The sequence below is a fragment of the Mustela nivalis genome (genome assembly GCF_964662115.1).
Source record: "Mustela nivalis genome assembly, chromosome: 19".
Taxonomy (NCBI): domain Eukaryota; kingdom Metazoa; phylum Chordata; class Mammalia; order Carnivora; family Mustelidae; genus Mustela; species Mustela nivalis.
In genome coordinates this window covers 19,708,479-19,769,426 of record NC_139038.1, presented here as the reverse complement: position 1 = coordinate 19,769,426, position 60,948 = coordinate 19,708,479, and the positions used below count along the sequence as shown (strand labels likewise).

The following is a 60,948-nucleotide window of genomic DNA, read 5'->3' as shown; positions in this document are numbered from 1 at the left end:
GATGGTTAAAATGGTAAATTTTCAATGCTAAAGACAAGCCTCAGACTTGGAGAAAATATTGCCACACATAAAATTGAAAAAGAACTTATACCCAGAGTATTCCCGAAACTCAATAATAAGAAAATGAAGAATCAAAATTTTAAAATATGGGCTCTCAAGATTCGAACAGGCATTTCAGCAAAGAAGACATGCTGGTGGTATTAGGCTCATGAGAAAAGAAAATGTTCAACAAAATGAGTCACAATTGGTTCAAAATAGAATGTCTAAATTCCGAGACTGGTCATTCCCACTGTTGGTGAGAATAAGGAGGCACCAGAAGGCGCAGACACTGTAGGTGGGAAAATACATCCATTCTGGAAAACAGTGTGGCCGTTTCTTAAAAGTTAAATTCACACCCACCATTCTGCACTTAGTAGTCCCTCAAGAGAAATGAAAGCACACGTCACCAAAAGACTTGTGACAGAAATGTTCGTAACAGCTTTATTGGCAGCATCTCAAAGCTGGGACCAAGTCCATCCTCAGGTAAGTGGGTAAGAGGTTGCAGTATAATCATACAGAGGACTTTGTACATGCTGGATATGTGAAAAATCTAACATAGATACAGCCAGGGAAAAAAGCCAGATAAAATAGAGCACATACTGGTTGATTTCACTTATGGGAAATTCTGGAAAACTCGGACTCATTTTTTTTTTCTCTTGGACCCATTTATAGAGGCAGAAAATGGATTCGTGATTGCCTACAGACAAGAACAGGGTCACGAGGGAACTGTTGGGGATGATACATATGTTTTTATGATGATGGTCTCATGGTGGATACATACATCAAAACAGCTGTTTACTTTAAATGTGTGTAATTTAGGGGCGCCTGGGTGGCTCAGTGGGTTAAAGCCTCTGCCTTCGGCTCAGGTCATGATTCCAGGGTCCTGGGATCGAGCCCCACATGGGGCTCTCTGCTCACCAGGGAGCCTGCTTCTTCCTCTCTCTCTGTGCTTGCCTCTCTGCCTACTTGTGATCTTTCTCTGTCAAATAAATAAATAAAATCTTTTTTTTAAATGTGTAATTTAATTTATGTAATACATTTAAATGTGTATAATTTATTGTCTATAAATTACTATACTTTAGTAAAGCTGTGTAAGAAATAGTTTTTAAAAATCCAAAACATACTTCTGGTTTTTGTTTTGAGTTAGCTTACTTCTTTTTAAAAAAGATCTCATTTCTTTATTTGATATAGAATGGTCAAGAGAGAGCACAAACCAGAGAGGGAGAGGGAGAAGCAAGCTCCCCAATGAGCAGGGAGTCTGAGGTGGGGCTTGATCCCAGGATCCTAAAATGAGGACCCTGAGCTGAAGGCAGATGCTTAAACAACAGAACCACCCGGGCACCCTGAGATAATTTACCTCTTGTAGAGATGAAAAGTGTAGGCTCTCCAGTTAGCAAACTGATTCTGAGCGCAGTTACTTACGACCTTCAGTGAGTTGAAGTTCAAAGACCAAAGTTCAGGTCTTTGAACTTTGGTTTCCTCATCCACCAAATGAGGACAGTCCCGGCCTCACAAGATTGCCGTGAAGAGTGAGGAGTTAGCAGGGTCATGTTTGTGAAGTGCTCCCTATAACGTCTGGGATAGGGCTCGCTGACCCCTAACCTTTGTTGTCATTGAGAACAATTTCAATGACTGGAATAATAAAGGGCGTCGTGAAGCCTTCTGATCTTTTTTTTTTTTTTTTGAAAAACAATTTCTAAATGGGCATATTTTTATATTTTATAGGCATAAAATGTGACAGCTCATGACCAAGAGATTGAATTCTGTGCTATCTTCTAGGGACCACAGATTGACCTGCAGATTTCCTCCTGGTTTTGTCCAGAAGGTAACTTCCTAAACACTAACGGGTTTTGTTTTTAACTTTTTGTTGAGGTGGCATATACGCACAGAAAAGCACACATACTATAACAGCTCAGTGAATTTCCTAAGGGGAGCTCATCCTATTGGTAGCATCCAGATCAAGAGACAGAAGGTGGCAGCACTCTGGAAATCTCCATGTGTCTTGTCCTTTGCTTATTTTTGAACTTCACATTGTATGACGTGTGCTCTTTTGGGTCTGGTTTCTTCCACTTTGTGACACTCATCTAATTGTTAGCTGGCCCACATGATTTACATTTTTCATAAGACTTCCTTACTCCCTTTACAATTATCATCTCTTTGTTCAGACTTGAAGGATGAGTAAGATTTTGCCAGATTTAGGGAGCAGTTGTGGGTAAAGGAAACAGACCATCCAAAGGCTTGAGGGTGTATAGAATTATGGAATGTTCTGGACCCTGAAAGGTGACATGCGTTCTGGAGCAGGTATTTCCTACTTAGTTCAGCTGTTTTCACGACTGTGATCCTTTAGGGAATCCCCAGAATTTTCTACAATAAACAAAGATGAAATCAATATTCCTGTACATATACCCCTATGTACTAGAGCTTTTCTTTTATAGGATCGACTTTCAAATATGAGGCTTGCTGGGTCTGTGAACTTAAATATTTGATAAATATTACAAGATTGTGTTACAAACTATGGTAGCCATTCACATTTCCACCAGCAATGCAAGAGCTGGCCTATTGTCCCGGCTGTCAGCTTTGGGTGTTAATCAGCTTTTTAAAATTCCTATTCTTTTGCTTTCGGTTGAATTGGTTTTTTTCTGGATATTAGAGAGATTGAATATCTTTTCATGTTTGCTGGTCATTTGACTTTCCTTCCTAATAGAGATATTTAATTTGGAGAATAGACAAAAGGATAACAGTAGAAGCAAAAAAAGACAAGATCGTGCATGTGGGTTAAGCTCAAGGTCCCAGTTCACAGGAGGTCCTTAGTAAATGGTGGCCCTTACTCGACCATTTTAATTATTGTTGGGCATAAACAGATGGTGACAAATGAATGCTTACCAACGAGACTTCATAGGGTGCTTAGTTTGATGCCCTCCTGCTGTAAAAGGCTCTAAATAACCAACATGTCCGATGTCTGGTTACCAGTAACTCAAAAGACATCAATGTCTGGGGGCACCTGGGTGGCTCAGTCATTTAAGACTCAACTCTTGGTTTTCACTCAGGTCATGATCTCAGGGTCATGGGAGCCAGCCCCGAGTCAGGCTCCCTGCTTCCTGGGGAGTCTGCTTCTCCCTCTCTGTCCCCCTGTTTGCTCCCTCTCTCTCAAATAAATAAATAAAATCTTTTAAAAAAGACAATAATATTTGAACTTGACACTGTCAGGGAGAAAACAGGGTGCTGGTGGCTACAATAAGAAAAGAACAGGCTCAGGTTCAAACAAAACCCACCGCTCAACAGAGAGAAAGGGCACAGACTAGACTCCTTTCCAACAAGTATGTTGCCCTAAGCTCCAAATAACTGTACGCTGAAAAAAAGCCACTGCTTCAAAGAGGCTGAGAGGTTCTGCTCTAAGTTGCATTGACTGCCCGTCACAGGATCAGCCTGAATTGTCAAGCATCTGCATTAAAAATAGCAGCTTGGGGGCACCTGCGTGGCTCAGTGGGTTAAGCCTCTGCCTTTGGCTCTGGTCATTATCTCAGGGTCCTGGGATCGAGCCCCGCATTGGGCTCTCTGCTCAGCGGGGAGCTTGCTTCCCCCTCTCTGCCTGCATCTCTGCCTACATGTAATCTCTGCCTGTCAAATAAATAAATAAAATCTTTAAAAAAAAAATAGTGGCTGGTTTCAAGAAGAAATCATTAAGTTGAAAGCCTAGTTTGGTCAGGATTTTGGGAGGGAGTGTATCAGTTGAAAACGTTCTCTGCTACCAGTGATAGGAAACTCAACTCCCAGTTCTCAAAACAGGACATTTTATTTCAGAGGCTCCCAGACTTTCTTGGTTTATGCCATTCCTGGGCCGAAGGGAAGACCTAGTAGTCCTATTTATTAAATGAACAGGTCCCCAAAACGTAGTATAAGTATTCATGTCCAAACAACTTAGTAGCCTTTTGAAAAAAATAATACACATATATTGAAAGGAAAAACATTTTATATTTTTATTTCATTCTCAAATGACTGTAAATAACTCGGTTGAATTGAGTTCATAAATAACTTCCATTCTTACATACTGCAGGTGGGATGTGTGTACCTTTAGGCACAGCCCAGTGCCCTTGAAATCAGATTGGACATACCACCTATCTTTCCTCTTCCACATTGATTTTTATGTGGTACTTACTTTTTATTATGGCAAAAAACCATAAAACCAGCTTTGCAAAGACATGATGTTATTGGAAGGAATGTAGGGCCATTTAATATTACAACTTTGAACAACCTTGAGCTAGTCATTCATGTGCTGTCTGACAGATATTGAGCATCATTATATTTCCTTTGAAATTTTATAATACCCTGTAGTCCCTCTGTGAGTTCAGTGCAGCTCCCTGGTGTGCCCTGGTACACAGTCTGGGAAGTACAGGTTTATTTAACAAGAAAGCCAGAAGTAGTTGATCTTGGGGTTAGTCTGGGGGCTTGGTGATATCATCAAAGATCTGCCCTTCTGGTAAGTTGTACCTCATGGTCTCAAGATAGCTGCCATGGTGCCAGCATCACATTCTTGCACCACAGAGCAGCTATCAAAATGAGAAAGGAAAGAAGGACAGTGCAACAGGATAAAATAGACCTGCTTTTATACTCCATCTGGACCTGGTGGTGGATGGCAGACAGGTGCCTCAGTTGCAGAGACTTCTTGAACTAAGCAGGAATCAAATTGAGAGGCCTTGGTCAAGTCAACCAGACCTGGGATTGGAAGACTGAAAAGGTGGTTGCCTGATCTGAGATTTGAATGTGGAGTAGAAGCTGGCCCACAGGGCAAAACAGGACTCCAAATAGGGGGAACAGCATACACAGGGAGGGGTGCGGGCACCTGGCTCGTTCTGACACATTATTTAGGGCTCATGTGGCAGGAGATGAGCCAGGGGTAAGACTTGATGTAGGAAATATGTTAGGGTTCGAAGCCAGTGGCCAAGAAGGAATTCTTGAGATGTCTTTGGTGCAAAAAGGTGGTTTTATTAAAGCACAAGAACAGGGGCACGCCTGGGTGGCTCAGTGGGTTAAAGCCTCTGCCTTTGGCTCAGATCATGATCCCAGAGTCCTGGGATTGAGTCCCGGACCGGACTCTCTGCTCAGCAAGGAGCCTGCTTCTCCCTCTGTCTGCCACTCCCCCTGCTTGTGCTCTCTCTCTCTCTCTCTCTGTCAAATAAGTAAATAAAATCTTAAAAAAAAAAAAAAAAGGCACGAGGACAGGACCTCTGGGCAGAAAGAGCAGCACTGGGGTCCTGAGGAATGACCCATTATATACTTTCAAGTTGGTAGGGGGTTAGGGATAGTGCAAGTCTCCCAGGTATTCTGGAAACAAGGTTTCCAGGATCCTGAGGGGGCTAGCTCTGGTTGGGAAAATGTCATTTATTACTGTTTAACAAAAACTCCATCATGAGACCCTTCAGATTTGTATCAGAGGGTCATATGCTTGGGAGATGATTGCCAGCATGTATCTTGGGCAGTAGAGATAAAGGAAGTTTCCAAAGGAATTTTTGTACGTTAAAATAGACTCACAGGTCCATGGGGGTTGGACTCAGATTGCCTTTTGCCCTCAGCAATCAACATTGAGGCAGCTGAGCCCCTAGAGGAATGTCACTCTGCCTGTTTTGAGGACTTGTCAGTGGGCTGTAGGTAGTCAGCAAATTTAATAATTTCTCTTCTGCCTTTGTTTCCCACATCAGGACTCACAGCCTCTGCGGCTGGCTCTGGGGGTTTGGTTTTGTCCTGGAAGCCACAGGAAGGGCCGAAAGCTTTCAGTGCAGGGAAGGACATGATGAGGCGGACAGTCTGGGGAGCCCCACAACAGTCACTGTCACGGGGCAAAAAATCTCCAGGGCTCACCGAACACCTTTCTTTTTCCTCCTGCACACATGGTTAGACTACATTTCGCAGACTCTTTTGTGGTCAGGTGAAGTCACAGGCCTGAGTTCTCGTCAATCCAATATCCATGAAAGTACTATTTGCCACTTTAGGCCTAGCTCATAAAAGCGTCCAGCACAACCCTCTCTACCTCTTCCCTTTCCCCCATCTGCTGGCTGGTGACCTAGATGGTGGGTCCCCATGGTGGCAGTGGCTTAGATCTCTAAGTCACCATGTCATAAAGGGCCTGCTATGAACTATTCTGTCAACAGGGAATCAATATGCATTATGTGAAGCCATCAAAACGCTGGGCTCTTTGTTGCATGGACGAGCCTGCTCTGATGAAAAGGTACTCCGACAAAACGTAATAATAGGGATTATTGATGGGGCACCTGCTCTGAATTGGGCGCTGTGCTCGGGGCACGGTCTCATTTAATATACACAACTACCTTGTGGGGTTGGGGAGCACCATTAGCCCACTTTTCAAGAAGAAAAGTTTTTTTCTTCTTGAAAAGGCTGAAGGAGAAGCCAGCAGGCAAAGGCAGAGAGGGCTGAGCCCCCCACCTGGACCCACGTGCCCAACTGTGGCCTTCTGGCTCCCAGTACAAGAGGAACAGATTAAAATGGGTGAACCTAGGGGTCCAGATGAGGGGTTAGAACAGGCCCAGCTGGGAGTTCCCACCTCCTGCGGTGACTGTAAATGTTAAGCGATGGACTGCATGGTGGGGGGGCCGGTGTGGGGCCTAGACCCTGGCAGCTGTGTCATGACCATTTGATTTTTTTTTTTTTTTTTTCAAGAGACTAAGCAAGAACTGATGGAGGCCTGGGTGAAACCAGGAGAGAAATGTTCTCGAAGCAGCTCTTGGCAGGACTGGGACAAAGCATGAAGAAGATGGGGGAAGCTGAAGGTTGGGCTGTTGTCTCGTGTTGCCGTTTGCAGGGACACAGGAGGAAGGGTCGAAGAGACATCGCGTATGGTGGGCTGTGGGTGCAGAGGAGGGAACTACCCGAGATGTGCAGATATTCAAAAGAGGGGCTACATTCTGGAGCCTCCAGCTGAAAAGAGCTTTCAGCAAACTGTCATGCCCTTGATGAGTCTTCTCTGTCCTAAAAGAGATACTTTTTATCTACACAACCTTGGGCAATTTTTCGACTTCTCCTTGCCTTGATTTTATCATCTGAAGATAGGGATGAGAAATCACAAGGTTGTTGTGAATAGATGCGGGGGGCTTAGCACAGTGTGCGGTCAATAGACAGTAGACATTTCCATTATGTTCTTTTATCGCTGACCTGTTTCTCCGTGCATCCCTATCTGTACAGAAAGGCACTGAGATAATACTCAGGAGCACTGAAAGAATCTTTGCCTGTTTTAGTCATAGCCACCTTTCCAGTTAGCTCTTAGAACTAGTTCTAATATTTAATATTTATTTAATATTTAAATATTTATTGAGTGATGCATAAAGAAACCCATCTCTCTCCTTTCCTTCCGCTGCCCCTGCCCCATTCCTCCTCTGTCCCACCCTCCCTTGCTTCTTGCTTCCTTCTCTCTTTCTCTTCCTCCGTCATCCATCTATCCATCTATTCATCTTAGAAAGGCAGTAGACTGCAGTGGCTTAACCCTCAAGGCTTTTTCCACCCCGAATTGTGGTAAAATACACACAACATAAAATTTACCATTTCAATCACTTTTAAGCATATAGTTCAGTGGCATTTACTATATTCATATTGTGCAATCATCCATCTCTAGAAATTTTTCACCTTCCCAAACTGCAACTCTGTACCCATTAAACAACTCCCCAATTCCTAACCCCTGGCAACCACCACCTACTTTCTAATCTCTATGAATCTTACTGCTCCAGGGACCTCATATGAGTGGAATCAGGCAGTATTTGTCCTTTGTGACTTAACCCACCCGTTTTGCAATCACAAAACTGATGTGACCCTGGGAAACATAACTTTCCTAAATTTCCACTTCCCCGTGTATAACAAGCTATAAAAATAGTACCACCTCACAGGGTTGCTGTGAGGTTTAAATGAGATACTACATAGGTAGAAAGCATGTAGAAATTGCTCAATAGATAGAAATATATAAACATAAATCTATATATTTTTTAAGATTTTATTTATTTATTTGCAGACGGAGATCACAAGTAGGCAGAAAGGCAGGCAGAGAGAGAGAAGCGGGCTCCCTGCTGAGCAGAGAGCCCAATGCAGGGCTCAATCCCAGGACAGTGGGATCATGACCTGAGCCGAAGGCAGAAGCTTTAATCTACTGAGCCACCCAGGCTCCCCCATAAATCTATATTCTTAATTAGTAGATGCTGTTATTGTGTTGCTCATGTGTCTGGCACTGTCATAAGCTCTTTTTTATGTTAACTCATTCAAACCACACACAATCCCATGCTGCTCATACTGCTACGCCGTCCACAGCAGAAATGTTTCACAACCACCGGCAGCAGAATTGGGACTGCAGTCCAGGCACCTGTTTCCAAAGCCTGCAGGCTATGCTGTGGCACACGGTGTCGCCTCAGCTGCCTCTGACCATCAGGGGACGTCGTCATCCGTCCACACGCTCAGTCCTGGATCAGGCTTTGAGGGTGAGTGAGTGTAGGGGTTGAGATATGAGGAGGTGTCTGAGGGAATCCGTGGAAAAAAATCACTGAAGACGATCTCGCCAGTGTACCCCAGGCACAGCCCCAACCCACTGGGGTCCTCCTCCTGCCCACATGCTGGAGGACCCTGAGGGTGACCACAGGGGGCTGGGGGGCACTGGGCCCTCCGTCACCTGTCGGGGATGGCCTGGAGTGCTCTCCAGGTGATGTGCCTTTTCCCCTCATTGGCAGAAACCTCAGCAATCCTTGGCCATCCCTGGCCCTGCCCAGTTAAGATTAAAAAAAAAAAAATCCTTTTCTGGGCCCCAGGGCCACCTCCCACAGTCCTTTATTGCTTTCTTGGCACCCTCGGGGAGCCTCTGCAGCCCTTTAAAAGAGACAGAGTCTGAAGCAAGATCAGCAGCCCGGTCCCGGAGATAAGAGTGTCCAGAAGAGCAGGCGCAGGTTTCCCAGGCAGCTTAGGCACGAGCACGTTCCAGGTCACTTTGGCCCTGATGTCTGCAGAGGTGAGCCACTGCCGGCTGCTGCCCCTGCCACCTGGCCGTGCAAGAGGGTGCTGAGACTCGATTCAAGGCTGGGGTGCTGGGGGCTTCTTTTGGGGCGCTCCGCCCACCTGTGCCCACCCACTTTTTCCTACCACAGGCAGCTGTGTCTATGTGTGACTGTGCATTTGGCAGTGGCAAGGCGAAGGAGCTAAGCATGGGGGGCAGGTGTCGTGGGTCCTGGTACGAGCGGTTCCTGCAGCCCTGTCTGGCGGAACTGCTGGGCTCTGCCCTCTTCATCTTCATCGGCTGCCTGTCGGTCATCGAGAACGGGACAGACACAGGGCTGCTGCAGCCGGCCCTGGCGCACGGGCTGGCCCTGGGCCTCCTCATCGCCACCCTGGGGAATATCAGGTAAGACCAGCTCTAAGCCATCAGTCTGGGCTAATCTGGGCGGCCCCGGGGGTGGGGAGCAAGGCTATCGGCAGGGACCCTGGGCAGGAACCTGGGGTTCTAAGAGCACTGTAGATAGGAGTATGCAGTGGGGAGTCAGGCTGCCCGAGTTCGGATCCTATCTCTGCAGCCCGTGAACTCTGTGGCTTTGGGTAAGTCCCCCTCCAAACCCCAAGTAAGGGAAGAAGAGAGGGGTTTTTTTACATTATTTTTTCTCAAGCCCACACGAAGTCAATGCAGCCAAGGGCCAGTCACAGAACTCAGTGAATTCTCACAACAACCCCTTGGGGGTAGTTTCTACTACTATTCCCATTTTACTGGTGTAACTAGGAAAGGCCATGTGACTTGTCCAAGGCTCTGTGGTCAGTACGCGGCAGAGGTGGGAGACAAGGCCCAGCGGGGCGGTGTGGGAATTACATGACAGAGAGAGCTTAGCCCACGCCAAGTGCTTGGTCACTGTGTGGTCGACATGGGGAAAGGGTTTTACTCCAGTCAGGGGACAATCAGAGTTTAGCCACTTGGGAGTTTTTTTTAAGGGGAGGCCAGGATACCTCTCTGTGTCCACTAATCTGGAGGTGGGGGTCTCATTCTGACTGGTGGTTGCATCTCCCAAGGGCTGGAGCTCTGAGTGAGTCTGGAAGGAGTAGAGGGCTGGTCACCCCCCATGCTCTTCCTCTGGGCACCCTGGGGCCTGGCTGTAGGTCAGGAAGGGGGCTGCCCTCCCCGGCCCTCACCCACATCCCTTGCCCCACCACCTGGTACCTCAGGGAAAATGGGTGGGATCTGGTGCCTGTTTTCCACTCAGGCAAGGTCCTGGACTCACTGCTGCACTGCAAGGCCAGCCTGGGGTACCAGCTGGGCATTCTCTTGGGGGAGCCGGCCCAGACCTTGGTCTCAGGCTCCCTTCTGCTTTTGTGGGTGATAGTGGTGGACACTTCAATCCTGCGGTGTCCCTGGCAGCGACGCTGATCGGAGGCCTCAACCTGGTGATGCTCCTTCCCTACTGGATCTCCCAACTATGTGGGGGGCTGATTGGGGCCGCCTTGGCCAAGGTGGGTGCTTCTCCTGGGGGCTGGGTTGGTGGAGTGTGGTGAGGGTGTGGGGAGTGGGAGGTGCCCAGCTCTTTTCCCATGGGATTTTCCTCCAGCGGGTTTGGGTGGGTCCTTTTCTCCCAGGAAGGGGCCCTTTGGTTCTCTCCAAACACACCCTGTTCTATTCATCTCTGGACATAGCCCTTCCCTGGACAGACCAGAAAGAATTGGGGGCATGAAGTTTCTCTTCCTGAGACCATTTCATTCATTCATCCATTCATTCTCCTGTTCATTCATTCTACAAATTGAGAGTTACTCTCCTTCAGAAACTCCTGGTCTAACTTCTCTGACTGTTCTCCAGGCTGCATACCTTTAAACAGAGTTCCTCTACCTGTGATGGGAGATGGCATTCAGTTTATGTCTGGAACCTTCTCTCGCACCGGGACAGCCGGCTTCTCCTCCCCCCCACAGAAGATTCACAGCTGCAAACACAACTCCCCGGACGGACTCATTTCCTTTGTCCTTCCCTGCTTTCCTGCCTCCTTCCCTTTTCTTTCTTCCTTCCCTGTTGCTGCTAAGTCTCCATCCAACTAGGGGCCCTTCAAAATGTAGCCCTTGTAGGCATATGTTTTAGGGGGCGTGGGGTGTGGGGAGAAGGGCTTCCTGTCAGCCTGGCTGGGGTTTGGTCTGTAGCTCTAAGCACTGGCCCATTGCAAACTTTGGTCTCTAGTTCCAGTTTGCTATCTCCCTGCCCTGGTCTCGCCGTGTCTCCCTCTGAGACACCCCCCACCCCCACCCCTGTGAGCAGAATGGGGCCTGGACCTTCCCGCTCTGGTCCTCCAGGGAGACCCATCTCCCAGGCCTCCCTCCGTCTGGGCCGCTTGCAAACTTGCCCCACACAATAGTGAGCAGTGCAGGGCAGAAGCTCTGGTCACTGAGCACACCCTTCCTGTGAAGCGGTTTGCACATCTTGTCTCGTTAAATCTCCCGGTGATGTCCCAGGAAGCTGCAGTCAGTTCTTAGAGGGCACCTGCTGCTGCTGCTGGGAGCTCTGATGATCAGTGCCCCCATTTTATGGGGGAGGAAACGCAGGCACCGGTTAGGCCCAAGTTCAGCCACACTGGTGAGCAGTGGAGTCCAGATCTAGGTCCAGGGTCCAAAAGCTTGCTTTGCCATCTTCCCGCTCCAAGGGCCAGGATGACCCCTGGGGCTCATTTCCTGTGAAGCTCATGGGGCTTTGGCATCAGGTTCCCTCATCTCTTCCAAGGGGCCTGACGGGGGCACCGGCAGTGGCTTCATCTGGCCGGAGAGGTTTACAAAGTTTGCTGAGTAAGGCATTTTTGTATTCTTTTTCTCAAAGAAGTTCATCTAGTTACTTAAGCTTCGGGCCCATAATGCCTGCAGCTACTGCTGGGTGATCCCATTTTACAGATGAGCGAAAGGAAGCTCAGAGAAGTCCAGTGGCCCTCACTGGGCCACACAGTAAAAACTGCAGTGGATTGGACAGACCCCGTCACTGCTCTGAGGGTGGGGGGCATGCGCTTCGAGCCCCGTCCCCTTAGCTCCCAGCCTGCTCCCTGACCACCCTGAGGCAGCTCCTGCTCTCCGCAGGCGGTGAGTCCTGAAGAGAGGTTCTGGAATGCATCTGGGGCGGCCTTTGTGACAGTCCAGGAGTCGGGGCAGGTGGTGGGGGCAGTGGTGGCGGAGCTCATCCTGACGACACTGCTGGCCCTGGCCGTATGCATGGGCGCCATCAACCCGAAGACACAGGGCCCTCTGGCTCCGTTCTCCATCGGCTTTGCCGTCACTGTGGACATCCTGGCAGGGTGAGTTCTGGGCCAACCTCTGGCCCTGGGGGAGGTCAGGCGTGCAGCGCTTACCTGAGGGTCCCAGACTCGGTTACTGACAGGGGCCACGGAGGTGATGCAAACAAGAGGAAGTGGGCAGGCATTTGCAGACAACAGGGAGTGGTGAGGCCTGGCGTATTGAAGGAGACACCGTTGTTCACCTCTAGAAGTTGCTGTGAGGGAATGTGGGTCTCCGGTGACCCTTCCAACATCATTCCAGGGAAGTCGGAAGCCTGCCTTCTTATGTGAGCTTTTCCATTTTTCTGTAGCATCAGTAAAACGTTTCTGTGGGCTGGCTTGTTCAGCCAATGGGCAGCCAGGCTTTTGCCTCGGACTCACACAGAGCTTCCACACCCTTTAACTCATTCAGGCATAGCCCCTCAGGGCGACCCACGAAGGGGCTGAGGAAACAAGCTTGGGTCAGGGATTATTTCTCCCATTTTATATATGAGGAGCTCAGAGAGGACACGTGGACAGTGGCAAATTAAGGGACAGATGTGGGACAAGAGCCCAAATCTCCTGGTAAAGGGAACAAGGGAGCCCCTTCCTAATGTCCACCTGCTTCCTTCCTCTTGGACGCAGAACAGTCTAGCCTTTCCTGGCTCTGCCGCACACCCTCCTGCCATCCTTTGGTTCGGAGGCGGAATCTGGGGAACGGGGTGGGTTTGGGGGTGGGGGAGAAGGGCGCAAGGGATGTGTAAAGCTACAGCGGTGCTTTGCTGCCTCCTAGTGGCCACTGGTTCATTCTGAGCCAACTGACTCGCCCTTTCGACTCCCCGTCTGGGCGCGGATTGAACGGGGCAAGGATACAGACACCATAACTGGAGAGGAGTTCCTGGAGAACAGCCCCACTTCTTGTAGGAGACTCTGGGCCCCAAGCTTGTAGCATAACAAGGGTCTCAACTGGGTTAGCCAGATGAAACACTTGTACACGAATTACACATGAGTCACAGGTCATAAAGGCACGACTTCATTCACTCCTGGTGACAGCCTATGAGGTGGGTTCATGGAAACACAGAGGGGTTCAGTAAAGGCCACACAGCTAGAAATAGCTGGGCTGGGTTTTTTTTTTTTTTAAAAGATTTTATTTATTTATTTGACAGAGAGAGATTACAAGTAGGCAGAGAGAGAGAGAGAGAGGAGGAAGCAGGCTCCCTGCTGAGCAGAGAGCCCGATGCGGGACTCGATCCCAGGACCCTGAGATCATGACCCGAGCCGAAGGCAGCGGCTTAACCCACTGAGCCACCCAGGCGCCCTGGGCTGGGTTTTGAATCCTGGTCAGCTTGACCCCAAAGTTCACATGGCTGACGGCTGCTTTTTCAACATTGTAAGGACCTAGATCCATCGTCTTTGCCTGTCATCTCTGAACACTCCCTGCTGGCTATAGTTCTAGAAGGGTGTGTGAGGAGTGACAGACAAGCTTTTCACTTCCTGGTGCTAACAGTCTCTTCACCTGTGCCTTCTTTGGGATCAGAGCCCCACAATATGCTGGCTTCAAGAGGGTTCCTGGGTGCTCTGTGACGTAGGCCTATTTGTGGTAATGAACTTGATGTAAGTTGGGGCCTGGCTGGGATCCTGGTGACCGAGTGGCTGGGTGTTTGCAGGGGGGCCGTGTCTGGAGCCTGCATGAATCCTGCTCGTGCCTTTGGACCTGCCGTGGTGGCCAATCACTGGGACTTCCACTGGATCTACTGGTTGGGCCCACTCCTGGCCAGTCTGCTCGTAGGAATGCTCATCAGGTAGGAGTGTGACCCTGGGTCACTAGCCCCTCTGATGGGCTCCTGGTGGTGATTCCCAGAGTGTCCAGGGCTAGAATCTCACTTGGGGTTAAAGAAGGGAAGAGGGAGGCTTCTTCAGAAGCAAAGATTTTGGCTCTGGGACTTTTGGTTGTAAGAGGCAGAAATCCCTCTCCACACAGTTTATGTCACAAGTGGGAACTGACTGGCTCACAGAACTGAAAAGTTCACAGGTGGCTCTGGCTTTAGGAGGGTGCTCAGGCCAGGTCTTTAGGCCTTGTTCTTTCCCAGGGCTCATGCTCTGAGAGGCTCTCCAGGAGAAGCTGAGATGCTCACCAGGAACTCTAGGCTTATATCCCAGCACTTAATGACTAGAACTTCGTTCTAGTTCCACTAGAACAAAGCCTCTAGCAAAAGTCCAGGGTCTGGTGTTCACTGGTTTGGACTGGCCCAGCTTGGGACATGTCCACCTCTGAATCCATCACTGGGGAGGGTCAGGCAGGCTTATTGGCTGTGTCTGGAGTCAGGACAAGATCAGCCTTCCCTGCACAAGCCTGTGCACCAAGAGAGGGGGAGGAGTGGTTCCTCACGGGGCTGTCGTACAACTCCAGGGAGCCCCATCCACAGAGAAAACCATGTACATGGTGCCTCCAAGAGCCTGCCTGCTAGTAGGTGCCGTTCACATGAACTACAGTGTAAACAGTGCTCCATAGCATCCTGTGGTGGGTGATGAGTTTGGTATTAGCAGAAGGATCGTATCTACTGGACTGCTTCTCCCTGAACTCTCCTGTTGTGACCCTCCAAAGTCTGTAGGGTCCTGTCATTTCTGCTCCAGGTCATGTGGGGACTAGGGTCTGGATCTGATACAAGCTGGACCTTCCTCCCACAGTCTGGGAGAGCACAGTCGCTGGGCTGGTGTAGGGTGTCTGCCATCACTGCCCATCCTCAGTCCTGGCTAAGCCTGATAATTGTCTGTCTATTGCTTTCGGAGCGGCAGAGGTGAGAATCTTCAGGGAAAGAGCTGGAACACAGGAAGGAGATTCTCCCTTTCCCCAAGGGGAATTGACTATTGAGGCTGGAAAGGATAGCATCTCTCTGGAGAATTCTGGGCCTGGAGACCTTTGGCGAAGGGCTGGGTCTCTCCCCTCAGAGGACTGGAGACCTCACTGGGCCATTTTTCTGTAGGCTCTTCATTGGAGATGGGAAGACCCGCCTAATACTAAAGGGACGGTGACTCCAAGCTGGTGATGTTCCTGCGGCCCAGGTGGCCCCCGGGTTACAGACGGGCTACCTCCTGCATTTCCTGCTGGGACAGAAGCCCAGAGGAGCTGCCCACCTCCTTCCCCCTACGTGTGCCTGGCCTCCCAGATGACGCACTGCTGCCAAGTTCTGAGGATGCTCTACGTTCTCTGAATACATTTGTGCTCATCAGAGACCCCAGCCTGGGGAGCGCATTGCCAGCCCTGCCCAGCACCGCAAATCAGAGGGGTTTGAGGGGTTTTTCTTGATCGGGAAGCTCCCAGGAGCAGAAGAGCAGTTGGAAGACGTGGCTGTTTACGTATGAGTTCCTTTCTCTCTCCCCCTTTCTTTCTCCTTTTGCCTGGTCCCCAACACCTCTGTTACAGAAGGGCCTGCTGTGCACTGTTTCCTTGCTCCCTGAGCTGCCAGTCTAGCTTTGCAATAAATAGTCCAGTATTTCCTTTGGTGTGGACTTGCTTTTCCATTTCAAAAATGAGCATTGCTGGAAAGAAAGCAGAAGTCTGGGTTGGGTCTTAGCCATCTAGAGTCTAGTTATCAGGGGGTCTGGCTTAGAGTCCACTGCCAAGGTAGGTACTTAGGATGCAGGCCACCCCAGAGCCCGTCTCTTACAGCCAGATCCCTCTTGGAGCTCTGCCAGGAACTCAGAGTCAGTCTCTGATAACAGACTGTAGGGTCCCGCTGAAATGCCCAACACAGAGTCCAGGGTCTGGGTTAGTGCCCAGTACTACCTAGGACAGGGACCAGTCCACTCAGGGCACTCTGCTGGGGGTGAGGTGGAGATCGGGGCAGGCTAGAGCGGCAAGTTTCTCCTGAAGAAATCAATAATGTAGCATAGCATAGGTCTGGAGAGACAGTGGTCTTTGGATGAGCTAGGAGTATCATGAATAATAACAGGAAATAAAGAAGAAAATGCTCACTGGGGAAAATCACCAGCAGGCTTTGAGGCTGCCTGCTGAGAAAGCAGACATGCTACATGCCCAAACAGCCAGAGCAGTTTTTGGAGGAAAAGAAATAACGAAGAATAGTAACAGCAATAAACCTAAAAAAGAAGAGAAAGAAGAAAAAGACAAAGGGAGGAAATAATATGAAAACAAAAACCAGAAAAACAAAGTAGAACACTTATAAAGAGTGAAAAATAGTAAAAGTTACTGTTTCATTTGACTAAATAAGTCATGAAATAAGGCTTTGGTAAATCTAGTAAATAACAAAATGGTTATATACACACACATGCATGCACACACATACACACACCTGTACGCACAAATGCATGCATGTGTACACACATACAGACACACGGGTGCACACATGTGTACAGCTAACATAGATGATTTGTTATGAACTTGGCACTTTGCAGACTGCTTTATGTGCATTACCTCATTTACCCCCACAACGACCCTCTGAGACAGCACGGTGGGTTGAATAGTGTCCCCCCAACATCCACGTCCACCGGGAACCTCAGAATGTGACTGTATGCGGAGATGAGGTCTTGGCAATGTAATTAAGGTAAGAAGCAATCAAGGTAAGATCCTGCTGGGTTAGGGCGGGCCCAAAATCCAATGGGAGTCCTTAGAAGAGACAGAGAAGGACCCAGAGACACTGAGAAGACATGTGGAAGATGGAGGGCACAGACTGGAGTCATGGTGCCACATGCCAGGATCAGGAGTCCCCAAGAGCTAGGGGCAAGGAAGGGTTTCCCCTACAGCCTTGGAAGGAGCTTGGTCATGCTGATGCCTTGATTTCTGACTTGTGGCCTCAGAACCATGGGAGATTAAATTTCGGTTGTTTTAAGTCACCCAGTTTGTGGTAATTTGTGCAGCAGCCCCAGGAAAGTAACACAGACAGGTGCTTGGACCCTTCTCACCTTCCAGAGGAACAGACGGAGGACCAAGAGGCGATGTTTCACCTTCCCCAGCTGCATTCTTTTTAGTTCTTAAACACAAAAACATTCATTCTCCTCCCTTAAAGTCTAATTGATGTAACTGGTTTATAGGAATTGAAAATCTGTGCCCTTAAACATTTGTTTTTCCCTTAGAGATTTAAAGTCTCTCATCCAATTCCCAGATGTGAGTCAGTTCACAGACCTAAATGTCTGTGGTGAACGGAGGCCAGGTCATCTGGGACAACGCTGACGGAACACCGCACCTGAGTGTCCAGGCCATGATCTTCACTTCCTCCCAAAGAGCTGTGGCGATTTACCCACGGAAAGCCTAGAACATTTCCAGTGACTCTTCAACTTGGACTCTGAGCAGTTGTGATTCTTGAGGATGCTGCGTTCTGTTGTGGCTGGGTGCGTGGAGCAGAGGCTTGGAAAGCCCAGGCGAGAGAGACACATGCGATCTTCCCCAGCTTCAGGTGAATGGCTCTCCAAACCCATCTGGTGGTTCTTCTTATGGTGCCTGCCAGATTAGCTGGAAATACACCCTCACCAAGTGGCCGAGACTCCGCTTGACTCTCTGGCCTACGGAGTTGACATTGTTAGGGGAACAAGGAAATGGAAGCCACTGGGACTCTTTGAACGAAAACAGTAAACCCAAAGCCATGCTTTCTTTGGGGAAATCTTGAGACTGGTTTAAAAGCACCAGGAAAGGCTGTGGGTGGGGGCCTCCCCCAGAACCCACGAGCTCCGTGCATCCGGGTGAACTCCACACTAGAATCAGAGCTGCTGCTGGGGGCAGTGGCGGAGGCGTCCCTCCGAGGGCTGCTGCACGCGGACAGCTGGGGACTCACAAAGGGTCCTGGGAGATGTGGGGAGGGCAGGGAGCTGGGATCACACGGAGACTCTCTTTACAAAGCTACTGGGATCTGCTTTTGTGACCTCTTGGATAAGTTCTCTTTTCCTTTAATGGAAAACCTCCTTCAAATTATGACAAAAACCCCGGGAGTCATTTATTTTTGACATTTATTTCACAGACAAGTTTTCAAGTGGACATCTACGTGAACGTGAGTACGAAACAATGAAGAGACATACATTTATACCTGGAATGCACGCAGAGGCCAAAGCGAACAGGTGCACAAGCTGCTCACACACACCTTGCATTTGGGGCTTCCCCATCTCCTTCCTAGCGGAGTCTCGTCCGTCACTGGGCATCAGATCTCACATATGGGTTTTCTTCCCTCCAGCTGCTTGCCATCGGCTACCAAGGAGCTCCAGGGGCTGAGTGATGTGTCCTTTCTCCTCACTGTGCAAGCTCCTGGGCTGCTCACGGCCTCCCTCTTCCTAAAGTATGAAGTGGGTTCAGTGTGGCCTGGATGCCGCCTGCCACCGCGGACCAGGCTGGCTACCTGGTCTTAAAGCCTGCAGCCTCACTAAACATTAGAGCCAGAGCAGTCTTGGCAATCAAGTTCAGCATCTCTCCAGATAAGGAGCACCAGCCCAGAGAGGCTGAGGTTTGTCAAAGGACGCTCAGTAAGTGATAGCGACGAGGCGGAGATGTGTCCTTTTCGGCTTCTGGTCTAATGCTCACTCCCCTCGGGCAGGCTGCCCAGAACGATTTAAACGTATGTGTGAAGCTTCCTTCTTTAAAGAAGATTTATGGACAAGTAAGGTTGTATGTGTAATAAAATCACTGGTAGGAACTGGAGGTATTCGTGGGGGTAACAAAGCAAGTGTAGGCAGGGAATACAAGCCAGTTTCCAAATGCCTTGGGTAAGATGTCAGAGAACAAAATACCCAGTTGTTCATACTGCTTTTAAAAAATAGCATTTGGGGTAATTTTCAAAGAAATCAGATGGGATTAAACAAACAGAGGTTTTCGGTAGTTGGTTGCGGCGGCTTGTACGTTTTCTTGAGCTTTCCAACAGCCGGAACAAAGAGAAAAAAGCAGTAAGTTATAAAAATCACAGTGTTTGTAAATCCTTTTTTTTTTTCCTGTTTAGGGTCAGAGCTTTCCCTGGTACCGAGACCCAGAAAAAAACCCTTTTCCTATGGATCTTCATGAAGGCAATGCTATGTGATATAAAAGATATGTTATTCATTTTGACTTTCATGCTCCAGTTGAGAAAGACAAGATGCAAGTTGTCTCGGTCGAAGCTGGTGGGCAGGACCTTCTATTTCTTCGGCCCAGAGACAGAGTTCGTGAAGGCAACTTAACCCACGTCTGGGAACATCGGCAGGGGAACTTGGGTTCTAGCTCTGTGCAGCCCCAGACAAATGAAGCTCACACAGACTCGGTCTGCCCCACTTGAGAAGGAATGGGTCCTGCACTGTTCCTGCCGTCAGGGACGCTGGGGACGCAGAGGTATACAATTCAAGGCAATTCAGAAAAATGCTTTTGCAGGTGATAGTGATTTTCTCACAGTGGCGTCACCGACATTTTGCAAGTGACACGAAGGTAACGCATTAATTACCTTTGCTGCAATGCCTCCTCTGTCGTACTGCCAGGTCCTTGAGCACGGGCACCACGTCTCTATGTTCGCATCCCCTTACTGTGCCTGGAACACGGCCTTACACGGAACAGTACTTAATACTTAGGAATAAATCATCTACTTTCCTGAATCATGCTTCCCATATAATTATCAATCCTGTGTATGTATTACTACAAGGTGGTTTCTATTCATGGGCATCTTCTCTAGGGCTGGATTTTCAGAACATCTACACGATACAAGCACACGCCCATGGGCACCGCACGCATCTCACTGTGCTAGGCGCACTAACGACATAACACTGCACTTAACCATTAGAAGTCTATAATTCAGACCACACGCAGGAACACAACCTACTGAGGTGTGAACAGTCATAACATCTTCAACAAATATAAATCACAAACGTGTATCAATGTGTACCTGAGTCACCTGCCTTCCAGCAGGCCACACCCTATTCTGTCACCATGAATTGGATTTCTTTCTACACTGCCTACCCTCCTCGGAACTCTGAGGAACAGGCTTGGAAAGATTCAAAGGTACTCAAAGGAAAAATATGATCTCCAGAGGGTTTCAAATAAGAGAACATCTGACCCAAGCGGAGAGAGGTCAGATCAGAAGAATCTTCACACAGCCCGGACTCTGGCTGTCCTTCCACCAAACTCAGGACTTCCCCTCCCCAAAGCAAAGCTGCCCCAGGTTGCTGTAGTCATGGTCTAAATGTCACTGGCCTCGTCCTGGAGCAATCAGCCTTGGAAGACCAGATTCCGTGGTTTTATCTGTAATTTCCAGAAATCTATTAATTACCTCCCTGCTTTTTTCCTCCTCATTTTGACTCTTCCTTCAATACCTGTTGGGTTAGTGCTAGGAGATTACTGAAGAGATTTTTTAGACAAATAGGTAAATGAAGAAAATGACACGTGTTCTAGATCGGAAGTTTCTGTAAATCCATTTTCACTCAGTAAGCTAAGTAAGCTATAGAGTTATATAAATTACTCTGGGCTCTACAATCAGGTGGATGATCCTATGGATGGGGACCAAGTACAAGGCTCGGAGAAGGATGACGTATTTAACAAACAGCCCCAGAGGTGGTGGTCTGAATGAGGGGGCTATCTGATCTAGAGCAGGCCTAAGGAGTCTGACTGGTCTTAGAAACAGTGAAGGTGTCTGGTTTCTACTGCACTTCTTCCGTACTTCCTTAATGTTTGAGAAAACTATTATTATGGAACATTATGCTAAATGTGGGGTAGGGAGGCATAAAATATGCCAACATGCCAGTCATATTCTAGGGAAGAACCAGAAGAGCGGTAGGGTAGAGTTGATTCTACTTTATCTTAATGAGACACACCACAGGCATGCATCCTATTTAATCTGGAGAGGGCCTGGTAGTTCAGGAGAGTCAGATGAGAGCCCCCAAAACATCTAAGAGATAAGTGCAGGACTTACGAGAAATGTTAAGAATTGAATTATTTAGGGGCTAGAGAAGCAGAAGCCAAGAAGGTTTCGGTCCAGAGAAGGTCAGCACAATGGGTAATCAGTTGCTTCTCATCTCTATGGAGGGCCAGGCAAACCACATTTGGTTTCAGTGACAATATAGGGATTCCACCCTAGCTGTGGGAATCGACTTGACACCAAAGTGTATCGTGTAACAGACTTCTCAAGGAAGCTGTAAAATCTCATTATCCCTTGTATCTTCAAGCCAAGATGCATGTGGTGTCATCCTGATCAGAGCCTGAAAGTTCTACCCCTCCCAAGAAATCTGGGACTGAGCTGCATCCGGGTTCCCATGTGGTGGACAACAGGAAACTTTCAGCATGTTGGGTCTGCTTGAAAACAACTTTCAGCTACGTGGAGGGACCTTGAATGTTGCTGGACTTGGCAGTCCTATGGCAGAGGCCTTGACATACCAAAGGGACTGTCATTCTGAACCCACAGGATGTCTTCTCCTCCTTGCTAAGGGAGAAGTTGAGAGGAACAGACTGGTCACGTTAGAGGCGGAGGTGAGAATACGAGGCGGGCTCCTAGTGTATTTGTATTCTCAAGCTTGTCTTGGGAATTACACTTCATAGCTAGGAAAAGACTGCTTCCAAGGATGAGGCTGGGGTAAAATGGCTAATGGGGCACGTAGGAGAAGAGGTCAACGTCAAAAAGTTTTCCTGAATTCATCAGTCTTTCCCTTAGGCAGGTTCTCTGGGGAATATGTGGATGGTGGGTGCGGCAGAAGCTTTTCTCTGGAATGAACTTCCCGATGTTTGGTGAGGACAGAACTCTTACTGAAACGTTTGCCACACTGGGCACAGCCATAGGGCTTCTCTCCAGTGTGTGTCCTCCGATGCTCTCGAAATCTTGTACAGTTATTGAAACTTTTCTCGCAATCCACACATTTGTAGGGGTTCTCGCCCGTGTGGACCCTGCGGTGGGCGCTGAAATGGGAGCTGTTGGTAAAGCTCTTCCCACACTCCCCACACTGGTAGGGCTTCTCTCCAGTGTGGGTTCTCTGATGTATGATGAGACTCGAGCTCTGACTAAAGCATTTTCCACATTCCCCACACCTGTAGGGTTTCTCCCCAGTATGGATTCTCTGGTGGGCACCGAAGTTGGAGGAGTCATTAAAGCTTTTCCCACAGTCAAGACATTTAAAAGGTTTTTCTCCGGTGTGGATTCTTTGATGTCTGATTAGGCTCCTGCTTCTACCAAAGCACTTCCCACAGACACTGCATTTATAAGGGTTTTCCTTCTGGTGGGACATCCGGCACAGAAGACGAGCATTCCTTCCAAAGCTTTCTCCGTATTTGAGCAGCCGGTAGGGTCTCTTCCCCATGAAAGGCCTCAGATGCCCTACAGCTTTCCCTAAATCTCGTGATTGAGATGTCAGCTTTCCCTGTCTGATGCCTTGGAGGGTTTCCCATTGTCTTCCTGAGATGCATTCCCTTCTACGGTATTTACCTGGATCAGCGTTCTGGGAAACGACCCTTTTAGACTTTTCTATTAATGCCCTATGCTGCTCCATGTCCTTATATATTACCTGGGTTGTATCCTTGATACTTCCTCCAATTTCAAAATCTGGAAAAAAAAAAAAAGATGATAAAGATTCTAGACCAGTCCTGTATTAACATAAACAACATAGCCAACAAGGCTTTGTGTGTTGGGACGCCTGTGTACTTCTCTGGCGCCTCGGGTCCTGTTACCTGATTCATTGTCCCTTCTTTTCATTCAGTGCCACGAGCAGCCAATAACACCTCGTACATAGCAGGCCTTCAGAAATGTTTTCTGAATGGAACTGAAAGCCAAGCTGTTATTCCCCATCCAGACCCGGAGTAACAGGGGCCAGCTTAGCGCTCTCCCTGAAGTTCTTCTCCCACTGCCCCTGCTTTCAAAATTTCACACCTGTGCGACAATACGCTGTCCCGGTGTCCATAGCAGATTCTAGCGATCAGGTTCCAATTCCTCGATGACTTCTGAGTTCATCAATATCTGATCATATCCTACCCAAGGCTATTTCTTCCTTCTCCTCCCGCGTTTCTGGCGCTGTTTTCTCCAGCTGTCTCTCACACACACCTGATTCAGCCTGACTCTCCCCATTCCCCACGCGGGGACCGCCCTGCCCTCACTCTCTCTACTGCGTCTACGTCTCACCATGTCCCACGCTCACTGCAAGGTGCACACCGGAGGCCAGCCTTTCCGGGAGGTCTTCTAGACTGACAGGCTTTGGAACCCCACAGCTCTGGTTCTGATTCCATCCTGGCCACTTATTCACTGTGGTTTTGTATAAACTTTTTATTATGTAAAATTCAAGCATACAGAAAAGCTGAGACTATAGTAGGTGAAAGGAATTTCCGCGAACCACTCACCCCACTTAAGTGATGATCTCTTCGTGGCCAATCTAGTCTCATCTCTAGTCCCGCCCACTTTCTGCTCCTCTACCCAGATTATTTTGAATCAAGTTCTCAACATTGTATTACTTCATCCAGGTCTGTTTGATGCCCAAACCCTGTTCTTTTTTTTTTTTTTTTTTTAAAGATTATTTATTTATTTATTTGAGAGACAGAGATCACAAGTAGGCAGAGAGGCAGGCAGACAGAGAGGAGGAAGCAGGCTCCCCGTGGAGCAGAGAGCCCGATGTGGGGCTCAATCCCAGAACCCTGGGATCATGACCTGAGCCGAAGGCAGGCTCCAACCTACTGAGCCACCCAGGCAGCCCCCAAACCCTGTTCTTAAGCATTCTGCTATGCTGTCTTGCTCCTACTTGCCGGTTTTACCATTCCTGTCCTTGCATACACTGAGTTGAAACTGCTGACATCCCTCCGCCCTCCCAACCCAAGTAGGGCGGCTGTGGTGTGGGCTGGGGAGGGGAGAGCAGCCGTCGATCAGTCCATTAAGTTCAGTGAAAGTCCCAACAATGCCATCTTTCATTTAGCAATTCTTCTGAAGCGTTCTCTTTGGGTCCAACATTGTCCTGGGATTTGAAGGAAGTCACAGCCTTGTGGTTGGCTCAGATAGAGTCTGACAATTTAGTGACAGGTCTGCAGCTTGATTTACAAAATGAGACTCACAAGGGATGGAACCAAAAGACTTTGTTTCCAGGAGTCAAAACCTGGGTTATATAGGACTTAACGATTTCAGCCTTCAAACCACGATTTCTCATATGAACACTAGCAGAAAGCACACGTAGGCCCCTTCTCTAGCATTTGTTTTGCGTGAGCAGACAGTGCAGAAGGAAACCGTGACAGGTAAGGACAGAAAGATAAGATGAGCTCAGACCGAGGATGGCTGTGGAACCTTAAAACAAGACTGATGGGGAAACCTGGTTTGGAGACTTTTACAAAAGTCTAGACAAGAGAAAGAGAAAGGCTAAACCTCTCTCACCACAGGTAGTGGCTGTGGTGACTAACAAGGGGACAGACGGAAGCTGTACAACAGCTGAGAAAAATGTGTTCTCTGCTTGGATGCAAATAATCAGAGAGAAAGCATCAAAACGTCTCTAAAGTTTTAAGTCTGGGTGTGGGAGGACACAGGGAAGAGCCAAGGTACAGGAAGGAAGACCGTGATTTTAGTTGTGAAATTTTAAGTCCGGGCTGCTGTGGGGACAGATGCCCGCGAGGGCACCAGCAGTCTGCTGAAACGTGCGGTCAAGTCTCTCTCTCATTTTGCCTCTGTCTTTTTCAGATGATATGAAACACTGACCCATACAGACAAAACGGAGGCTGAGATCCCAAGGACTGAATCACTAGAACGTCAGCAACTTCCTTGAATAGAAGCACCACGAGAAAGACACTTTGTTTTATTCACTGCTAGATCCCCCATTCCTCACACAGCACAGGCTCCTCAAACACCTGTTTAAGGAATAAATACCCATGGGCGACATGCGGAGAGTTACTGATTCTTCGGTAAATCACCCTTCCCCCTCGATGGTCCTTACCATTCGGGCTTTGCAGTAGACCTGGAGGCCCCTGGAACTCCGACTCTTGCACAGTGTCCTCTTCACTCATTCTCTCACTGCCAGAATCTTCTACCATCGCCTCTTGTGCGGTCTCCTCAGGTTCCCAGCCTGTCGGTTCCTGGGGTTCAATTTCAGTATCCTCTCCTTCTTGCCCTGAGGGTGATGGGATTTCTTCTGGAGCGCTGGCGGAAGGGGCAGGGGCCCGAGCGTTAATCAGGGCATCCATCTCCTTGTAGAACGCACAGGACTCCAGCACGTGACCGTTTTTCACCTTGCGGTAGCTCTTCTGCAGGCTTTTGAACTTGGTCCGGCACTGCTCGGGCGTCCGGAGGAAGCCACACTCCCGCAGTTGTTCTGCCACGGCGCCATACAGCTTGCTCTTCCGATGACAGGCTTGGAGAGCTTCATAAAACCGAGTCTCACGGAGGATATCAAGAAAAGTTTTGGTTTCCTCGTACCCCCAGTGCACACCTGCCATGGAAAGAAAAAGTGCAAGGACATAAGACATAAGCAGCCTCAAAACAGAAGGGGTAAAAGGAAACCGATCCCCTTCATGGTGGCAACAGGAACCATGACCTGCTGGGGGAGAAAATGTGCAAAAAATCGAGGGTCTCTATAAAAAAACCTGTAATTTACTGAAAGACATAAATTAACTAGAACAAATGGAGAGACACTATGTTTCCAGATAGGAAGACTCAAGTTGTACAGATTCAGTTCTCAAATGAATCTATAAAGTCAACATCCCAATAGGATTTTTAAACTGAAATTGTTAAACTGATCTCAAAGTTTATTTGGTAGAGGAAGAATGTAGTCCCTCCGATCTGCCACTGCTACGGCGATTAGCCAAGGATACACAGGTCTTTTCTAAACGGTTAAAACTAACAGACTAGGACACTTTTTTAACGAGTCTTCCTTGAAGAGCAGAACTACATCTAGAGTCATTTTTGATGTCACTGAGTCCTCTACTGTAAGAGATGAAATGACTTGCAAGACAAGCAGATGTTCTGCGTCTATGGCAGAATCAAACTTTTCAGGACATGTCTGAGCAGTTTGTTAAACCATGCTTTTTGTCTGTTTTGTAAGCAGGAAGAAGTCACTTCTCTCCTCAGTCTTACCCCGTGCTCTCCTCCAGGCCGAGCTTGGGGCCACCCTCCTGTCTACGGATTTCCAGATTGGGGAGCACCTGTCCGTGCACAATGTATCTTCCCTGTGTTTTCCTGAGCTATATCTCTTTTGAATAGATAGAGTCATGGGTGGACCCCCAGCTCTCCTAGCCTGATTTATTTTTCCACTCTAAGAACTTACCATCTTTTAAAAAATATTATTATTTATGATTAGATATGACTTATTATATTATAATTATATTCATATACAACTACATATAAAATTATATAAGTAATATATATATTATATATCACATATAATAAACATAATCATATTTATATAATTAATTATAAATTACAGTTCATATTAATATAAAATTCATAACAACAAATTTATTATTAATTATTATTAGAGAGAGAAATAGAGCATGAGTGGGGGCCAGAGGGAGTAGAAGAAGCAGACTCCCTGCTGAGCAGGACCCTGTGGGGCTCGATCCCAGGACCCTGGGATCATGACCCGAGCAGAAGGAGGACACTTAATTGACTGTGCCACCCAGAATCCCCTAGAACTTACCATCTTTTCCCAAGGTAGAGTGGAGAAACTTTCCTAATAATAGTGACGCCTGGCTATGTCTCACTGAATTTCGCCAGAATAATTCCTGCCTATCCTTTTTTTTCATGCATATCACAAAGAATTGAGATGTTTGTGTTTAACATTTGCACAATGCCTTTCTCAATTTTTATCTATTACTTCATTTAAAACTAATGATCCTGGAATCCTGTCAGGTTTTACTGATGAGAAAACGGAATTTCAGAGTACTTACAGGATGTGTCTACTGTCACCTAGTTGTTCACTGCTGGGTTAGTTCTGCATGTCCCCAATTTCGACATAAGATTTTGTTTATATTGTATGTGGTATATCTTTCCCCATCTTTTAATTTCAAGGTCTTTGTGTCTTATACTTCACACATATCTCTTGTAAGCAATATTTCATTTTTTTTAATGATTGATGGTCTTTTAAGTCTATAACTAATGACATATTTGGATATATGTCTACCATCTTACTGTGTTTTCCATTAGACTCATCTACTTTGTGTTCCTTTTTCTCTCCTTTCTTGTCTTCTACAATTACAATTTTTTACTTTCTTCAGCTATACAGTCTTTTACTGGTCATCCTAGGTAGTATAACAATGTATCTTTGCCTTATTATAATTCAACACAACTGGCTGGTTTCTACCAATCCTCAGATGAGGGCTCTCCAGGGTCCTTTGACTTTATTTAACTTCCTTCCACAGGCTCCAAATACTCCAATCCATGCTGTGCTCTAGCCCAAGAAAGAACTGTCACAGCCACTGCTCAGACTGCACCAGGGGCAGCAGCGGACACCTGAGAGTACGTTCGGTGATTAGTGGCAAGGTGCTCACGGCAGCACTCCCCAAATTAGGCTGCCTCTGGTCTACTGACTCTATTTACTATAAGCCCATATAATCCATTTTCATACCCGAAGGAAAGAGCACAATTCTTACCACTCAGGTTCTGAAACAAGACAGGGGCACCACGAATCTCAGACTTCCGGATAAATTCAACGCCCATTTCATCACCATCAGATTCTTCTGCGGCATCTTCCTCCTCCACCAAACTGACCCGTTCTTTAGCACCGATATCAACTCTCTTTAGTCTGGGGAGAGAGAGAATCTCCTTTGGCTTATCAGCAGATGAAGCATGGGCTGCAGGGTTCAACAGAGCGTCCATGTCCTCAAAGAAGGCACAGGGTTCCAGCACATGGCCATTTCTCACCTTCCGATAGCTCTTCTGGAGGCTTTTGAACTTGGTGCGACACTGTTCTGGTGTTCGGAGGAAGCCACACTCACGAAGCCACTCAGCCACAGCCCCGTACACTTGGCTGTTTCGGGGACAAGCCTGCAGCGTCTCATAAAAGCGAGACTCCTTGAGAATGGCAAGGAAAGTCTTTGTTTCCTCATAGCTCCAGTGCACGCCCGCTATCTTCTCATCTTCCAAACCCCAGTGCTGCTGTTCGCCCCACACTCTCCCCGCTCTGCGCGCAGGGATCTGAGCCGTGTGAACTGGCTTCTCCTTGATGTGGTTGCTTCGTAGAATAATACTCCTTTTGTTAGAAGAGTGCAGACCCAGGGTCCATGGCTCCTTTCTTTGCTCCAGCTGGGCAATCTTGTTAGACACAGACACAGTACTTCCTGCGAGAGAAACACATTTCATGTTAAACCAGAGGTCAGAGCTGCATGCCCTCATCTGTGGCTCTAGCAGGCCCTCCTGGACACTTGTCCGCACCTATCCTCGAAACGCTTTGTCCCCTCTCGTCTAGAGCCTTCCTCAACCATGACAGAACACAGCATGGTCATTCTTACTACCGATGGTATATTTAGAGTTACCCTTACACCTCTCTTCTTTGGCACAATCATCTGCTAACTTATACTATCAGGTTACTTCTCATGTATATACCATTTCTTTCTCTTGCTAGTTCTTAAGGGAAAACCTTTAAGGGTAAGAAACATATATTCTATTACCTGTGATTCCCTCTCAGTGTCTAACATTGTGCAGGGTTCAGCATCTGCTGTAACCAGTATTTGTTACTCATGGAACCAAGTGTGCTCATACTGGTCCCCACACACTCCCACCCCCACCCCAACATATGCAGGTACACACACACACACACACACACACACACTGGGGCTAGGACAGATACATCAAGAATTTGGGGATACGTGTGGCAAGGTTAATAGGAAAGAGATGGAAGGAGAAGGAAGCACACAGACAGCTTGTTGCCTCATGGTGCTGTGGAGATCAACATGTCTTAAATGTGAACCCTGACCCCCGTACACCCTGCTTTACTTTTGACCCAGAGGGATGTTTCTTAATCTCTGAGCTTCGGTTGCCTAGGGAATGCTGGCCCCTATTCCCAGAAATGCTGGGAATATTAAATAAATGATTATCTGTAAAGTACCTAACACCCAACAGGTATGTAATAAAATTTGATTTTCTTCTAGATAACACAAACAGAAACTTCACGGAATTGTCAAGAAGAAGCAGCATCACATCAAATCCTTTCTGAAAGAACTCTGGGGATGGAGATTGGCTGTTTATTTTTACATGAGAGAGGTAAGTGTAGGATTGATGAAAGCTTGAATATCTAGAAAGGCCAGGCAGATGGTGAGAAGGTAGGCCCATAGTGTCTGACATTTGATTTTTCAAGAGACACAGGATATCCAGGTTTACAGACTAAGAGCAAATTAAAATGCTGAGCAAGGCCAAAATATGTGTATAGGCTAGACTGAGTCCATAAGCCGCGAGTTTACAACCTATGATAAAGGATTGGGGCAGGTGTCTCTGGTCTGGGTCTTTCTACATGTCTTCACAGTTGACCCTCGAACAAAGGCGGGGCTAGGCAACCCAGCCTATGCAGTCAAAAATCCGTGTATAACTTCTGACTCCCCCAAAACTTAACTACTAAGAGCCTACTACTGACTGGAAGCCTTACTGACAACACAGTCCACTAACAAGTATTTTGTGTATTATATATAATTGCATACTGTATTCCCATAATAAAGCAAATTAGAGAAAAGACAATGTTATTAAAAAAGTCATAAGGGGGCGCCTGGGTGGCTCAGTGGGTTAAGCCACTGCCTTCGGCTCAGGTCGTGATCTCAGGGTCCTGGGATCAAGTCCCACATCGGGCTCTCTGCTCAGCAGGGAGACTGCTTCCCTCTCTCTATCTGCCTGCCTCTCTGCCTACCTGTGAACTCTGCCAAATAAATAAAATCTTAAAAAAAAAAAAGTCATAAGGGAGAGAAAATATATTCACAGTTCTATACATATTTACTGAAAAAAAAAAATCCATGTAGAAACGGACCTACGCAGTTCAGACCATCTTATTCAAGACTGTACGTGTGAAGGTGCTGGTCTATATCTGAATTCTCCGAGGATGATCCCCATCCCACTAGAGGGATCTCACACCTGACTCAGGACTCTCACGCAGCACGCTGCTAGGTCTGGGTGCCGTGTAAACTGAGGTCACGCTAGGAAGCGCCCGTGTGTGCAACCCAGGCAGACGGCTGGAATGCCTGCCGCTCTGGGATGGCCGCCTCGCTACCACTGTGTCATCAGTGCCACCCTACGTTGCTCATTGTTTTTAGTTGCCTTAATTGCTTTCTAATTATAAATAATCCTTGGTGTATCTTTATTTGCTGAGTTGGCACAGCCTGTTTTATAATCTCTATACTTTGGTATCTATAGGTAGTGTTGTCCAATGGAACTTTCTGGGATGACAGCAATGCTCTGTAATTGTGCTGTTCAATACAGCTGTCAAATATCCTGACAGTGGCTACAGCCACTGAGGAACTGAATTTTTAACTTTATTTAATTTTAATTAATTGTATAAAATTAAATTGCCCTGTGTGGCTAGTGGCTACCCTATTAGCACATGTTTATAGCCTCTCCAGTGTGGGTTAGTACACGTTAGGCCTGTAATTTCCTTTTCTTTTTTTAAGATTTTATTTATTTATTTGACAGAGATCATAAGTAGAGAGGCAGGCAGAGAGAAAGAGGGGGAAACAGGCTCCCTGCTGAGCAGAGAGCCCAATGTGTGGTCCCAGGACCCCTGGGATCATGACCTGAGCCGAAGGCAGAGGCTTTAACCTACTAAGCCACCCAGGTGCCCCTAGGCCTGTAATTTTATTAATAATCAGTCCTCAACTTTTAGCTTATGTATGAATGAACTATACTTATGTCCACTGCAGTGACAAATCCTTCAGAAGTTTGCCTGTAAAGTGATACAACAGTGGTTATGTGTGCCTGTGATTTTGTGCTACTTAAATTATTCACAACACACTTGTATTGTATTGAAATTATCTTTTTCCTTCCATCTGTAAGATTTATCCATTCAACAATCATTTGCTGGCCCTCCACCCATGCATCTAGCTGTATGCAAAGTGTTGGGTTACTGCAGTTAAACAAGGGCATATCATCAAAGACCTTGTGACTGTACAGAGCTTGTAGTCTAATGGGTATGTATAAGCTTATATTTAAGTAGTATGAACGTGAAAGTTGTATAGAACACCTTGCCAGTGTTTTCACCCTACGTCAGGAGAATACGAATATATTTTAAACTGGGAGAAAGGAAGGAATGAGGAAGACAGCACGGAGAAGTGGTCGCTAGGTCTGGTGAGCCGGCCACAGAAATGACCGGACAATCCGCGGAGGTCCTGTAGGTGTGGACAGTCATAGCTATTGTATCATCAGTAGAAATAAAGATATCAAAAATCCCCCAATTTTTTATGTGAAAAGGGAAAGAATCCTTACCCAGGGAGACCATGTTCCCAACACTCTCTTTCCTAATATCCCGGTACAGGTCTCTGTGAGCGGGAATCTGATGTACGCTCTTTTTGTAGGAAAAACCTCTCGCCATGTGGACATCTTTCACTGGTCCCTGTAACAACACTAACAGCAATGACTACCAAGATAACCATACGGGTCTTCAGAGGATGAATGATCATGGAGGAAACAAAGAAGGGCCCCAAAGAAGAATTAAAATCAGGAAACCAAGTGTGTAGGATGTGCCAAATGAAGCAGAAGATATTATAAAGAATCAAATCCAGCAAGGAGTCTCATTACTCAGAAGTCTGGGTCCAGTCTTCTCTGTAAAAGGAGTCAAGGGGGAATAGGCTCTTGGAGGAGTATAAAAGTTTGAAGACAGTGAAGGCACAGGAAATCATTGGGGCTGAATATCCTAGGAAGGCAGAGAGAAGGTAATGTACCTGAGACACAACAGGTAGTCGTGTGGTTGTTACTTCCTGATCCATGTTCCATTCATTAGCAGGAGCAAGAACCCAGGGAGAAGGCCGAGCTGTAAGAAGAGAAAGAAACAATCAGGGTTCTGGGCTCTGGACCTTTAATCCACGCAGCCTCTCCTTTTAAGAAATGAAGATGCATAAAAATCCCCCAACAAGTATAAATTGATCATTTCATCAATGAGTTCAGAACAATGCCTGAACCATGGTACCCTGAAGCAGAGCTCATATGTGTGAATGCTTTTAGGGAGTTAGCAGACAAAGTGCATTATGAAGGGGGCCAGGTAAGGAATGGGGGAACTGCAGAGCACGTACACCACGGAAAGGGTACACAGCCAATGCCCACTTCCACTTAATGCTTCATTGGGAAACACTGGGCCTGCTATAGTTAGAGCTACTCATATTTTCAGGAGAAGCCAGAAATCTGGACTTCTGTATAAGAATCTCAAAAATTTTAAACCCTGAGAACTCAAACGAACAAATGATAAAACCCCAAACAAAAACCCTCTGTAGGTAAAACACAACAAGTCTGACTTGACATGTGAGTTATCAGTTTGTAATCCCTGGTATGAGTTGATCAATTCTTTAATATGCTAAAGAAGTTACCACACATAGATACATAGTCCTGGACACACAAGCGAATACATAGTACACTCCCTCAAAAGGTAGGAGGAAGATATAGACACATACATATAGCACAGTCTGCCTCTAACTGTCTAACTTCTACTCTGGAACTCGCAATCTAGGGAAAACTTCCAGAATGAATATTACTGTGATCAAGAACTTAAGAACTTGCTCCACTACTCTCTAAAGAAGCAAACTGGATTACTTCCCTGGAAATGTATTACAGATATCCCCTGCTTTTCGAAAGTTCCTGTTATGCCACTTTGTTTTTATAAAAGGCATACATTAGTAACTATGTTTGCTAACTAAAAGAAATCCAAAAAAGGATTTTCACGTTTGAAAAAAATAAAAAAAGGTAAAAAGCGCAGATACTATTCAGTGTCTGCTTCTTAGTGAGCTGTTATGGAGACAGGGGGAGTGGCCGGCTACAGCGGCCCTGTCCTGCTAAGAACCTCAACAGAACACACTTTTCCACATTGTGAACGCCTTGTCACCCTGTGAAATCCAGAAACACCATACACTTATTGGACTAAGCTTATCAGCTAAAGTAACTGACAGCATGTAATCCAGGGGAACTCTGAAATCCAGAAAACATCTGGATTTAATCTTTGTAATGATTTCTATCACAATATGAATTTCAGGAAAGATAAGGAGGTTGAGTACACAGCAGTAAATCCTGCCACTTGGTGAGGGGTGTGTAAAATCTGTCTGAGATTTGAAGTTTAAAAATAATCGTGCCATTATGGGAGAAAGGGAACTAACATTTATTGACCACTATATGTACTGGTCTCTTCACGCTGCTTCTTTTAACCTACATTAACACTCTTATTATTTTCCTTTTACAAATGACAGGACAGGAAGTTTGAGAAGTAACCTGACCAAGGCCACATAGAGAATGGACGGCGGAGCTAAGTTTTGTGTCCTGGTTGTCTGCCTAATCGCTGAACCTGTGTGTGTTAATGCTCCTTTCCATATTACTTGCCCAAGGACAGATAGACCGAGATACAGAGACAAAAAGATATGAGCCCAAGCCTCCCACTGTGGGTTCAGTGATCTTCCCATCCCCCTCTCTCAGCCTGACACGAGGCGGGGGTCCTAGAGATCACGGAGCTCCAGGTGTTCAATTTCCTCCTACATGACTTATTAATGTCCAGGCAGCAAGGAAGCCTGTGCTCCCTCCTCCATGAAATCTTCTTGTTTACCGCTCTCATATGCTACTTCTGTGATGTCTCACTTGAGAGTCAATTTTTTTTTATATATATATATATTTTTTAAGATTTTATTTATTTATTTGACAGACAGAGATCACAAGCAGGCATAGAGGCAGGCAGAGAGAGAGGGGAGGAGGCAGGCTCCCTGTGGAGCAGAGAGCCTGATGTGGGGCTCGATCCCAGGACCATGGGATCATGACCTGAGCCGAAGGCAGAGGCTTTAACCCACTGAGCCACCCAGGCGCCCCAGGGAGTCAATTTTTTAAAGTAAATATTTTGGGGCACCTGGGTGGCTCAGTCGATTAAGCGCCTACCTTTGGCTCAGGTCATGATCTCAAGGTCCTGGGATGGAGCCCCACATTGGGCTCCTCACTCAGCAGGGAGTCTGCTTCTCCCTCTCCCTCTCTCAAGTAAATAAATAAAATCTTAAAAAAAACAAAACAAAACACACACACACACCTTGTTTCCCTTTCCAAACAGTTTTTAAAGTTGTTTATAGTCAGCCAAAAAGACAGACACATATACACAGCAGGACTGAAAAACACATGCTGGTTATGGAATGGAGATTCTTAAATTTCATAGCAAGACCTGAGGCCAGTCTGGGAAAGTTTTCCCAGAGTCCATCTTTAAGATGCCTCTTACTTATGCTGTACATATTACCAACTCTTAAGTGAATGAACCCTTGCTCCCCAAATATTCAATTTATTTTCAAATACATATTAAGGGGATCCTACTCTAAGCAAGTCATGGTGTTAGGGTTATAACATGCATCTGCCATGATCTCTGCCCTGGGAATGCTCCGAGTTCTTCTTACCATTCTTGGGTAAGGGCCGATGCTCTCTCTTTCGGTTCAGCTGCTCTTCGTGTCCTGAGTGGAGGCTTCTAGCTTCCTCCAGAGACACCACTCTGGGTTGGGTCTCCACCTGCTCTGGCTGAAAGTCTGTTACCTCCCATGCTGCTCCAAGGGGGACCTGCTTCTCTGAGTGCACAGGACTGCTGACCTGGGAAATAAAGCCAATGCCATAATGGAAAGAGGCCAGAGACGGCCAAACTTCCCCCAGAAAGACATCAAAGAAGGACAGAAGATGTGAGAAGGAATGAAAATTTCACTCCATTCCCAATGGAGTGTCCAAGGGCATTAGGTGAACAGTACTGTCCAGAAGTCTAGGGATAAGGCAACAGGAGAGTGCTCTTTATTAGTTTACAGAGGGGGAAAAAATCTATCAAGAGTAAAATACACAGCCTCCTTATTATGAGAATAGATACTACGTCCTTGCACAGAGCAGCGAAATAAATTCACCAGTGAACTGAAAATATACAATTAATTTCCACATGTAGTGGATATCCCTGACCAACACAGCAGCCTGCTGATAGGTCTTTATACAAATGCAAATCCTGAGCAAGGTGAAACTGCAAATCTTGCAGGATTTCAGGAGGTTAATGAAAGGGCTGCTGAAAACAACTAGAAGACCGAGAAATACCACTGACAAACGAAGATCTGCTGGTTCAACTAGAGAAGAGTGACCAGGATGATGGCATCGAGGGCCCCTCAGAAGACACGCACTGCAAGAGTAGAGAGGACCCTGGGATAACTGATGAAGTCTGTGCTTGCTTTCTTTGCAAAAAACAGCCCTCTTGAAAATCAGGCTGCCAAAGTCCAACCCTGCAAAGCCTAATGTATTGTTCTCTCATAGAATTTTTGGGAAACATTACACAAAAGACGTGAACAAACACTTAGAGGCACAGTGTTTAACTTCATTTGCAAAACCCTATTTCAAGCAAGGTTTTTTTTTTTTTTGTTTTCCTCCCGATTTAATATGAAATTCCGATCCTCTTTCCAGTCACTTTAAAGGTCTCTCATTAGTACGGTTTCTCCGTCCATAAGCCCCATCTGCAAGGCATCCCTGCCTCCCGCCCCCCCGCCCCCCTGCACTTACCCATCGCCTTCTAAATACAACTATTTGGAAAATCCTCTCTCACCTGCTGTCTTAGCCTTCCAGTCTCTTTCTCCAAATGTACGACCAGGGCCACCGCCTCCTCTCCGCTCTCCGGACACTGCTTCTGCGCCCACGCCTGAATCTTCTTGGGTAAAATGGTGAGAAACTGTTCAATCACCAGCAGCTCAAGGATCTGCTCCTTGGAACGCATTTCGGGCTTCAGCCACCGGCAGCAAAGTTCCCAGAGTTTGCTGAAAGCTTCATGGGGTCCGGTCACATCGTCGTAACAGAACTGCCGGAAGCATCTGCGAAGGGTCTCGGCCTCGGCGCCCTCCGAGCCTGCCAGAGCGGGTTCCGCGGCCCACTCGGGGTCCTTCTCCACCTTCATTACGAAGCATCCCTCCACCTCCAAGGGAGCCTCATCGGTCGGAGGGTGCAGGGATGCGGCCATGCTCCGACCCGGTGGTCAACCTCACGTCTAGTTCCACGGAGACTCATAAACCTCCGAGGCTTCTCTGCGTAACGATCTTTGGAAGGGGGACGGCAAGGAAGTGAGAACACGGCCGGCGGCCGCAACGGGGCCCTCCGGGGGCGCTCATCAAATCCATCCTAGACGCTGGGAAAGGAGAACGTGTACCCTAAGGTCCCCACCCCGGCCTCTTCTGCAAACACGATGTGGTTTTCCAGGATGCATGTCTTTCAGTGCAAGGTCCGAAAGAGCAAGGCCGGGGAACCCGGGGAAAATCGGGGGTGGGGGTGGGGGGCAGAAGGAGGGGTGGGCGGGGGCGGACGGCAGGCCGGGAGGGGGCTGGGCCCCGGGGAGGCGAGGCCCCGGGTGGGTGGGGCCGCATGGGCAGGCCCCGCCCGGCCCGGGGGTTCGGGGTCCGAGGGGCGAGGCTCGGCCCGCGCGGCGCGCCCAGGCCGCTGCGGGTGGCCCGGTGGGGCCGGCCGTGTCCGAGGGCAGCGCCGGGCTCTTTAGGGCCCGAGGCGGTCCCGACAGTCCTCGGGAGCCCTCCGCACGCCACGGAAAAGACCGCCAGGCGGTTCGGCCCCTGAGGGGAACGACTCCGCGGGACCCCGCGAGCCCTCGGAGGGGACGGTCGTCGGTCCCGTGCGCGGCCTGGTCCGCTCCGCCCGCGGACTGCGCGGGGGGCGCTGGGAGCCGCGGCCACGCATGCGCCGCCCGCGACCGCGCGCCGCGGGGACCGGGGAGGCTTCCTCGCGGGCGAGGGGCTGAGGGAGAGGGCTGCGCGGCGGACTCTCGCGAGAGCGCGCGGCGCGGCGCCCCCGCCGCGGAGGGACGTGAAGCCTGAGGAGGGGCGTGGAGAAGCTTCGCGGGGCGGAGGGACACACAGCCGCTGGCCGGGCGGACCTTGGGCGGGAGAAGACGGCACAGTGTGCAAAAGGAGAGTGGGAGGCTTCCCTCGGCCGCGCAGTCTGGGAGGCGGGGCGACGTCTCTGAGGTGAAGGACGCTCCTGGGGAGGCGCCGCAAAGGCCTTTCTGCAGCGGAAAAGGGAGAGGGAGCGGGGACTCCTTTGCTTGGCGGAGGCGTCTGTCGCAGAGGGCGCACGCAGGCTTGCAGCGTCGTCGGAGGGCGGCGGCGGTCGCGGACTGCTGCCCCCGCTCAGGCGCTCGGTCCCTGCTGTGCCCCTGCGGGAGCCCCTTAGCGACCCAGTCCCGTCCCCTAGGGGGCAGCGCGGGGCCGCCCCAACCGTCCTCCAGGGGAGAGCCCCTGAGGCGGCCTGGGGGTTCCCTGTTGGTTCCCCGTGGGGATCGTTTGGGGCGGTGCCACCCGGGCCCCCCAGGGCGGCGCGGGGACGCCCCGTCTGTCCCCCGCTGCGAGAGGATCTGATGGCCCCGTTCCGTCCCCGAGGGGCGGCGCGGGGACGCCCCGTCTGTCCCCCGCTGCGAGAGGATCTGGTGGCCCCGTTCCGTCCCCGAGGGACGGCGCGGGGGCGCCCCGTCTGTCCCCCGCTGCGAGAGGATCTGATGGCCCCGTTCCGTCCCCCAGGGGCGGCGCGGGGACGCCCCGTCTGTCCCCCGCTGCGAGAGGATCTGGTGGCCCCGTTCCGTCCCCCAGGGGCGGCGCGGGGACGCCCCGTCTGTCCCCCGCTGCGAGAGGATCTGGTGGCCCCGTTCCGTCCCCCAGGGGCGGCGCGGGGACGCCCCGTCTGTCCCCCGCTGCGAGAGGATCTGGTGGCCCCGTTCCGTCCCCCAGGGGCGGCGCGGGGACGCCCCGTCTGTCCCCCGCTGCGAGAGGATCTGGTGGCCCCGTTCCGTCCCCCAGGAGCGGCGCGGGGACGCCCCGTCTGTCCCCCGCTGCGAGAGGATCTGGTGGCCCCGTTCCGTCCCCGAGGGGCGGCGCGGGGGCGCCCCGTCTGTCCCCCGCTGCGAGAGGATCTGGTGGCCCCGTTCCGTCCCCGAGGGGCGGCGCGGGGACGCCCCGTCTGTCCCCCGCTGCGAGAGGATCTGGTGGCCCCGTTCCGTCCCCGAGGGACGGCGCGGGGGCGCCCCGTCTGTCCCCCCAGTGTGGGAGCACCTGGGGCAGCCCCATGCAGATCCCCAGAGGCAGGGCCAGGGCGCCCCATCTGGTCCCCGCCCTCCTCCGCGGGCGCCCTGGTGTCAGCTCCTTCCCGTACTCCTGGGCCGGCGTGGGGACGCCGGGTTGTCTGGGGGTCCTACCGCCCCAGCTCCGGGGGAGTTGATGTAGCTGAACGTGAACCGAGGGGGGCTCTTGGCCCAGAGTCCCCGCTCCTCCCTCGCCACCGGCCGCTGTGGTTGCTAGGGGGAGCTGTCATCGCCGCCCAACTTCGGGGAAACTCGGAGCCATGCGGGCCGCCCCCCATCCATCCCTTTATTGAGGAGGTGCCAGGCAGGGTTTTAGGCACTTAGCGTACATCCGTGGGCAAAACACAAAAGTCCCCGTCCTAGGAGCAGGTGGCCTATTACAAGAGAAAGCTTCGTGACTTTCCTTTCTTGGCAGAAGTCTTAGTCAAAACTCGGGCTACAAATTCCAGCAGCCCAGAAGCGAGGAGTAGCGTGTATGTGACCGGCATCAGGTGACGGAGGGTCAGAGAGACTCTACGGGACACCTAGTGTACGCCAGGGGTTGTCTTTGCCCAGTTTCCTTTTCTTTCTTTCCCTTTCGTGCTTTTTGAGCATCTGTTTTGTGCTCGGTAGGCATGATGAAGGGGGTGAGCAAAAGCAGGATCCATGCCACTGTTGCGCTTCCAAGTCTGTTGGGAATGCCCGCGTGAATCAAAGAATCAAATAAACCAAGGTAGAATTGTAACTGCAACAGGTACTACCCAGAAGAGGAACATGGTGGAAGGATCTGTGTATATTAGAGGGACTTGACATAGTCTGGAGGTCTGGGTAAGTTTCTTTAAGAAGTATTGCTAAGGAGGAGATCCCAAGGAGGAGTAAGGGCTGGTTAGGCAAGGTCTAGTCCCCATAAAGCCCTATAAGGCAGATATATGCCTCCACCTTACAGCTGAGAACACGGAGATCTCAGCGTGGTGATGTAACCACCCAAGGTAACTTCAGGTTAGTGGCAACTCAGGATTCAGATTCAGATAAGAAAATGGTCCTTTAGGTACTCATTGGGCCAAATGGTGGTTTTAGGAGAGGCAAGCATCACAAGCTGCTCAGGGACAGCGGAGAGCACGGGTCACAAACTCACAAGCCTGCAGAGCTCAGGCAGGTAACTTTAATGAGCGAAGTAGGCACAATAGAAGACAGTGGGGAATGGTGGGGACTGCAGCAAGCTGGAGGCCACATTTTCTGCCCAAGTGAAACAGCCAGGTGGGAGCCACACACTTAGCAAATACATTTATGTGTTTCTCCCCACCAGAATGTTAGCTCAACGAAGCAGGACTTTATTTATTTATTTATTTTTTAAATTTTAAGCCGTATGTGCCAGGTGCTTAGAGCAGTGATTCACAGAGTAGGCACTTGACCTCATCTGCTAGTTCTTGCCATGTGTGCACACTTTCACAAATTTTGAAGCACTTTTACATCCCTTTTCTCATTTTATCACCCATGCTCTCTTTTGGCTCCTTAATGCCCCCCCCCCCAAATATTTAGGTATGTCTTACTTTTGTACCTCTCCACACTCTTCATATTTTAGCTCCTCTCCATTCTAATGCACTTGGCATTGTATCTTAGTTCCCTCTACTTATTTAGCCCATTTTATATTTAAACAGTGTTTTTTGTTTTGTTTTTGTTCTGACTTAGAACTTTAGTGCATTGACCTTCAGCCCACCATCACAACCACCTCCCACACTCAGCCTCAGGTCCTGCAATTCAAGGCCACCCAGCTGCTTCTTGTCAGGGGTGGTGCATGAACAGTTTCATTTCTTAGAAACCGCTTTCCTGAAACATCTTGCCCCTCAAGAAAGTGACCCATCTGTAGACATTTGGACTTTCTATTCCATAACATGGACTTCCAAAAGACAAAATTTGATCTGCAGATGATTAACTGGGAAAGTTAAAGCCTAACCTCCTCACTTTCCTCTTGAAGCAGAGAATACTGGGCCTTGTTCATTATCTTGCAGATATAGGATCATAAGATCTTTAGGAGTAGTTTGTTGTCTTTTTGGTTTGGTTTGGTTTGGTGGCCTCTCAATAATGCACACCAGTATTTTTTTTTTTTTTAAGTAGGTTCCATGCTTAGTGTGGAGCCCAGTATGAGGCTTAAATTCAGCACCATGAAATAAAGAAGATCTGAGCTGAGATCAAGAGTCTGAGGCTTAATCGACTAAGCCACCCAGGTCCCCCATCAAGCATAAAACCGTAGAATTTACTCTCATATTCTCATCTTCCAGTTTTAACAATTAGCAACTCATGGCCAATTTTGTTCTCCCTATGTCTCTACCCACTCACCCCCAATCCTGGGTAATTTGAAGCAAATCCCAGACATCACATTATTCATTGGTAACTATCAGAATGTATCGCTAAAAGATAGGGACTCTTGGTTTAAACATAACTTCAATACCATCAAATGCTTCCTGTTAACATCAAGAATTCCTTAATACCATCTTTTAAAAACAGTTATGTTTTTGAAAGGTGGTTTACAAAGAAAAAGGGGTCATAGATGCTGGATAGGTAAAAAGAACAGATATCCTCCACGTTTTCTAATTAGGTGTTTACGTTTACTTTCTAGTGACAATGTTGGTGACTTGAGAAGATCAGATTGTTGAAAAAATAGTGGATCAGTAGAGGTCAGTAAATCTGAAGTATGAAGCAGATCATACTACTTGAGGACAAGTAAAGAAGAGTGGTTGTTTTCATAAGACTTTGTCCCCTGAGTTGACCCACATCCAGGATCACTGTCTTCAAATGACCCCTAGAGGAATGTTCATACCAGTCTTTTCTTAATAGACCATTCCTCTGTCCAAGGTGCTGATCCACAAGCCCTTTGGCTGGCAACCATAGGTGTTATACCTTGCTTTAAATGCCGTTGGCTAAAAGTAAGGTTACCACAAAAGTAAACATTAACTATACATTAAATAGATCTAAGAAGTGCTATCTATGCTTACGCTAAGTTTCTTTAAAAAATCTGACTTAGAGAATTTCCTAGTAATGCCAGTTCTCTCTCATTTCTTAGTGCCCTGAAATTTTTTTTATCCATTTCTTTAAAAATGGAAAAGTGGACTTGAAAAGGCTGAGTCTGTATATTGGTGTGCCTATTTTAGATACGATATTATCAAATATGATTTATAAACCAAGCCATAATTAGTTGAAATATTTTTCATTTTCACAAATTAAAATCACCTCTCCCACTGGTTCATTAATGATGGTCAAATAGCTGACAGAAAAACAACTGTTAAAATGTTCCAGTTCCTTTCACTCCACTAGCAAAACAATAATGAAAAAATTTTAACTATATATGCATATATAGTAAACAATTTTTTTTTTCTGTATATCTATGAGGCACCATGCTAGGTACTAGTGGGAGAAGTATAAGACATAACTCTTTTACTCAAAGTATTAAGAGTAAAATGGGGAAAATCAATCACAGAATTGTCATGTATTAGATCTAGTGTCCTTCAACTCTTATTACAGTCTTTGGTTTAAAATCTAGTTTATCTGGGACACCTGGGTAGCTCAGTCTGTTAAGCTGCTTTTGACTCTGGTCATGACTCAGGGTCCTGGAATTGAGCCCCACATCAGGCTCCCTGCTCAGCAGGAAGTCCGCTTGTCTCTCTGCCCCTCCCCCCTATAGTGTTTTCTCTCTTTCTTTCTCTCAAATAAATAAAATCTCTAAAAAAATAGAATAAAAAGAAAATCTAGTTTGATACAGGGATGGCTACTCCAGCTTTCTTTTAATGTTCATTAACATGATAAATGGTTCTCCACCCCTTCACTTTCAATCTGGAGTTGTCTTTGGGTCTAAAATGAGTCTTATAAACAGCATATTGATGGGTCTTATTTTTTTATCCATTCTGATCCCCTGTGTCTTTTGACTGGAGCATTTAGTCCATTTACATTCAGAGTAATTACAGAAAGATGAAATTAGTGCCATTGTATTATCTGTAAAGTCACTCTTCCTGTAGATTTTTTCTGTCCCTTTCTGGTCTTTGTTACTTTTGGTCTCTCTCTCTCTCTGTTCAAAGGGCCCACTTTAATATTTCTTGCAGGGTTAGTGTTCACAAATTCCTTTAATTTTTGTTTATCTTAGAGAAAGACAACCTTCTTGGATAAAGCATTCTTGGCTGCATATTTTTCCCATGTAAAATATATCATGCCAGTCCTTTCTGGCATGCCACATCTCTGTGGACAGGTCTGCTGCCAGGCTTATGTGTCTGTGGGTTATGGACCAGTTGTCCCAAGTTGCTTTCAGGATTTTATCTTTGTAATTTGTTAGCTTCACTATGTTGAGGTGTTGGGTTGTCATATATTGGAGTCAATGTGGTAGAGGTATGCATGAAGTCCTCTGACATGACAGAGTAATAGCCTCTTTGGCTACCAGGAAAAGCTTCTTGGAGTCAATCTTGAAGCCTGTTTAGCAGGAGGGGCAAGAAAGGCATTCCAAAGAGAGGTAACATAAGCTTGAGTGGTGTTTTTATGTAATGATATGAAGTTGAGTGGGCCATGACCTTATTGTAAGGGAAGGAAGTAGTGGAAGATGAAGTTGTATAGACAGGTTGGAAGGAATTTGGACTTTATGATGAAGGCAGTGCAAAGAAACTGCAATGCAAACAAAACGTTGCTATAAGAAAGTGGAGGCATCTCTTTGTCTCTAGGAAAAAGAATTCTCTCTCATGTAGACTCCTGGAAGTAGTGTGCTAAGAGAACACTCAGCATACAGGGATTTGAGTAAGAGGGTTTCTAGGGCCGTTTTTTTTTTTTTTTTTAAATTCATGCACCCATTTGTTAAATATGTATATAGATGTTAATTATGTTTCAGGTGAAGTATTAAGTACTGAAGACACAGTGGTAAAGGCTTGATTCCTGCCCTTATCAATCTTACATTCTAGTGGAGACTGGAGAAGAAGGCTTGATTCCTGCCCTTAAGAATCTTACATTTTAGTGGAGACTGGAGAAGAAGACAAATAATACACAAGTACACATATAAATAAATGGGATAATTTCAGATTGTTGGAAATACTAGAAGTAAAATGAATAGGGTGATAGAGCAGACAGTAACTAGGCAGGGGTTACCTTAGGAAATTTGATCAGGGAAGAGATCCTAATGTTTGATACTCAAGCATGAGAAAGATCCATATATGTGCAGAGTATATGCAAGAGCCTTCCTGGAAAGGGGAACAGCAAGAGTGTGGAAAGTCCTGGAGGTGGGAAATAGTATGAAGTATTCTACAAACCAAAAGGGGACCAGTGTGGCTGCAGCATAACAAGCAAGAGGAGGGAAGGGTCCAGAGTAAGGATGAAGGTAGGCAAGGGCCAGACAATGTTCAAAGAGCCTTACGGGCTATGGTAAGGAGTATGTAATTGGTTCTACAATATTGGCATTTCAGGATTTAAAACTACGGAGTGAAATGATCAAATGTATACTTTATCAAAATCACACTGATATTGAGGGTGGGTTGGAGGGGGTTAAGAGTAAAGATGAGTGGCCAGATATAGGCCTGTGGATTTACTTTTGGCAAAAGGTTAGTAATGGCTTGGACTTGGGTATGACAACAGAGGTGGAATGAAATGGATGCATTCTACGTATTTTGAATGCAGAACTGTTAGGACTTATCATAGCATGGTTATGGAGCTCAAGAGAAAGGGAGGATCCTCAGTTTTTTATATGAGCATCTTGGTTGATGGCACTACAGTTTTTGGTATGGGGAGATCTAGTGGGGTCCTGTTTGTTGGAGTGGAGAAGTGGTGAAAATTATTAATTCTGTTTTGGATTCCATAATGTTGAGGTCTCTGTTAGATATGTAAGAGTCAAATGGACAGTTGAGTATACCTCAAGGAAGAAGTCAGAAGTGAAATACAAATCTGGAAGTTGTTAGCATATATTTAAAGCCATCAGATTTGATGAAAACATAGGGAAGGAGCACAAATATAGAAGGGAGGAGAAGGAAGGCCCATGCCCAAGAACACTACCCCATTGTTGAGTAGACAGTAAAGGAAGAGAATTGTTTTAGGTTGAATTGTGCCCCCCATTCATATATTGAAGTGTTAACACTCAGTTCCTCAGACCTTATTTGGAAATGTGCTCTTTGCAAATGTAGTTAGTTAAGATGAGGCCATACTGGAGTAGGACACCTAATTCAGTATGATTTGTGCCCTTATAAAAAGGGGAAATTTGAAAATAGACACATGCACATAGGGAAATCTCCATGTAAAGATACGAGTTATGCTATCACAAGCCAAGGAACTACAGGAAGCTAGAAAAGATCCTTTCCTAAAGCCTTCAGAAGGAGCATGGACCTGCTGGCAGCTTGATTCCAGGCTTTTGGCTTGAAAATTTGGCTGTGAAATGATAAACTTCTGTTAAGCCACTCCGTTTGTGGTGTTTTGTTATGGCAGCCCTAGAAAACACATAGAAGACTGAGTAGAGATAATGAGCGTCATAGGTGAGATGACTAGAATGTGATCTCATGGCAGCCAAGGAAAGCAAGTGTTGCAAGAAGAAGGGAATAGTCTTTTTTTTTTTTTTTTAAAGATTTTATTTATTTATTTGAGAGAGAGACAGTGAGAGAGAGCATGAGCGAGGAGAAGGTCAGAGGGAGAAGCAGACTCCCCATGGAGCTGGGAGCCCGATGCGGGACTCGATCCCGGGACTCCGGGATCATGACCTGAGCCAAAGGCAGTCGTCTAACCAACTGAGCCACCCAGGCGCCCGGGAATAGTCATTTTTATTAAAGGCTGTTAGATTAAATAAGAGGAGAATAGGGCACCTGGGTGGCTCAGTCAGTTAGGTGTTAGACCTTTGATTTCTGCTCAGTTCATGATCTCAGGGTCATGAGATCAAGCCCTACATTGGGCTCTGTGCTCAGTGGAGAGTCTGCTTGAGATTCTCTCCCTCTCTCCCTGTCCCTCCCCACCCTTGCTCTATCTCTAAATTAAATGTATCTTTTAAAAAGAGGAGAATAAAGAAAGGACCATTAGATTAGATTTTGCAATGTATTTAGGGATTCTTGTTCCTCCCGCTTTTCATATTTGAGACAGATATTCACCTCTTTGTGATTTTGATTATATTTAGCTCCTAGAAGGGAGTGGGTATGCTGCCAGTTAGAGTGAGCTGATAGCTTTTCTTCTGGTTTGAATCTTTCCTAGGAGTTGCAAGATGCTTGTGGCAGTGTCCTGTACCTTCTTCCTTTGTGTCCATAGTCACTGCTTTATTCTGTAGGAAAAGGTAGTTGCTGCCTCCTCCCCCATGGCCAAACAGTGTCAGCGGCTGAGTTGACCATTCAGTAGCTCTGAACTTAGTTCTCCAATTACTTACTTCTCCGTTCACTGCCCACTGCTTGCTATTCGGAATTTGGACTTCCCCTAGAACCACTCCCGTCTTCACAACCAGTCCCCTCTTGCACATGTTTTCATTTCTTCTTCTGTTCAGAACTTATGGTCCATTGTGTATCTTTTCCTGATCTTCATTATTGTTATATATTTATTATTTAACAAATCTTTTCTTGGGTCACTTCAGGGAATTTGGACTAGGAGCAGAGAGAGATAGGTACTGGCATATGTTCTGACATCACAAGTCAGTCCTCCGATATATTCCTTTTTTGTGGATTAATGTTGATCCGATCATCATGCCATGTGTGTGCTCATGGAGCACAGATATCTTTTGGCTGCCAGGGTCTAATCAGAACTCATCGGCAAATCTCCTTAGACATGTCTTCTGGATTGTGCTATTTGAATCAATACCACCAGTGGTAGTTCCCAATAAATGTAGCCTTTTTTTATGGACTTAACAACTAATTTGCTAACTATTTACTATACATAACACAGTTGATACTAATGAGAAATATGCACTTGATCTTATTCAAAAGGCTGAGAAGCGATGATACTACAGAGAAATATGAGGTGTGGTTTCTATTCTCAGTGAATGTATGATCTACTTGGGAAAAAGGCATTCACATGAAGGAGGTTGTGTAACATTGCGTGACTGAAGCAACATGAAGACTTCATTGACCAGGGTGATTTCAGTTGCAAGCAAAGAAATCTAGCTTATACTGTGTTAAGTAAAAACAAAATCAAAAACCTCATGTATTCTAGTGTCTAGAGCAGTGCCCAGCACACCGTAGGCCTTTTGTTAATATTTGTTAAATGAACGAATGAGTGAATGAATGAATGCAGGATTTTATTGTCTCATGTAGCTGAAAGGTCTAGGAGATGTTTAGGTTTAGACGTAGCTATGTCCAGAGATCCAGATCATCACTTAGCACCTTATTCCCTCCTTTCATCAGCTCTGCCTTTTTCTTAAGTGGTCTAATTTTCAGGAGGAGGTTTCTCTCCAAAAGGCTGCTGGTCTTTTGTGAGAGAGTCCTCCTTCTTCTTTCTTTTAGTGGTTTTAGCAAAATTCCTGGAGCTGAAACTCCTGGGGTTGGTTTGGGTCATGTGCTCTTCCCTGAACCAGTCACTGTGACCAGGGGAATGGAATACATGATTGATCAGGTCTTGGTCACACGAGCGTCCCCGAGGCTGAGCCTTTTGAGTCCCAAGGACCAAGAATTTGGGAGGGCTTTTTTTATTCCCCCCAGAGAAAAATTGGGGAGGTGTTACTACCAGCGGAAGGGATGAAGGATGCTCTCCAGGTGAAACTAATGGATGTTTACTATCTTACAAGGCCCTCGTTGAAGAGGTGTCATAAGGCAGTATAGAATTCCACATGACTGTGTCAGGTAATGAGTATCAGTTCAGAGGGTTTGGAAGTGGTCAAAGCAAACCTTAAAGAAGGAGTGAAATTCAGTTATCTTGAGGAGGGAGCAGGAATTGGGTTGGTAAGGAAAAGGTATTCTAGAGATGAGTGGGAGTAGAATACATGCAGTAACGCAAAATGACTTGAGTGGGTAACTGGTGAAGGGGAAGGAGCGGGAGGGAGATCAGGGATGCCAGAACATAAAGATTAAAGAATATAAAGACCTTGACAAGATACAATGGGCTACCATGGCTGCAAGCACACTTTAGGGAAAACATGCTGAAGCCAGCCTGTAGTGCATTCTCTACTCTCATCTCTGATTCTCTGACCCCCGGGTAATAACCCTTCAGGGTTCTAACCAGCCTTTGCATCTGGAGTTCTGGGAACACCTGTTACTGGCCCCAGTGCCTGCCTGTGACGCTGCTTCCCAGTTGTTAGCAAAGGCTGATGTCACTGAAGTCCTGTGACCAACCCAGCTCACCCTTGTAATTGAGTCTTTTCAGCGTAGAGCAAGAAAATTTCACTGCAGACCTTTTCTTATTTTCAGAGTAAGCCTATGGAAGAGCTTGCTGCAACACTGCCAAACAGAAGAATAGACCTTCCCATCAAAATCAAGTACAGCAAAAGCAAGTAACAGTTTGTGAACAAATCAAAGTTCCTTCAGTGCCAGCCACACCGCTCTTCGGAACCCCCGCTTTGCCTCTGTGAATCTGTAGAGAGACTCAACACTTGTCCTGGGGTATTCACCCAATCAACCATGTACATGCAAACGAGGGGGTTCCCTGAAGGAAGGGAGTCCAGGTTGCTGTCTGTATAAAGCTAACATGTAAATTCAGTACTTATCATGAGCCAGTTTCTGTTTTAAATAATTTATGCACATATTAACTAATTTCCTTCTCATGCCAACCTTGGGAGGTAGATACCATTATTATATTTATTCACCAACGAGGACACTGAGTGTAGGATCCTAGATTTGAATCCAGATGGTCTGAATCCAGAGTCCGTGCTCTTCCCCATCACTTTGTGCTGTGTCTAGCTCTGTTCCTTTCACCCACAGTGACTGGAAAGGTGAATAAATTCAGTTCGTTATAGAAAGGACTTTAATGCTCCTCCAGCCCGTCAGGAAGAGATTCAGCGTCCAAAGGCTGCTACCAACACTTCCTTTCTGTTTTATGTGCATTACCTTTCAGGCAGGCTACGTTTGCCTCTCATGGGCTCCAGCAAGTCCCCTTTATCTTGATCTCTGTCCTTGCATCCTTTCCCCACAAGAGCCGCTAGCATTCTTTCGCACCTGCTCCCTTCATCTGTCCTGATAAGACCCATTTCCTTTGAATTCTCCCATTTTTTAGAGTGAGGCACCTAAAGACATCAAAGCCGTGTGGCTCATATTGATCAACTCTCATAGGATGCCTGATGTATTATCACACTAAAGGACCCTCTTCCTATCAGAGGAGAAATCAAAGAAGAGGGACAGTGGAAATGAAGGGGCAGAGGATTCCATCTTGCCCCACTGGTGGGTAGAGCAGGATGAAAAGGCTAAGTGATGTGGTAGGATAATGAGTAATGAGTCCTATACTTTGAAGACCAGAACTGCTGGTGGGGATATTATGAGAGTTTCTTGTAGGAAGTGCCATAAGCCTTCAGAGAGGCTTAAAAACAGAATGGCAAACTGTTACCTTAGCCAATGTATCTGGCTTTGGGTCCTCTTGGCCTAGGACTGAAATGGACTCATCTTCTGTGGGTATGTGTAGGAAGGGCTGACCAACTCCTCTGTCTGAGTTAAGCAAACCTTTCTCTCTCTCTCTCTCATCACCCAGTATACCTGCTTATATGGAAGACTGAGCATCCATCCTGGAACTCAGATCCTGATGTCAGAACTCTTGATTTTTCCCTTTCAAATACTGTCAAGTAGGGCTGGCTGTCCTTCAAACTGTCTTGTTTGGTTTTGAGGCCAGAGGTCCAGCTGCATCTTCATGTACGTGTCTGGTTCTGTGCCTATCTCTGGAGTTTGAATAGGGTCCAAGTAAATACGCCCTGAGCACACCTGAACTGTGTATTCTGAGAGTGGGCTAGTGGGTCATTTCCCGAGGGAGGTGCTGTCCATACCAGTCCTCTGCAGTTGCTGGGAAGGTACGATGTATGTGTGAGGCTCTTGGTGAGGGTAGCAGCTCACCATAAATAGAGTCTACTTGAGAAAGAGGCCCACATGGAGGAAAGCAGGGCCCCCAAATGGGGAGTGTATCCTAGAGTTCCACAATCATTATTTGAGCATCTAGATCCAACAGCACCTGAAGTCAGAGCCCCTGGTCTTTGTTTTTTGAGCCACTCCATTTCTCGCTTTGCTTAAGCCATTTTAAATTAAATTTCTGTCACTAACAACCCAAACAATCTGACTAATATGCCAAAGAAGTATTTTACATGTTATCTCAGATGACTTGGAAATTATCTCCATTTGACAGATGATGAAAGGGCAGCTTGAAGATTCAGGTACTTTGTAGAGATCTTATGGGTAATCAGTGGAAGACTAGGATTTGGTACAAGGCTGATCTTGAAACCAAAGAGAACATTCTTTACCAGAAACCCTTGAAAAGATTTTCAGTTTTGGTTTCTCCAAGAAACACAAGCACCTATGATTCCAAGTCTCCTTTGGAGATGCTCCGCGCCTGCTGCTCTGTTCCAGGATTGACTCAGCGAGTTGTCGGACTGACTCGAATTGTTGTTTATACAGTCTGTGAACTTGCAGTTTATGGTGTTTTGTAATTTTGTTTTCCCTGCCGTTTCGCTAATACGGCTTTGTGAGCAAACATCGCCTGTGATTTAAATTCACCACAGTAATGAAATGGGCGCGCACACACACACGCAGGTACACACGTTCCTTCAGAACAGTCCACAGCTTTCTGATTAATCACATGTGTAAAGTACAGTGTTTACAGGAAATCAGCAGGTGGCAATTAGCATCTTGGAAATTATCTAGGAAGCACGACTGGAGCTGCCACTTCAGCAGGGAAACATGGCAGTAAACAGCAACGCGACAAACCCCCTCAGAGCTGGGAATGAGGGGGCTGGGAGCGGGGGGCTGCCAGGCACATGGTGGCTGGTGGGGGCAGCCCCGTGTGGATCGCAGACTCCTTGCCAGCCTCGCTCTTTTCTTCCCAACGCCCAAGAAGCAAGACTTTGGGTGGAAGTAGTTGAAATGAAATAGTTGCATGGCAGGAAGACCGTCTCAGAACAACCTTTGAAAAACACTCACCACCGCCACCACCATTCAGACCTTGGTCTGGGCAGAGTAGACGCTGGCACTCCTGGAGTGGTTGTAAAAATAGGGAACATATTCCATACTGGTTAGTAAACAGCTACTGTCTTGAGCCCGCCAAGTGGCATTCCACTGCTGCTTTCCCTGGGGAAAGCTTTCACCTCTTCAGGAGTCAGTGGCCAAAAGGTTAAAGCCTGAATCCTGCTCTAGGGCTAAGTCCAGGGTCCATTCTGATGGAGTCAGTGCCTGTGCTGTCTGATTCTTAAATAGTTCATGTATCAATCCTCAGGAGTTTCGGTGGCCACTCCAGAAGGCAGACACGGAGAATGGGTGTACTGGAAGGAGCAGAAAGGGAGAACAAGGCACGATCTGTTTTCTACTCGAGGTGCTCTTCATCCATAATTGGAAAAAATAGATATATTCAATATGTGTGTGTGTGCCTACATCTAATCATCTATGTATCTATACCTACGGCTAGACCTATGCCTATGGTGTAGCTATGCCTATACCATCTACGTCTACCTCTGTCTGTAACTATAATTTTCTGTGTTTGAAGGGGCAGTGTAGCCATGCTGTATTTTTAAAAAATTTTTTATTAACAAATAATGTATTATTAGCCCCAGGGGTACAGGGCTGTGAATCGCCAGGTTTACACACTTCACAGCACTCACCAGAGCACATACCCTCCCCAATGTCCATAACCCCACCCCCCTCTCCCTTCCCCCCTCCCCCTGGCCACCCTCAGTTTGTTTTGTGAGATTAAGAGTCACTTATGGTTTGTCTCCCTCCCAATCCCATCTTGTTTCATTTATTCTTCTTCTACCCCCAAATCCCCCATGTTGCATCTCCACTTCCTCATATCAGGGAGATCATATGATAGTTGTCTTTCTCTGCTTGACTTATTTCGCTAAGCATGATACCCTCTAGTTCCATCCACATTGTCACAAATGGCAAGATTTCATTTCTTTTGATGGCTGCATAGTATTCCGTTGTGTATATATACCACATCTTCCTTATCCATTCATCTGTTGATGGGCATCTAGGTTCCTTCCATAGTTTGGCTATTGTGGACATTGCTGCTATAAACATTCGGGTGCATGTGCCCCTTCGGATCACTACACACTACATTTTATCTTTAGGGTAAATACCCAGTAGTGCAATTGCTGGATTGTAAGATAGCTCTATTTTCAACTTTTTGAGGAACCTCCTTGCTATTTTCCAGAGTGGCTGCACCAGCTTGCATTCCCACCAACAGTGTAGGAAGGTTCCCCTTTCTCCACCATGCTGTATTTTTGCTAGCAATGTGACCTAGCAGTGAGAATGATGTCAACCATTGGCTCTCCATGCTGGCTGCATGTTAGAATCACCTCTCGGAGCTTCTGCAAACTGCAGATGCTTGGGCCCCACCTACAGAGATTCTGGTCCTGTGGATTCTAGATGAGCTCCAACCATCAGAATAAAAAACAACAACACACTCCTCAGATGATTCTAAGGTGCCAATGAGCACCCTTAAAATCTTCTAAACTTCCACTTTTTTATGTAATGAGCACAGGTGTCCATTTTGTGGGTTTCAGTGAGATAATGTATGTAAGGCTTTTAGCAGAGTGTGGGGCAAAACCCTATCCATGTTAGTTTCATTAATAATTAATATTTGGTACTTTAAAAAGCAGTTTTTATTGTTTTTTTAATTACACGGAGAATGGGTAAACTCATTCCAGTTATAAACAATTCATACTGAGTAAAAAGTGATGGTGAGTATCCTTTCCCCTTATGTGCACAGAAGCAAATACTCTTAGGTTCCCATGTGTTTCTTTCCGGAATTTTACCTTTGCCTTTACTTACAAAAATGTTCACCTTCCTGTAAGTCCCTAATGATGTAAATAGAGCATTTGCATTGTTTGGTGACTCCCTTTATTCACTTAGCAATAGGTCTATATGTCTCTGAGATCTCCCCATGTCAGTAAATACAGGTCTACCTTGTGATTTTAACGACTGCATCCATCATATGAGTAGGGGAAGCACCATAAATTACTTAACCGGTCCCCATACTAGTGGACATTTTAGGGAGTTTCCAGATTTTCACTCTCCCGTATAAATCTACAGCAAACACTTGTACATGTGCCTTTGTGCTGGGGATGGGGGAGGAGTTTTCTTTAGATTATCCCTGTAATCAATAGCACGGGTCAAAGCATGCATTTTACTTTCAGGTAAAATGATGTTAAATTCTGCCTAATTGCTCTCCAAAAAAACCTGCCAATTAGCATTCTTAATGATGAATGAACATGCTTGCTTTCTATCTCTTTTATCTCCTCCAAATGCTCGAGGGAGATATTTTTGTTTTAAGAATGGACACCCCATAGCTGGGTAGCAGGACTTAAAAACAAAGAGTCTCTATCTTTTCCTTGTCCCTAAGGACAATGAGCACTTTCCATGTGCATATGGGCAAGTGAAGTTTCTGCTCAAGTATTTCACTCTTTCAAAAAGTGGGGCTTTGTGTCTTTTGCATTATGGTGTATGGTCCATTTCAAACTCATTTTTGCATATACAGTGAGGCAGAGGTGGAGATTCTTTTATATTTTTTTCCTGTATGGATATTCATTTATTCCAGCATCATTTGTTAAAAATTCTTCTCTTTCTTTTGCATTGACTTGGTCCTTCTGTTGAAAATGAGTGGATTGCATATGTGTAGGTCTTGCTGGACTCTATTCTGGGCCATTGATTAGCCTCTCCTTACTTTGAGTCTTTGTCTTTTATTTATTTATTTTTATTTTATTTTATTTTTTTTTTTATTTATTTGACAGAGAAAGATCACAAATAGGCAAAGAGGCAGGCAGAGAGAGAGAGGAGGAAGCAGGCTCCCTGCCGAGCAGAGAGCCCGATGCGGGACTCGATCCCAGGACCCTGAGATCATGACCCGAGCCGAAGGCAGCGGCTTAACCCACTGAGCCACCCAGGCGCCCCAGAGTCTTTGTCTTTTAATTGGAGATTACTGATGTAGTTTGTTGACTCCCTTCTATTGTCTGAATTTTAAAATCAGGCCCAGTCTTTCCCTGGAAAAGCAAGGGATAAGAAAAGCAACCAAGAGAACTGTCTGACTGCTAGAAAGCTAATTCACAAACCCATCAGGAGACTGAGCCCGGATTTTTACTTGTGCTGGTTCTGTTTGCCACCGATCAGTGGCTGTCAGGTAACAGGATTAGGCAACCCGGCTTTACCAACATTTTCTACCTACGTTATGACCATGTCAGTGAAAGATAAACAGGGCTATAGCTTCAGCTCAATTTCAAGCTCATCTCCCACTCCTATCCTTTGCCAACAACACAAAAACCAACAAAGTAGAACCTGCTAGACCCATTTTTAGTTCTGCCTATAATCACTTGTTTATTCTGTCCACTTCATTGGCATGTGAATTCCCTAACTGTAGTATCATTAATAAGAGGATCTCCTCTGTTTCAGGTTGCTAGGGCTGCCCTAACAAACCACCATAGACTGAGGAGGTGAAACAACGGATCTTTATGTTTTCAACAGTTCTGGAGTCCAAAATCAAGGCGCTGGCAGAGCTGGTTTCTTCGGAGTCCTGTCTCCCTGACTTGGGAGGGCCGTTTTCTCCCTGCATCTTTACACGGCCTTCCTTTTCTTAGAAAGACACCAGCCATATTGGATTAGGGTTACCTTGATGACCTCATTTTAACTTATTCACCCGTTTAAAGGCCTCCATCTCCAAATACAGCCACATTCTGAGGTCTTGGGCATGAGGACTTGGACATGTAGTTTGGAAGAGGACACAATTCCGCCTGTAACTCTCTCTAACAGAGTGGTTGGACCTGGGCTGGCCCTGTTCAGTCACAGCCGGACTCCTGTTGTACCTGGCTAGACTCGGCTCTGATTCTGCTCACCTCACTCCTGTGGCTCTAAGAATAGACAACCCTCTGTTCCCTCTTCTGAGGACATCCCTGCCTTTTCCCAATTTTATTTTATTGCTATTAACATGGCATACATAATATATCCAAACCCTTTGTAAATTTGTTTCTTAAATTAATATATTTCTCTCCTTTAGTGCAATAGGTTTACCTTTTTTTTTTTTTTTTAAAGATTTTATTTATTTATTTGACAGACAGAGATCACAAGTAGGCAGAGAGGCAGGCAGAGAGAGAGGAGGAAGCAGGCTCCCTGCGGAGCAGAGAGCCCAATGCGGGGCTCGATCCCAGGACCCTGGGATCATGACCCGAGCCGAAGGCAGAGGCTTTAACCCACTGAGCCACCCCGGCACCCCTAGATTTACCTTTTGATCAATTTTACCTTTTAGGAGTTTTGCTTCCTTTTTGCCATCCTATTTTATATTTTCTGTTTCTTGTAATTCCTTGTTCTTTGCCTACGGTCCCCCTTACTGCCCCCCCCCAACATTCTGCTGCATATTGTTGCATTGATTGAGTTTCTTTGGTTCATTTTTTCCACATTGGGTTTTGGAAATTATAGATCTTACTCTATTTTTCAGTGGTTGCCCTAATATTTTAACACATTAAAAAATCATTACTAAATTAGAACACAAATATGAACAAAAAGTTGAGCAGTACAGAAAGGCATAATATGAAAAGCGAGTCTTTCACTTTTGCCTCTCATTCCACTCCCCAGAATAATCTATTTTTCAACCTTTTCCCTTTTTGAGTATTCTGGTTGTTGCTTTCTTAACTTCAGTCATATTTTTATACTTTCACTTTTTAATTTATCATACACAGGCAGTATTTTCCCTTTTTGAGTATTCTGGTTGTTGCTTTCTGTTATACTGTCATACACAGGCAGTATTTACTGAGGCTTGATTTAGAAAGTTAAGGAACGATCTTACTTAAAATCCCACCCCCAAATCTAACTAGCAGCCTTTTTATTTGTAGTTCTTATAGCGATCACTCCTGTAATGATCTTTAAAATTTAATTTCTTGTTCTGTTATCTTTAGGCAGTATCTCTTGGTTCTATCCAAGCTGCGGAAATTAGTGCTCTTATATTTTTTTTTTACTTCTGTCTGCCTCCCAGCTTCTGTGCATCTCAAGGTTGATAACTCTTACGTTTTGCTAATAGGTTTAGCATAGAAATTGAAAATGAATAAACACCACTTATAATGTTATGATAATATAAATATCTTTCATTGCATAGCCAAGAAATATGATAGGACAAATGAAAAGAAAACACGATCTTATGTTGTGAAGCCGCGGGCCTGATGATTAGTGTTCCAGGGTATCAGGGTGAAACAGATTCTTCGAATCCATAGAATCAGATGCTCAGAATCGCTTCACATTTTAGTTGGCTTCATATTTTTTTTTAAAGACTTTATTTATTTATTTGACAGACAGAGATCACAAGTAGGCAGAGAGGCAGGCAGAGAGAGAGAGAGGAGGAAGCAGGCTCCCTGCTGAGCAAAGAGCCCGATGCGGGGCTCGATCCCAGGACCCTGAGATCATGACCTGAGCCGAAGGCAGAGGCTTCAACCCACTGAGCCACCCAGGCGCCCCAGTTGGCTTCATATTTGATCCTAACTTTCTTATATGACTTTTTTTTTTAATCATAGAATTTCCAATTTCCTTTCCCATCCCCCCCACCCCCCCGCCCAGAACCTGAGAAACACGTCTTTGTGACTTCCCTAAGATTGATTGTATCTTCAACTGAGATTCCCAATTCCACCTTCTTCATATATAAAGACATCTGCCCCAGAATCCCTAGGACGCCCAGCTTGGATATAAACTACGCACTGCAGAAATGGTCAGGAGTCTCCCCTTCTTGTACTCTTAGGTTAGTTCCATTCTATCTTAGAGCCCATTCACTGTTTTTTAAGAATGAGGGTATGAGGGGGCACCTGTGTGGCTCAGTTGGTTCAGTGTCTGACTCTTGATTTCTGCCCAGTTCGCAATCTCAGGGTCGTGAGATCGAGCCCTTTGTTGGGCTCTGCACTCACATGGAGTTGGCTTGAGATTCCCTCTCTCTTTCCCTCTACCCGCCCCACTGCCATCCCCCACACCCTCTGCTTTATAAGAGGTCAGTGTTCTGAATTCTTGAATGTCTGAAAAAATAACTTTTTACATTTTTGTGCAGAGTTTGGCTATTCATAGATTTATATTTTTCCACCTGGCAGAACATTTTCTCACATTATTTCCTTTCTTATTTTATCCCCTCTGTGCCTTCCTTCTTGAGCTACTGATAGACCAATGGTGGAATCTCGGTATTTATTCTCTATTTCTCTGAACTGGGTTTACCTCAGACTTTCAATCTTTTGGTCCTTTTGTGATTCATTCTGGGAGTCTCTCAGCTTCATCTCTGAGATCGTAAATTCAGACTTCACTCCATTACGCCATGCTGTCCTTATATTGAGATATCCTAAATGATAGCAGGCGTGTTTTTTAAAATTTCTTTTTTTTTTTTAAAGTTAATTCATTTATTTTTTAAGTCCTGTCTACACCCAATATGGGGCTTGAACTCATGACTCCAAGATCAAGAGCTCCATGTTCTTCTGACTGAGCCAGCCAGGTATCCTGGGTTTTAAAATTTCTAAGTAATTAAAGTACTTATTTTTCTTAACATGACTTTTTAACGTAAGTGATTTCTTATTGACCATATATTTCTTAAGGATTATTTATTATTTGAGAAAGAAAGAGTGGCAGAAGGAGAAAATCTTAGGCAGACTCCCTGCTGAGCACAGAGCCAGATTCGGGGCTCCATCTCCCTGCCGTGATCACACCCACCCCCAGACAAACTCAAGAGTTGGTCATTTAACCAACTGAGCCACACAGGCTCTCCTCTTATAGAATATTTCTGAAACTATCAATTTTACGATTTTAATGTTTTCCTTTGTTTCTTCAACTAATTTTTTTAGGTGTTCCTCCTCCCCCCCCGCCCAGCCCCTTTCATGAAATTGGTGCTTTTTCTTTCATGCCACTGGTGTTCTTCTTAGGTTAGATTAGAGCTTGAAGTCTGGATTCCACATAATTTCTTTTGGAAGTTCACAGATATAGCTTTTCTGCCTTCTGATAATCAATGTTAAAACGTCTGATGATATGATTATTTTTTTCTTTTATGGGTAACTGATTTTACATTTTTTATTTCTTAGAATTTCTTGGAGCTTCTAGGTTATTCTTTTTGTCAACTGAAAGATAAACACACCTTTAGGAATCACCATATATTTAGGAAATAACATTATTAAGAGGTTAGTAGCAATTTGAGTAAACTGAAAAATCAAGACACAAGGAAATGGGAAAATAAGAAATATGGAAAAGAAAGACCTTAAAGTAAGCAAAACTCATATTTTAATGGTCATTAGACAAGAAATATTATTCAAAAAACATTTTACAGGCTGATATGAGAAGCAACCATTAAATATCTTAAAAAGAGCACACTGCTATAAAAAACTCCAGATACATTAAATCATTGAAAAGACACCATTGAACATAACATCTGTGATGATTTGCCCCAGCATGCAGCATAAAAAGACAATAAAAAGGAGAGAAAAGAAATTATGAGAGAAAAGTTAGGAGGTAGAAAGGATAAATCTGGAAGCTCCTGGAAGATAGTGTGATCAGTAGTTTCCAATTCGTGAGCCAAAGTAATTTTGAATGGAAAATTTTAGGATCTGCTAAACCAGCATTTGAATGTGAGGTTCTCTCTTGGCTTGAACGGGAATGAGAGTTCTCATCTGTGAACTTGGGGTTTCTTGTTGGTCTGCTGGCAAATCTGTTTTTATATCTGTGGGACCCTTCTTCAGTGTGTATTTTGGGCTTTCCTTTTCCTCTCTTTTTATCAAATCAAAAAGACCATCCTTTTATGTTTCAGAAACAGAACTTCTCAAAATACCTGTTTTTTTAAAGGTTTTATTTATTTATTTATTTATTTGACAGAGAGAGAGATCACAAGCAGGCAAAGAGGCAGGCAGAGAGAGAGGAGGAAGCAGGCTCCCTGCCGAGCAGAGAGCCCAATGCGGGGCTCGATCCCAGGACCCTGGGATCATGACCCGAGCCGAAGGCAGCGGCTTAACCCACTGAGCCACCCAGGCGCCCCAAAATACCTGTTTTTTTTTTTTTTTTTAATATTTATTTATGTGAGAGAGCATGCAATGAGTGAGCACATGAGCTGGGGGGAGGGGCAGAAGGAGACAGAGCGAAAGAATCTTAAACAGGCTCCACACCCAGCGCAGAACCCCATGTGGGGCTCTATCTCACAACTCTGAGATTATGACCTGAACTGAAATCAAGAGTCAGACCCTTTACTGACTGAGCCACCCAGGCACCCCAAATATCTGGCTTTTAAAAGATTAATAATTATGAGACTATTTTATGTATATCTTAATAAGGAAATGCATTGTGGATAATGAGAGATAAGTTTCTCCCTGCTAGAAAAAGGGAAAATGTAGAAAAAGGGAAGGCTAGAATAAACCCAGTGTTGTTGGATTGGAATTGGATCTGTCAGTGTGAAGTCATGATTTTTAATATTGGTAGATAAATGCCAGAAATAGATGTATTGTGTTTATGTCTGTCTGTCTGTCTCTCTGTCTCTGAACTGGGCTAGAAGTAATGACATCCCCAGTAACTAACAGTGAACATACCTAGCGCTTTCTAAATATCGGAACATATCCTAACAGTGAACATACCTGGTATTGTCTAAATACCATTCTCCCAATCAAAGGAATCAAAGCTTCTCCTTTTTTTTTTTTTTTAAAGATTTTATTTATTTGCTTAGAGAGAGAGTGAGAGAGAGAACATGAGAGGGGAGAGGGTTAGAGGGAGAAGCGGACACCCTACTGGGCAGGGAGCCTGATGCAGGACTTGATCCTGGCACTGCAGGATCATGACCTCAGCTGAAGGCAGTCACTTAGCCAACTGAGCCACCCAGGTGCCCCAAAGCTTCTTTAAAAAAAAAAAAATTATTTTGGGAGGGAAGGGCAGAGACAGGGAGAGAGAGAACCTCAAGCACATGCCCCGCCGGGCATAGTCGGACAGAGGGCTCGCTCTCATGACCCTGACATCATGACCTGAGCTGAAATGAAGAGTCGGATGCTCAACCAACTCTGCCATCCGGATGCCCCCAGTATATAAACGTTTATGATGGTTAGAGCTTCGTGTGGGTTGTAACTTTGTCATCATCAACGTAAACCTCTTTGCTTTAAAATTTTCTTCATGGTGGTAATCTAATCTCACGGTTATGATGTGGATCATGATTTCTTTTCTCGTTTATATTTTCTTTTTTTAGTGCTCTAATTTATTGCCTGTTCACTCATCTCAGCCAATATGCTTGTTGTAAGATTCTGCCCTCTTTTCCTGTGTTATCCACAGCAGTCAAGAGAGACATGACTATTTCAAGGCAGATTCTGTTAGCTCTCACAGAATGATTTCCTCTTTACTTCTCCATCTGTCCAACTAACATTTTACCTTGTGAAATGTTCCTCGATTTCTCAGGTAGAGCTAGTTACCCCCTCCAGTGTGTAATACAGTGTTTCGTGTGTATTTCTAGAATAGCCTTTAGCATATTTGTCACATTAAATTTTAATGATTTCTGTAATAAAAATGTCCCATTCTCTGTAGTTTTGAACTTCCTGAGGCCAAGGATGTCCCCACAGCCTGTATACTGCCTTCTCCTGAGCGATCACTTCAGTTTTCACCTTGTGATACAGTTAAAGCAGGACTTGGGGTTTCTTTACATCCCTTGAAAAAGAAATCACGCTTCCCTAAGCATTAGTAAGCGATGTAGATCTTACTGAAGATTTCGTAGGGACACAACAGAGAGTTCTGCATGACACTTCATACAGCACACAGCTTCAAAAAATGCTTTCCACAACTTGTCTCCTTGCCTGCTTCTCCTTGGCCGAAGCTTCCAGAGCATCATGCTCCCTCACCTTCCTTGAGAACGGTCCTTTCTTCCTCTATCTCAGATCTGACAAGTTAGATCCCTCCTGGCTTTTGTATCCAAACTTGCAAACCACAGCCATTTATCACTACTGCCTTCACGTTTGCCAGAGACAAGTTTGGAGGATTAAAAATAGCTTGTTTTTAGTAAAAAAAAAAAAAAAAAAAAAGTCCTTTGCTTACCACCTGCTTTAGAGTGGGGTCATACGATTTTTTTTTTCTTTTTTGAGAGGGGTCACATTTGCCATTTGGTGGCTTGTCACAGTGTTTTGTGTTTCTAGGAAGGATCACATTCCCTGCTTCATGGATCCTTAACAGAGCCCTTCCTGGACCCTCAGCAGAGCCCCTCCAGAGGTATCATGAATATCAAAGAAGCCAAAACTGCAAGGTTCAGGGATTTGTCTTAAAGCACCTGTGTCTCCGTGGGAAAGGCAGGGCTGGAGTGCAGGTCTTTTGAGTTCACCTTTAGTGCTGTTTCTCTTGTCTTTAGTGGGCACACATTTCTCAGGCTACAACCCTCCAGTGTGCAAACACGTCACCTCCTTCGATTTTGATACCCCAGCTTGGTTTCTATTCTGAGTCCCACAGTACGGAAGGTGGGAATGTAATCTTAGTCAATTTGAACGAAATTCTTTTAATTCCAGCTCTTCTCAGTCAGT

The 60,948-nt window shown here is 46.2% G+C and overlaps 2 protein-coding genes and 1 long non-coding RNA gene across 4 annotated transcripts; 2 read left to right on the top strand and 1 right to left on the bottom strand.

Annotated features, from left to right (window-relative positions):
* The first annotated feature begins 1,769 nt into the window (after window positions 1–1,769).
* AQP8 (aquaporin 8) lies at window positions 1,770–15,774 on the top strand. 2 transcript variants are annotated; one of them, XM_082714739.1, is made up of 7 exons: window positions 1,770–1,864; window positions 6,712–6,821; window positions 9,168–9,421; window positions 10,386–10,512; window positions 12,103–12,317; window positions 13,943–14,077; window positions 15,260–15,774. In XM_082714739.1, the coding sequence occupies exons 3-7, from the start codon at window positions 9,180–9,182 to the stop codon at window positions 15,306–15,308; spliced, it is 768 nt and encodes a 255-aa protein (XP_082570865.1). In that variant the 5' UTR covers window positions 1,770–1,864; window positions 6,712–6,821; window positions 9,168–9,179; the 3' UTR covers window positions 15,309–15,774. The 2 variants fall into 2 exon arrangements, with proteins under 2 accessions (XP_082570865.1, XP_082570864.1); XM_082714738.1 differs by lacking the exons at window positions 1,770–1,864; window positions 6,712–6,821 and adding an exon at window positions 8,878–9,031.
* Window positions 15,775–18,216: 2,442 nt separating this feature from the next.
* On the bottom strand, window positions 18,217–36,965 carry ZKSCAN2 (zinc finger with KRAB and SCAN domains 2). Its single transcript, XM_082714677.1, has 7 exons — window positions 35,874–36,965; window positions 34,708–34,894; window positions 32,026–32,114; window positions 31,571–31,697; window positions 27,763–28,449; window positions 25,113–25,604; window positions 18,217–22,756 (listed from the first exon to the last, which is right to left on the bottom strand). The coding sequence occupies exons 1-7, from the start codon at window positions 36,279–36,281 to the stop codon at window positions 21,837–21,839; spliced, it is 2,910 nt and encodes a 969-aa protein (XP_082570803.1). The 5' UTR covers window positions 36,282–36,965; the 3' UTR covers window positions 18,217–21,836.
* Window positions 36,966–37,037: 72 nt separating this feature from the next.
* On the top strand, window positions 37,038–47,992 carry LOC309854970. The gene is made up of 2 exons (XR_014306508.1): window positions 37,038–37,293; window positions 47,705–47,992. It is a non-coding gene; the product is annotated as an uncharacterized lncRNA (long non-coding RNA).
* The last annotated feature ends 12,956 nt before the right edge of the window (window positions 47,993–60,948 follow it).

Bases quoted from the DNA above. Each gene is read 5' to 3' on its own strand.
- AQP8 (XM_082714738.1), top strand. The intron at 9,422-10,385 runs GTAAGACCAGCT...TGTGGGTGATAG, and splicing joins GCCACCCTGGGGAATATCAG to TGGTGGACACTTCAATCCTG. The intron at 14,078-15,259 runs GTAGGAGTGTGA...ATTTTTCTGTAG, and splicing joins CTCGTAGGAATGCTCATCAG to GCTCTTCATTGGAGATGGGA.
- ZKSCAN2 (XM_082714677.1), bottom strand. From the start codon at position 36,281: ATGGCCGCATCCCTGCACCCTCCGACCGATGAGGCTCCCTTGGAGGTG. The intron at 32,115-34,707 runs GTAAGAAGAACT...CTCTTCTTACAG, and splicing joins TCGGCCCTTACCCAAGAATG to CTCGGCCTTCTCCCTGGGTT. The intron at 28,450-31,570 runs GTAAGGATTCTT...TTTCTCTCGCAG, and splicing joins TGGGAACATGGTCTCCCTGG to GAAGTACTGTGTCTGTGTCT.